A 58,971-nucleotide genomic window follows, 5' to 3' on the forward strand; every position below is an offset into this window, starting at 1 on the left:
ATTTACAGCTGAAAATGAAGGAAGAGGTTCTATTTCAACTGTCAAAAGTAAAGACAAATAAGTCAATGGGACCTGATGGAATACACCCAAAGCTATTAAAAGAGCTTAGTGGTGTACTAGCAAAACAATTAACAGATTTATTTAACCAATCATTGTTAACAGGAGTAGTCCCAGAAGATTGGAAGTTAGCGAATGTTGTGCCCATTCACAAGAAAGGTAACAGGGAGGAGTCGGGCAACTATAGGCCAGTAAGCCTTACTTCAGTAGTGGGGAAAGTGATGGAAACCATGTTAAAGGATAGGATTGTTGAACATCTAAAAACACATGGATTTCAAGATCAGAGACAACATGGGTTTACTTCAGGGAGATCATGCCAAACTAATCTTATTGATTTTTTTGACTTGGTAACTAAAATTATAGATCAGGGTGGTGCAGTAGACATTGCTTACCTAGATTTCAGTAAGGCTTTTGACACTGTTGCACATCGAAGGCTTATCAATAAACTGCAATCTTTGAGTTTGGATTCCAATATTGTTGAATGGGTAAGGCAGTGGCTGAGTGACAGGCAACAGAGGGTTGTAGTCAATGGAGTATATTCGAAGCTTGGGCTTGTCACCAGTGGGATACCTCAGGGATCTGTACTTGGACCCATTCTCTTTAATATTTTTATTAGTGATATTGCAGACGGTCTTGATGGTAAGGTGTGTCTTTTTTGTGGATGATACTAAGATATGTAACAGGGTTGATGTTCCAGGAGGGATAAGCCAAATGGCAAATGATTTAGGTAAACTAAAAAAATGGTCAGAGTTGTGGCAACTGACATTTAATGTGGATAAGTGCAAGATAATGCATATTGGACGTAAAAACCCAAGGGCAGAGTACAGAATATTTGATAGAGTCCTAACCTCAACATCTGAGGAAAGGGATTTAGGGGTGATTATTTCTGAGGACTTAAAGGTAGGCAGACAATGTAATAGAGCAGCAGGAAATGCTAGCAGAATGCTTGGTTGTATAGGGAGAGGTATTAGCAGTAGAAAGAGGGAAGTGCTCATGCCATTGTATAGAACACTGGTGAGACCTCACTTGGAGTACTGTACACAGTACTGGAGACCATATCTTCAGAAGGATATTGATACCTTAGAGAGAGTTCAAAGAAGGGCTACTAAACTGGTTCATGGATTGCAGGATAAAACTTACCAGGAAAGGTTAAAGGATCTTAACATGTATAGCTTGGTGGAAAGACGAGACAGGGGGGATATGATAGAAACATTTAAATACATAAAGGGAATCAACACAGTAAAGGAGGAGACTATATTTAAAAGAAGAAAAACTACCACAACAAGAGGACATAGTCTTAAATTAGAGGGACAAAGGTTTAAAAATAATATCAGGAAGTATTACTTTACTGAGAGGGTAGTGGATGCATGGAATAGCCTTCCAGCTGAAGGTAGAGGTTAACACAGTAAAGGAGTTTAAGCATGCGTGGGATAGGCATAAGGCTATCCTAACTATAAGATAATGCCAGGGACTAATGAAAGTATTTTGAAAACTGGGCAGACTAGATGGGCCGAATGGTTCTTATCTGCCGTCACATTCTATGAAAATCCTAGCGAAAATTTTGGCTAACCGACTGAACCCCCTATTAACACGATTGATACACCCAGACCAAGTGGGATTTGTACCCGGCCGGCAATACTAGGCGGAATGTTGACCTAATTTGGAGGCAAACAAATAGAAAAATCCCGACGTTGTTTTTGTCCCTCGACGCGGAGAAGGCCTTCGATAGGGTTAAATGGCCCTATCTTTTTGAGGTCCTTCGACACTTCGGCCTACCAGGCACCTTTATAACCGCGATTAGAGCAATGTATACGGATGTTAAGGCACGGGTTCGGATATCGGGGGCAAAAGTGACGCCCTTTAGTTTGGGGAACGGTACTAGGCAGGGGTGCTGTCATGCCTTAACTATGGTATCCTCTTACTTCCTGGTTCCACGGAGCCTAGCCACACCCCTTTATGACACGGTCTGCCTATTTAATCTGACTGCACCAGCTGATCAGGGCTGGATTATTGAACTACGTTCCTTACTCACAACCCGGCTACAACTTTGTTGTGAAAGCCTCTGCTACCAGACCGGACTGAAAGACTCTGCAAAGTTCCCTTCACCTCTCCTCATCCACGACTAAAGATTAAACACTCTTCATACGCCTCTGAGGAGATCTCGGGAACCAGTGTTCTATGTGCCGGAAGCTAAGTAAAACCAATGTGGTAAGCGTTGCATCTAAAAGCTGTTATTACCTCTCTCCAAAAGTCCTTCGGTAAAAACAATCCTGTTACAGCTAACTTCAACTCATACTTCATATCAGTTATCTGCATCTGTCTTGCTTCAGTTAAAGTATGGAACAGCTATTGTAATTACTTATCACCTAAACCGTTAACTCTACTAAGAGACTCTTTATTGATTCAGTGCCTGCAATTTACTATCGTTTACTCCTTAAAGCTACAGTGCCTGTAACTGTGGACTTCAGTTATCATTTACTACTTAAAGCTACAGTGCCTGTAATTGTGGACTTCAGTTATCGTTTACTACTTAAAGCTACAGTACCTGTAAATTGGAATTAAAGTCCTTACCTTTTACTTTCTTTAATAAATATTCAAACTATACGAAATCTGCAGTTGTGTTCCTTCATAACAAATGTTTAGACGTGACAGAAGAATCCGTCCCTCTAAAAGTAACCATCAATCATACTCATACGGAAAGTCTTATATTTGATGTTATCTCATCACCATTTTTTCCTATTATATTAGGGATCAACTGGTTAAGGAACCACAACCCTCAAATCTCATGGTTTCCTTTCTCTCTCACCTTTAACTCACATTATTGTAAAGAAACATGTTTACAGCAAATTCCAATTCTTCAGTCTACGAAAGAACCAGCTAAAACCTCATGTTGTTCTGACACCGAACTGGAGTCTCCTCCTCCTACAGTCATTGGTGAATTAAAGAGAAAGTTTACAACAGCTCCTATCCTTCAACTTCCAAATCCTTCATATCCTTATGTCCTTGAAACGGATGCTTCGGAATTTGCAATTGGAGCTGTCCTTTCTCAACACAAAACTCCTCAAGAACCTCCTTTGTCTAAAGTCATTGGAATCTTATCTTCTCTTATTGACGACATTAAAAGTCTCAGTGAAGATGCTCTTGAACTTCCTAAATCAATGAAATTATCCAAGAAAAACGGTCTCTACTATTTTAAAGACCGGATTTATGTACCTCCCTCTTTCAGAATTAAAGTACTTGAATTTATTCATGATTCTCCTCTGGCAGGTCATCCAGGTATGAAAAGGACCCTTGAATTGTCTAAAAGATACTGTTGGTGGCCTTGTCAAGACCAAACTATCGAATCTTATGTCAAATCTTGTTCTGTATGCCAAAGATCCAATCAATTGTCCTTGTTGAAGCCTCATCATCCTGACCCTTTCCAAAGAAATGTCACTACTTCTCCTGATCCCATATTGGTCCAGGGTGAAGAAGAATACGAAATTCAAAGTATACTGGATTCAAGGATCCATCGTGGCTCCTTACAATACCTCATCAGATGGAAAGGATATGGAATTGATGAAGATACATGGGAAAACTCCTCTGTCGTTCATGCTGACATATTGATTTCCAAATTTCACAAGCGTTACCCTTCTAAACCAAGTCAATAGCACCCAGAGGTTGCTCATTAAAGAGGGGGTACTGTCATGCCTTAACTATGGTATCCTCTTACTTCCTGGTTCCACGGAGCCTAGCCACACCCCTTTATGACACGGTCTGCCTATTTAATCTGACTGCACCAGCTGATCAGGGCTGGATTATTGAACTACGTTCCTTACTCACAACCCGGCTACAACTTTGTTGTGAAAGCCTCTGCTACCAGACCGGACTGAAAGACTCTGCAAAGTTCCCTTCACCTCTCCTCATCCACGACTAAAGATTAAACACTCTTCATACGCCTCTGAGGAGATCTCGGGAACCAGTGTTCTATGTGCCGGAAGCTAAGTAAAACCAATGTGGTAAGCGTTGCATCTAAAAGCTGTTATTACCTCTCTCCAAAAGTCCTTCGGTAAAAACAATCCTGTTACAGCTAACTTCAACTCATACTTCATATCAGTTATCTGCATCTGTCTTGCTTCAGTTAAAGTATGGAACAGCTATTGTAATTACTTATCACCTAAACCGTTAACTCTACTAAGAGACTCTTTATTGATTCAGTGCCTGCAATTTACTATCGTTTACTCCTTAAAGCTACAGTGCCTGTAACTGTGGACTTCAGTTATCATTTACTACTTAAAGCTACAGTGCCTGTAATTGTGGACTTCAGTTATCGTTTACTACTTAAAGCTACAGTACCTGTAAATTGGAATTAAAGTCCTTACCTTTTACTTTCTTTAATAAATATTCAAACTATACGAAATCTGCAGTTGTGTTCCTTCATAACAAATGTTTAGACGTGACAGGTGCCCTTTGTCTCCCTTGCTGTTCGTCCTCTCCTTAGAACCCCTTTTGCAGGAGATACGGAATAGCCCGGATATCCGGGGGATCTTGGTTAGGGGCCAGCGGTATGTCGTGTCGGGTTTCGCCGATGACATATTGCTGACCCTGACGGATCCGATTGGGTCAATGGAGGCACTGGCGGATGTCCTTGATGCCTACGGCGGGCTGGCCGGCTACAAGGTAAACATGCCTAAATCTAGCGCACTCCCTCTTTGCATGACCGATCCTGACATAGCCTCCATAGGTGATACTCACCGGATTCGTATAGCGAGAGACCACGTCAAATACTTAGTGGTCTGGATAATGGCGGATCCTACCCGTCTATATGCACAAAACTATACATCCTTGATCCGCACCCTGATAACCGATATGGAGAAATGGCTGGATAAACCGATTTCTTGGATCGGTAGAATCCATTCGGTGAAAATGAACGTTCTCCCCAGAATTCTGTTCCTGTTCCAAGCCCTCCCGGTCAAAGTGACCAAGTCTGACCTAGGTGTACTCCAGCAGGCGATAGGAAAATTTATCTGGCAAAATAAGAGACAAAGGATTTCCCGAAACGTTCTCTATAGGGCTAAGGCAAGGGGGGGTTTGGGCCTCCCGAATTTATACTTTTACTACTTAGCAGCTCAGCTATCACAAGTAGCTCTATGGCATTCCCCTCCAGAGGAGAGGCGGTGGGTAGACTTAGAATCGTCTCTCATGGGACCCAACTTGCCCCAATTTTTGATGTGGGTCCCTAAGGACCATAGGCCATCGACCCGCATCGAATGTCCGGCCATCGCGAACTCCCTGAGACTTTGGGACGCCACCTCGACTAAGTACAGTTTGTCACCCCGACTTTCACCCCTAGCTCCCTTTTTGAGAAATGCAGCTTTTACCCCAGGACTATACGCTAAGGATTTTAAAGGGATTGAAAGCACAGGGGTACAACGGCTTTGCCACTTATATGACGGTTGCTCCCTTATATCGTTCGAGGAACTGAAAACCAGGGCTACACTACGCCATGCCGATTTTTTCCGCTACCTCCAGATTCGGGATTTCGCCCAGGCCCCTTCGATTAAGGTCAGTGCCCTGAGGCAGCTTACCTTCTTTGAATCTATATGCCTTAAGGAACGGATCCCTAGGAGCCTCATCTCCATATTGTATACTCACTTAAGCACGAGTACGACAGAATGGGGGGAACTCACCTACATATCTGAATGGGAAGCAGACCTGGGCGAGGAACTGGAAGGTATCGAATGGCAGGAGATCTGGGAGGCTGCGGCCACTTCGTCTATATGTGTCTCCATGCAGGAACAAGCATATAAAACCATCTTTAGGTGGTACTCCACCCTGGTAAAGTTATATAAGATGCATAAATTGCCCACGGATTTATGTTGGAGGGGATGTGGTCAGAAGGGGTCATACCTTCATATGTGGTGGGATTGTCCTGAGGCACAAAAATTCTGGAAACTAGTGGCGGGGCTTTTGAAGGATATCTTTGATAGAGAGGTTAAATTAGACCCCTGGGTATTCCTTCTGGCCAGATCTATAGACGACTGGTCCAGGATGGAACAAAATTTACTACACAAAGTGAACCTAGCAGCCAGAAGAGCCCTTGCCCAAGTGTGGCTACATAATGAAACCCCCCCACTCGATGTTGTTATACAGAAGATCAAAGACGCTTTCCTTATGGATAAGTTGACGGCACGGGTCAGAGGCACCCTTAAAAAGTTTGACAGGGTCTGGGCCCCATGGGTAGATAGCGGAGTAGGCGACTAGGGAGCGGAAAGGACAGGATCTTTCCCCCATGCCCACACCCATGATGTCATCTCCTTAGCTACATTCCACTCTCTCAATCGGATCTCCTGTGATGGGCCTCGTTGGACCTCGTTGGACACCTTGATCTCCGCCACAACCTATATTGAAGCTAGCCTGAGGGAACTATTAATCATGATTGTTAGCTGGCAATATATTAAACTCTCCCCTCCCATCCCCTTCCCCTCTCCCTCCCCCATGGACAATCCTCCTTCTTCTCTACTTTATTCCTTTCTATCTCTTCTACGTTCATCTCTATTTACGCCAAGAATACCTCTTTACTACATTCCCTCCTTGGAAAGCCTTACCCAATTCACGCATCGGATAACGACGCACGCACATATAGATTCGATGGATTAGGCGGCGCCTACCTGTGATGCGAGGTCACATAGACCACCTATACAGGGGGCCTCGTATATTGGATTGGAGTTAGTTGGTTTATTGGGTGAGATTACATGCCCTACATCCCAATAAACACGGGAAATACATAGGCCTAATGGGTGTATAAGAGGTGACTGATTTTTTCTTGTTTAATTAAAATAAAATTAACAAGGTGAAACTCCATGAACATCTACAAACCTATGGCTACAGAACACTTATTTAATATGAAAACTTCAAGATGGTCTCTATGGTTGCTCTTCTTTGCATAAATGCTATGCCTGTTACTATTATCAGTGTTCTTATATATGATGTTGTATTACATAATATTTTGTTATTCCTATTGTTTTCAAATGCTTGTGGTGTCTTGCCTTGTAATAAATAAAGAATGAAAAAAAAAATGCATCGTGTTTTTATTCACTAAAACACTGCAAGTCGGCTATGGTCACAGCTTGGCTATCTTCCCATCGATTTTACATTCAGATTTCATTTGAATAAGCCCCATCATATAGGTTCCACAATGCTGCTATAAATTGCATACCTGCCAAGTGTCCCTACTTAAGATGGACAGACCCTATTTTTGGGCCAAAATGCCCCAGTCCCTGTTTTATATCACCTCCTTGTATTGTTTTGTGTCTTTAGTGCATAACAGAGCTCCACATCAATAATACTCACAGCATATTATGAAACCAGTCTGGATAATAAGATACATTGCTTTTGTTCTAGATTACATTAGAGTCGCATGTGTTGTTATTAGTGAATCACCTGAACTTTCTCAGCAGTGCCCCATCACACCCTGAAATTAAAGTCACTCAATCTATTAAAGTGGTGCTCCAAAGCCATTTCACTGGGTTTTGCAAATAGAAATATACACTTTCAAACTTTGTTTTTATAAAGCACTCCTATTTATATCCATTTATAATCGGAGACTGGTAAGAGACCACCTGGACATGCCATGAGGTCTCCCAGCAAGGGCCCTGTAACACTATGTGGTTCGGACAGGACCTATTTGTGACAATATGGGCCACTAACAAGTCCAGTCTCTCCCCATTAATTTGGAGCACAGCCGCACTGGGAAGTCCTTCTCTGAATTTCATACCTCACTATGTTGGGATGTATGTCCATTTGTACTTGTGGTCTTCCTATTTTCTGAGCTACCTTCCAAGACATCAATGGGGTTTATTCACTAAACCGTGAAATGTAAAAAATTGACAATAATAAGTTGCCAATCAGAGGAGAAGAGCCCTAGTTGGAGAATGTTCCAATTCTGGCTATTTCGCCCATAATGTGCAATTCCCATGGCAATCCTCCATAATTTAAAGCTTAGTTAATAAATCCCTGTAAATTGGGTTGTTGGGAGTGATTTACATTGGGTATCAGAGATATGGGGACATCCATGCCCTTTGGCAGTACCACTTTACAGTGTGGACTGAATACTGGGAGCTCCCATCAAATTCAAATTTGAAAAGGCCCAGAATGGCATTTGATGCTAATGAAGTCTAATTCCCAGAATTCTTTGTGCACAAATGTACAGGAAAGGAGGGCAGTGATGAGCCAAATAACCTCACCTAGCAAAAATATCTCAAACGTAAAAAAATCTTCCAAAGTCAGTTATTGTTGCTATTATCATTTATATAGTGCCAACATATTTCATAGCCCTTTACAATCATACTTTGCAGATATAAAACATGTCAGGCAATTTTTACAGAGACAAGAGGTGATGCTTCCAGGTTGATTATTTTGCCCTTAAAAGGACACTCCAGGCACCAAAACCACTTCATCTAAATTAAGAAATTAAGTTATGTTGCCTGGAGGCCCCCGGAGGCAGGCTCTCTTTCCTCAAGGGGTTACTGATTGGCTGAGTGCGTCAGCTGACCGCTATCTGCCAATCAGCAGCGCCCCTGCCCGACGGCACTCTGTGATTCCTGAATTTGAAAATTCAAGGGCCGGTTGTCTAGGGAAGAAGTGGACATCGCCGCTGGAGGCAACTTTGGGTTTAAACCCTAAAGAGGTAAAAGTGCCTCCAGTGGCCTCCAGGTACCATAACAACTTCACTTAGATAAAGTTGTTTTGGTGCCTGGAGTGTAACTTTAAATTGGAAATCACTTTGAATTACCAACAATTCTCAGTTTAGTGAATAAACCCGCTATTTACGAGTGACCTGTATCAATTTTGTTCCTATTGTAAGAAAAAAACAGTAAAATGGGCTATGTAAAAACTGTTAGCAATACAGTGTACTTTGGGACCCTTTAAAGATAAGTAACTATTTTTATTGGTTTTTTTTTCTTTCATTTCTTTTTCTTAATTCATTATCTATATCAAACAATAAAAATATAGGGTGATCTATTTTTTTAAAATACAATAACATTTTAGCTTTTTTTTCCGTAGCTGAAACATAAAACACAGTGAAGGGTTATTAAAGTACACTCATCCTTAGCATAATGCCAGATATGATCTGGGTCAAAGGGAGTAAATGTGTTGCCTTAATGCGAAATAACAATGCAACATTAGCCTGAAAATTAAAGGGACACTATAGTCACCAGAACAACTACAGCTTATTGAATTTGTTCTGGTGAGTAGAATCATTACCTTCAGGCTTTTTGCTTTAAACACTGTCTTTTCAGAGAAAATGCAGTGTTTACATTACAGCCTAGTGATAACTTCACTGGCCACTCCTCAGATGGCTGTTAGAGATCCTTCCTGGGTCATGGCTGCCTAAAATGCATCCAAACATTCAGTATCTCCTCCCTCTGCATGCAGACACTGAACTTTCCTCATAGAGATTCATTGATTCAATTAATCTCTATGAGGAGATGCTGATTGGCCAGGGTTGAGTTTGAATCATGCTGGCTCTGCCCCTGATCTGCCTCTTTGTCAGTCTCAGCCAATCCTATGGGGAAGCATTGTGATTGGATCAGGCTACCACTTCTGATGATGTCAGCAGACTGCTTGTTTTTCTGAGTCTAACAGCATGCAGATCTACAGCTTCTGACTTGAATACAATACGATTTTTACCATATTTATGGAGGCATGAGGGGCCCAGGGAGGCTAGATGGTGATTTTAACACTATAGGGTCAGGAATACATGTTTGTGTTCCTGACCCTGTAGTGATCCTTTAAGAATAGAATTGGTTAAGAAGAACATATAGATGACGTTTAAATAATAATATACGTGGTTTAATTAAAATATGTAAATATAACCGGAGACAAAAAGAGCACTCTAATGGTATTCTGAGGACCATAACTACTAAAGCACACTAGAGTGTTTATAGTGGTCGGAGTCCCTTGATGCAGCAAAATGGTAAATTATCAAAGCATTTAATAACGGTTTAACACTCACCGATTTTTGTTTCAGCCAATGATTCCTAGCGCTATAATGTTCCTTTCCCTACTATGTTTCAGGTCCCTCCCAGTGCGTTAAAATAAAAAAATTAAAAATAAAGTTGCACTTACCTTTTTCCAGAATGAAGGTTTCTCAGTGCTGTCTAGCTCTCTGCCTCCCGCAACATTACTACAGTGTTCCTTAAATTATTTCCCACTTTATTTATAAAATATTTTAACAGGAAGGATACATTGGGATTTCTCTCGTTTTCAAGTATGTCCTGGGTCCACAAAACATTGCATTGATACAATAGGGTACAATAAAATACAAAAACAATATTAATACACAATAAATACAAAATGTAACATAGAACAGGTCGGAAATGTATAATCAAACAGGACGCATGCATTCTGCTTTGAGGTATGTAGAGAGGGATCTCTTAAAGGATTTTAGGCTTGGGGAAGATTTGAAACTGTGCGGGAGGTCGTTGTATAATTGCGGTGCTCTGTAGGAAAAGGAGGAGCGGGCTGCTTTCTTTTTGTATTGAGGAAGACTAAATAAAGTGCTGGTACTGGATCGGAGGAACAGCTGGGAATAGAAAAGCTTTTAAAGGACCACTATAGTGCCAGGAAAACATACTCGTTTTCCTGGCACTATAGTGCCCTGAGGATGCCCCCACCCTCAGGGTCCCCCTCCCGCCCGGCTCTGGAAAGGGGAAAAGGGGTAAAACGTACCTTTTTCCAGCGCTGGGCGGGGAGCTCTCTGCCTCCGATCCTCCTCCGTTCCGCCCCGTCGGCTGAATGCGCACGCGCGGCAAGAGCTGAGCGCGCATTCAGCCGGTCGCATAGGAAAGCATTTACAATGCTTTCCTATGGACGCTTGCGTGCTCTCACTGTGATTTTCACAGTGAGAATCACGCAAGCGCCTCTAGCGGCTGTCAGTGAGACAGCCACTAGAGGATTTGGGGGAAGGCTTAACCAATTTATAAACATAGCAGTTTCTCTGAAACTGCTATGTTTATAAAGAAATGGGTTAACCCTAGCTGGACCTGGCACCCAGACCACTTCATTAAGCTGAAGTGGTCTGGGTGCCTAGAGTGGTCCTTTAAACACAAGGCCGGAAAGATGAAGGGTGCGTCTGGATTCCAGCGACAGCCAGTTTAGTTCTTTTAGGATGTCACAAATCTAAAATATAACCAAACTGTGACTGCAACTAAACAGCAGAATTTTTCAAAACCAGCTTTTTTTAGCCTCAGTTTTTAATTGGGAAATTAGTGATAACAATTTTAAATCCACATTTTGTTTCACGTGAACACATCACACATTAATCTTTGAAATATCTAAATTTTTTCTCTACATATTTTAAAGTCATTGAAAAAAAATATGCTAAATTTATTTCTATTACAGCCACATCCTGTGTAATCCTTGCAAAAAAAAGTTATAAAAAATGATCCATTAAATAATAGTACAGAAAAGGAACAAAGACATGGCGGCAACCTGGTAACCAATCAGTATATCCAGATAAGATACAAACAATAGAATGTGTTTAACCTTGAAAGAGCTAAAGGTGCAAAGTTTAAAAAGAAGTGTTGAAGCAGGTTGTAAAGAGAAACGTAACTTGACTTTGGCACTGTGTCAGAATGACTGTGCAATAACAAGAGGCAGTCTTAGAGTTTAAATATCCACCCCCTGCACGTTTTAAGAAGGAAGTGTGCCAGGAAAATCACTAGGAAGAGCTGTGACTTTTGCAAGAATGGCTTCTCCAATTCAATTGATGAGCGTATGTGCCCTGATTTTTGTCCTATGCCTGCCCACTGCCCAGACTGGCAGGATCCTGGTGATACCAGTGGACGGGAGCCACTGGATTAATATAAAAATCCTGATGATGGAATTAATGAAGAAGGGCCATGAGTTAACTGTACTCGCACCGTCAAACAGCTTATACATTGACCAGTCATCAGAAGACTTCCACGTAGAAATCGTACCTGTGACTGACAGCCATGCCCTCACCAGAGATCAGTTTGAGGAGTTTGCCCTTAAGTGGATCATTAGTAACGCCTTCCCCAAAGACCCTTCCACTTTCACTCTCGCCTGGGATTTCATCAAAACCATCAAAACCGGCACATCTGTAGTTAGTCTCCTCAGTAACCTATTTGAGAATAAGGATTTGATGGAGCGTCTTGGAACTGCTGGCTTTGACTTGGTGCTTGCTGACCCCTATACTGTAGGAGGAGTGATGCTATCTAATTATCTGAAGCTTCCTCTTGTATTTTTTGGGAGGTGGATGCCCTCAGAAGACATTCACTTTGCCATAGCCCCGTCTCCTCTTTCCTACGTGCCTGTCATAAACTCCAGGGTGACAGACAGGATGACTTTCTCTGAGAGAATGAAGAATGTTCTCCTCTATACACTTTATCTGGTTTCTACGAGATTCTTTGTATACCCCAAATACGACGAACTTAGCAAGCGTTACCTTGGCACAGATCTTACTGTGCTTGAGATGTACCAAAGGGCTGACATATACCTCATGAAAGTGGACTTTGTCTTTGAGTTCCCACGGCCCACCATGCCCAATGTTGTGTATATCGGTGGTTTCCAGTGCCAGGCATCCAAGCCTCTAGCCCAAGAGTTCCAGGAGTTCATGGACAGCTCAAAGCAAGGGGTAGTCATCTTCTCCTTGGGCACCATATTGAAGACCCTACCTCTCAACATCGCTAGAGAGATTGCAGCAGGTTTGGCCCAGCTCCCTGAAAGGGTCATCTGGAGGTACACAGGAGAACAGCCTGATACTTTGGGCAACAACACCAAAACGGTAAACTGGCTACCACAGAATGACCTGCTTGGCCACCCAAACACCAAAGCTTTCCTGGCTCATGGAGGGGAGAACGGAGTCTACGAAGCCATTTATAATGGTGTCCCTATAGTTGGGATACCTATCTTTGGGGATCAGTATGAAAACCTTCTACGCCTCAAAGCCAAAGGAGCTGCTGTCATGCTGGAAAGTCTTTTGAATGTTTCCTCAAGAGACATTGTCAATGCAGTGCGTTTGGTCATTGATGACCCATCCTATAGAGATGCCATGAGAAACCTCTCCAAACTGCACAGGGACACGCCAATACCACCTCTAGATGCTGCTGTTTTTTGGACAGAGTTTGCAATGCGCCATGGAGGTGCAGGGCACCTAAAAGCAACAGGTAATAATCTGCCCTGGTATCAGTATTACCTCCTGGATGTAATCTTGGCTCTGGTCCTCACAGTCTCAGTCTGTCTCTACTTGGTATGGAGAGTTCTAAAAGCTATCATAAGGAGGACATGCTGTCCTAGAAGGAGCAGGAAAAACAAGCAGGACTGATATTTAGTAACGATCATATCACATGTAACAGTATATAGTGTATTGACCAACTGTATTGACTTTGGGGTTTTATGGTTAATAAATTGAATGGTATGGATCTGGATTTTTTAAACTAAATGTTTTTTTAAATCACTTTTTTATGATAATAAACGAGAATCTGAATGAATAAGGGATAAATATTATTTCAGTCTTATTTGTCGTTCATTATTTCATATCAATAGTATTTATTTGAACATTTGATCTCTTTCAAATAGGAATGACATGTTTGGGAAAGCAAGTTTAGATTTTAAAGGGACAGTTCCTGTCTACCCTGTTTGTGCATATTTTGTTTTCAATACCTCTTAAAAAGATACCTCTGATTTCTTCACCTTTGCTAAAAATCTGCAGCTGCTGCAAGGAATATAAACACATTTATCTGACATTTCTTATCCTCCAACTGCAGCTGTTTTCTGAGTGCTCTCCAGGGTGGGCCCATAAAGTGTCTGGGTGGGACTATGGGAGCTGAGCGGCACTTTCAGGTAAAGGCTACAATTTAGAAATTAAATTGGAATCTGATTCAACAGCAAAGCTCCCAGTAAATAGGAATGTGTGTCTGTGTGTTGCTGAGTAGGTGTGTCTGTGAATAGTTGTATGTGTGTGGATAATGAACAGATGATCTTCACTTACTGACCGGGTTCAGTTCTTACGACTCAGTCGTAAAACAGATTGGTCGGTAAGTGAGGATGTGCTAGAGCAGGATTTCCCAAAGTATGGGTTGTGACCCACTGGTGGGTCGCAGGGTGATTCCTAGTGGGTCACGCTGACCCACGCCTCCAGGGCCGCCAGGGACCTAAGAGACCATCAGGCAGACTGATTAGTCAGGCCTGTAGGCCGCCGGGCTCCCTTCAACCAGTCTGCCCAGCTCCTCCGGTCTCGAGCACCCAGAGTGTTACCACGGCAACACTCTGGGTGCACACTGTAACCCTTTCTCTCCCTGCCCCCCTCCCCACACTGTACCCCTTCTCTCCCTGCCCTCTTCCCCACACTGTAACCCCTTCTCACCCTTTTGTGTCAGTGTATGTGTATTTGTGTGTCCATGTGTGTCTGTGTGTATTGTGTGTCAGTGTGTATCTGTGTACATGAGTGTCTGTGTATCTGTGTGTGAGAAACTAGGTGTCATTGTGTGTATGTCTGTGTATCGGTGTGTCAGTGTGCGTATTTGTGTGTCTGTGTATTTGCATGTGTGTCAGTGTGTGTATGTGTGTATGTGTGTATGTGTGTGGAAGTGTATACACCGCACACAAATGCACACCTGCATTCAAACACCACACATACTCCATACAAAAACATGTTTACATGCAAACACACATACATAAGTTATATGCCTCTAAAACAGATTACCATGATGTGCCAAGTTTCTGCCTCTAAAACAGCCATGATAGGCCAAGTGTCTGCCTCTAAAACAGCCATGATATGCCAAAATTATTGCTCTAAAACTGCCATGATTTCCCAGAATTATGCCTCTAAAACTACCATAATATGCCAAATTATGCCAATTGTATTCATCTAAAGCTGATTGCCATGGTGCGCCAATTATATGTATCTAAAGCTGATTGCCATGGTGTGCCAATTATATGCATCTAAAGCTGATTGCCATGGTGTGCCAATTATATGTATCTAAAGCTGATTGCCATGGTGTGCCAATTATATGCATCTAAAGCTGATTGCCATGGTGTGCCAATTATATGCATCTAAAGCTGATTGCCATTGTGCGCCAATTATATGCATCTAAAGCTGATTGCCATTGTGCGCCAATTATATGCATCTAAAGCTGATTGCCATGGTGTGCTAATTATATGTATCTAAAGCTGATTGCCATTGTGCGCCAATTGTATGCATCTAAAGCTGATTGCCATGGTGTGCCAATTGGATGCCTCTAAAGCTGATTGCCATGGTGTGCCAATTGGATGCCTCTAAAGCTGATCGCCATTGTGCGCCAATTGTATGCCTCTAAAGCTGATTGCCATGGTGTGCTAATTATATGTATCTAAAGCTGATTGCCATTGTGCGCCAATTGTATGCATCTAAAGCTGATTGCCATGGTGTGCCAATTGGATGCCTCTAAAGCTGATTGCCATGGTGTGCCAATTGGATGCCTCTAAAGCTGATCGCCATTGTGCGCCAATTGTATGCCTCTAAAGCTGATTGCCATTGTGTGCCAATTGTATGCCTCTAAAGCTGATTGCCATGGTGTGCCAATTATATGCATCTAAAGCTGATTGCCATGGTGTGCCAATTATATGCATCTAAAGCTGATTGCCATTGTGCGCCAATTATATGCATCTAAAGCTGATTGCCATTGTGCGCCAATTGTATGCCTCTAAAGCTGATTGCCATGGTGTGCTAATTATATGTATCTAAAGCTGATTGCCATTGTGCGCCAATTGTATGCATCTAAAGCTGATTGCCATGGTGTGCCAATTGGATGCCTCTAAAGCTGATTGCCATGGTGTGCCAATTGGATGCCTCTAAAGCTGATCGCCATTGTGCGCCAATTGTATGCCTCTAAAGCTGATTGCCATTGTGTGCCAATTGTATGCCTCTAAAGCTGATTGCCATTGTGCGCCAATTGTATGCCTCTAAAGCTGATTGCCATTGTGCGCCAATTGTATGCCTCTAAAGCTGATTGCCATTGTGTGCCAATTGTATGCCTCTAAAGCTGATTGCCATTGTGTGCCAATTGTATGCCTCTAAAGCTGATTGCCATTGTGTGCCAATTGTATGCCTCTAAAGCTGATTGCAATGACGTGCCAAGTTTATGCATCTAAAAGTGATTGCCATGATATGCCAAGTTTATGCATCTAAAACTAATTGCCATGGTGTGCCTATTTTATGGATCTAAAACTGATTGCCATTGTGTGCCAATTTTATGCCTCTAAAACTAATTGCTATGGTCTGCCAATTGTATGCATCTAACGCTAATTGCCATGTTGTATTCATTTTTAAAATATGCATTAAAAGCAAGTAGGTCTCTAGAAATTAAAAGTTAATGAATATGGGGGGGGGGGGGAGGTGGAGGGGTAATTATTGAATTTAAGATTTTTTTTATTAAAAATAAATAAATATAAAAAGAAAATGAAAACAAAAAATACAAATTAATTAATAATAAATAAATAATAAAATATGAAATAATAATGAAAAAAAATGTAATACATCCAAAATATGTTGATCTCTATCCAGTCCAAACTCACACCTCTTTAAAGACCACAATATTTTAAAACAATATCACATTTACAGAAAACATGCCAAATCTACATCTATATTGAGTCATGAAGGAATATGTAAAAGTATTGTTTGAAACAATTTCAGCTTTATTCAGAGATTCCTTTCTGCTAACCTAATCTCTTTTTCAATTTTATGTTTATTGTATCCTTTTTGAATCAGTTTATTCTTAACAATGCCTGCTTGTGTTTTAAAATCCTGTATGTGTAAACAATTGCGTTAATGTCTTGTTATCTGGCTTTTAGCTATTCCCCTTAGCCACAGTAAATGATGGCTACTTTTTTGATGTACATAACTGTTGCCATCGTTTAAAAAAACAAAAACAAAACAAAAAAAAAAACATTTGCTTAATATTTTTCTCTCTCATATGAAGAAGGTCACATCCAAAAAGTTGACATTTTTATTTCACTTAGGTGTGAATTTAATGTTAAAATTATTCTGGTTTAGGTAAGTGACAAAATCTCCAAAGGGATTTCCAGAACCATTCCAGATAATGATAACGTAATCTATAAATTTCCGCCATAGGACCAGGTTTTCCCTCCAGTCATGCCCTGACCAAACAAAAACATCTTCCCATTTTCTCATGTAAATATCGGCATAGCTCGGGGCAAACTTGGTTCCCATGATCTGGAAATAATATTTCCCATCAGAGAAAAAAAATAATTGTGCTCTAAAATAAAATGGATCGCAATTAAAATAAATTCCTTTAGCTTTGTTCTGATAGTGTGATCCTGACTTATATAAGTAGTGACAGCAGACAAACCGAAATCCTTGTGTATAACCGTGTAAAGTGATGCGACTTCCAGGGTCGCCCAACTATAATCATTCTTCCATCCTATAGAATCCATAGTTTGTAAAATGGATTTCGGATCTTTAATATATGAGGGTGCTCCATGAGCATACTTTGGAAGATGAGCATCTATAATAGCTGACAATTTGATCCGCGATTGAATTGATTCCGCCTAGGATTGGGTGCCCTGGAGGAAAAAGTAAATTTTTGTGTATTTTAGGCAAAAAAAAATAAAAAATATGGGAATTACAAGTGAATTAACAAAAACTCATAATTTCCTTTGGATAGTGACAGGTCATAAAAAAAAAAAAAATCTGAATTATTGCAAGCAGTAATCAAAAGGCAGACTATACTAGGTCCACTGGGCTAGAGGTTATGTGTGCTGCTTCCTCATCCAATACGGAGAGATACTGAGGCGGGAATGACATTATTAACAGCAGCTCCCAAGAGGCTCCGCCGATCAAACCAGGGTGTCAGGCAGTCCGGTTTGCTTCCATCTAGGTGAGCTCCTGAAGTTCGAGGTCGCAGCTTCTCGGCAGTGCGTACCGTGTGAGCAGGTGTGCCAACGTGCCGGTTATGCATGCTGTGCTGGGAATGGAGAGGTTTGTCACTCCACCGTGGGGCCTTCTTATTCTTTTTTTTTTTTTTTAATTCTTTATTTTGGTAGTGCATAAAGTAACATATATAGTCACATTGCCACAACAGCTTTGTAACTTGGAAACTAGACAGTAAGCAGTATTTAATATTGCATGGCGTGTCATATCAAGCACATTTTAGTTTTTTTTAATCGCGGAACATAGAGTGGTCTCTGTAGCTTGGGGTAACTTCCCTGGTGTCCTATGTGAACTAGTTGTCTCCGTCCGGTCCTTTGCTTAGTGCGGGTTGGGTGTAGTATGCCGTGTGTGCTGCGTGAAGGCTGCTAGTTTTATGTCTGAGCAGTATGGCGTACACAGCCTAGTCCGGGAAGTTGGGTGATGAGTGTCGTGCGTAGGTGACATGTTCCCTGTAATGGGATGTAATGTCGCTTAGTGCCTTGCTTAGTATGTCGCCTGTCTCAGTAGATACATGTTGTTAGATCCCTGCTCTAGTAATGTCAGGCGTGGGGGAGGGTAGTGAGTCATGGCCTCGCGGCCGTCTATTCTAAGGTGGTGAGAGTGTGATTCATCATCTTGGTAGCTAGTGAACATTTTAAACGTGAAACATTTAAGGCTCTGCATTGAAAACTGAGAGGTTATAGTGGGAGAGTAAAAACAGTGAAGCAGAAGTTTATGCATTAGCGTAAAAGTCCTTAGGGTGAGGGTCCCGCCCGTGCGTTCAGGTTGCTGCCGGAACATGTTGTTCCCGGGTCGGACCTCGCGGGACGAAGGGGGTTACCCGATCAGGGTTCCATGCGTGTGTCGAGGCTGGAGCGCTTTGGGTTGCAGTAGAATTTAGAGAGTCCACTGGCAGCCCCAGGGCAGGTAGTAGCGCTTTTGCTTCTGTGAGGGTGCTTACTGTGTGCTTTGTGTCCCCGGTCTGTATCATTAGGGCTCGGGTCATCAGCCACTTGTAGGGTATATTTTTCTGCCTCAGCAGTGTGGTGAAAGGTCGAAGGGACTGTCTCCAGGCAAGCGTGCCACCAGTTAAGTCTGCGTAGAATGTAAGATCCATTGCTTCAAATCGGTAGGGTGCTTGTCCCCTGGTTGCCGCCACGACCGCCATCTTATCCTTATGGCGCTGAAGCTTTATAATTAAGTCCCTGGGTGTTCCAGAGGGTGCCATAGCAGGTTTTGGGGCGCGGAAAAAGCCCTCCAGTTGCGCCGTTTTGGCCTGACGTGGTGGGAGTAGTGCTGTCAATAGACGCCTCAAAATGTGCGGTAGTTCCTCCGCTGGGGTATCCTCCGGGATGCCCCGGATTTTCAGGTTATTAGCCCGCTTTGCGTCTTCGAGTGCCGCGAACCGGCGCTCATGTTTATCATTTTGGTTTTTGAGACCCTGTATTTCCAGTTGCAGCGCCGCAAGTTGTGTGGCTTGGTTAGTCGACTCCGCTTCCAGGGCTCCCATTCTCCCTGTGAGGCCATGGATATCGGACCGCAGGGCCGCGACATCGGATTGTAGGGTGCGTTGGAGGTCGGCAAGCAGTGTTTTCAGCACCGCCGTCGTTACCGGCGAGGTATCCTCCTGGTGAGTAGCCGGTTTCAGAGCCGGTTCCGCCGGGGAGTCTGCTCCGTCTTCTCCCGAGGAAAAGTCATCGGAGAACTCCGGGTATGTGTCCGGATACGCGGCCATTTTGGACCTAGGCGCCCCCTGTGTTTGACGAAGCATTTCGACAATGTTAGGGCCCGATCTCGGGATCTCTTGCCTGGACTTTTTCGATTTCCGCCCCATTATGTGGTTCCGGAGCCTGGCGGTTCAGTAGTGTATATCAGTGCCGTTCAGGCGTAACCATTTGCTGAATTTCTATGAATTTGGGCCTGATTGTGTCGGAGCTCATGCCCCATGCGACTTTCTCTCTCAGTGGCTTGGCTCCGCCCCCTTCTTATTCTTTTTAATAGAGATTCCACTTGTAAAGGCAGAGAACGATTGGGATGTTCCCATGTGTCTTCTCCTGGGTAGAAAATAATTTGTAGTAATTTTTTCTTTTGTTTTGAAGTTGCAATCTAAAAAACATCCCTGTTGATCTCTTAGATTCGGGTTTTCTTTACTTGGAATGGCTTCTGTAGAGGCTGCTTGAGCATGTTTTCTAATCTCTCTTTTTATATCCTTTCTCAGTATTCCTCTCCACATAATTTGATTTATGAGAAGGTTGATTACATTCTCTATAGTGTCTAGAAGATTCAAGAGTGGGAGTTTTACCTTTATTTCTGACCTACTTTTTATAGACCGGGGAGGATACCAAATGGGCTCTCTTTTGTAACACCCCAAAATTTTTCTTCCGTGAAACCTTATTTTGTGTGAAAAGAAATGTTAGGTTTTATCCTCCTTATCTCTCCTATATTTCTTGCTTTTAGTTGTTGCTATTTTTTCCCAGATTGTTTAATCTTTTAACCATCTCTTCCTCTTTTTCTTTGAATTCTTCATTCTCCTTATTAAATTAAATTAATGATTTTCTTCTAATTCTCTTATTTCATTGTCTACCTTACTTTTAACTTTATTTGAGTACTGTGTAATTAATTCCATTAATTGAAATGAACAATTTGTTAAAGGGACAGGTCTGTAGGCACCCAGACTACTTCAGCTCATTGAAGTGGTCTGGGTGCACTGTCCCATGTCCCTTAACCCTACAGTGGTAATTATTGCAGTTTCTGAGAAACTGCAAGAATTACCCCCGAGGGTTAAATCCTCCTCTAATGGCTATCTACCAGACAGCCACTCGAGGGACTTCAGAAATCGAAACGGACCTTTGGTCCGTTATCTGACACTGGACGTCTGCACACTCTGCATGAGGACCTCCAGTGTCAGATTTTTCCCAATAGGAAAGCATTAAATAATTTCCTATGGGGAAATCCTAATGCGCATGCGTAGCGTGGACGGAGCCTGACCCAGCGCCAAACACCTTCAGCACCACTGGAAGGGGGGCGTGAGGGAGTGGGGCACTGCAGGAGCCTATAGTTCCAGGAGAACACTAGAGAATCCCTTTAAAATTTCTTCCCATTTTAAAAAAAAAAGCGTCCACTTATCTCAACCAAAAACAGGGACCTTATTGCTAGTTTGTTGCCATAAAACTGCCAAATAAGCACATATTTAACATTTACCAGCCCAGAACTTCCATTCCAGGCTTGCTTATGATGCTCCTGCGGCAGTGTCATTAGCCAACCTGGAATGAAAGTTATGGGTTGGCTAATGTTAAATCTGTACATATTTGACAACAACCCAAGCCTGCTACCTCATATTGCATTTAATTCCACAATTTTCTTCTTCTACATTCAAACACTGATTAAATACTACCGGTAGTTTTACTTGGATATCTCCAGAATCAGTCTATTCTTAAAACCAGTAACAACCGAAATTCTAATCCACTCTTTGTAATATCTAGTCTGCATTGCTGCAACTCAGTATCCCTGTGTCCCTCTCCAATCAATCAATCATGAACATGTTCACTATACTTTTTTTTTTTAACCTCACTTGTTTTTAGTCCTCTACTTCCTTGTTCTACTCCCGACCTTTCAATATCTCTGCTCTTCTCTCCATATAGTCTACACCTGTCCTCTCCGTTCTGCCCAGGACATGTATGTTCCTTTCCAAAACCTCTTCCCACGCATTACCAGGACTCTTCAATGCTGCACCTATCCCCTGTGGTTCCTTATCACACCTTGTTAGACTCTCCCCCCTCACTGTACAAATTTACATATTCAGACACGTTTTTCTTTATTCCCTCATTTCTACCATACATCTTTCTAAATTACCAAAGTTTCTCATCTGCACATATCAGCTATTGCTTCCGATCACGTCGAAATGCCAATTAAAATTCAACGTCATCTTCCATTAGGTCTCAACAAAAGCTCAGTTAAATAATAAAACATTAACGCTGATTCCGCTTCGGAAGAAGACGCAGAAATAACAGATTCTCTGGGACTTTGCTTCTGTAATTCAACCAGTCTGAAAGTCATTCTTAGTTCGGTGTGAATTTCTGTACGATCATTTTAGAATCAGTTATATATAAAAAAAATAATAATTTAAAAAAGTACGTTTTATTCGCCTCAAACAGAACTCAGAATTGTATAACTGAAGAAATCTACACAGCAAAGCAAACTGCATCATAAAAGTTTTTAACATTTATTTTTATAATAAACAGGCACCATACAGGAATAATGTTTCTCTCGCTCGATACTCTCCAGCAAAATTAAGCACATATATACAGCTAAATATCTTTACAAGTGTACATTGAAGTGATGATACCTTGTGAGGACCAAAGTTCTGATACAGAAACTTTTAAATAAAGTATATGAGCTTTTGTCTCCGGGAGACAAATTTGAAACGTATACTTAATGGATTGACTCTCACACTGAGAGCAAAATGCAAAACAAGATGTGCCAAAGGAAAGCTTTAAAATCTCACAGGTAAGATCATGACATAGGCAGCTCATACTGTATGTACATTATACTTCTGCACATTCTTTAAGGTGCAATTTAAATACTGATCACAATTAATGAAAATATGTCCGAGTAATAAAGGGGGGTTAATTCATGAACAAAAAGTATTTGCTAATAATTTAGAAATGAGATGCAGACACATATGTTCCTTATAAGATCTCAAGAAAGAAACACATTCTTGGCTCAGATCTGCTAGATCATCTCGGGTACAGCTTTGAATTCCAATTAAATAACAGAATTGATTTTTGTTTTGAAGCTGGACACACTTGTACCACACCAATCACATATGCCCAGCAACATCTATTTGCTCTTTTATAAGAAGAGTATATTTAATGTGGTACTGATTATTCTTGATGTTACTCATTATCAGAGTCAAGGTCACTGTCCCCTCCGATTGAACGGAATTCCTCACTGTCGTCTTCATCTTCAGATAACTGCACCTGGCTAAGAACACTGGGTCCATGACGGGCTTCTTCCTCATCCTCCTCTTCTTCTGACAGCTCAAATCCTCCAATACTGCTAAAGCTTGTGTCTCTAGTATTGGATTTGGGGTCTGGTTCCTCATAACTTTCATAACTATAAAATACATAAAGATGAATGAGTTAACAGAACACATAGTATTTTTCAGCTGCCAATAGAATATAGACATTCTGACTGTATATGTGCACAACCTCTACATACAGTAACTACAGTTAGATGTATAAAACCAGGCATTGAATTTTCAAAAGACATTACAGTTGCGGTGATCGCCTGCAAAACACACTCAGATGTGTGTGACACTTCTAACCCTTCATTCCTGGCTCACATTTAGTATAAACCTGATTTGTGTTGTATAGCAGGGGTTCCCAACCCAGTCCTCAAGTACCCCCTAACAGTCCAGGATTAAGAGATTATCCTGTTGTGTCTAAAGTGTTTTTTTTTAGATACAATCCCTAAATCCTGGACTGTTAAGGGGGTACTTGAGCACTCGGTTGGGAATCACTGTTGTATAGCAACGCAGGTTGAGTCAACTTAAAAAGCACCTAGCGAGAAGCACCAGCGAGAAGATAAGTGGGACTTTATCCAAATTTATTTTGCACTATAAAACAGGGCTCAACAAATCCCAGGCACCAGGTCACCTTTGGTGACTAGAAATTTTGTCCTGGTCCCTGGGTATTTGTCAGCCCGTTCTTTCTGAAATGGGCGGCCGGCTGAGGGAGAGCAGAGGCGGGCAGCGGTGAGAGAGCAGTAATCTTATTGCTCTATTTCCTCGCGTGCCCTGCAGTGATGCTGGGAATCGGAATATGCTGTCACTCCAGCATCATGAAACAGCACACGAGAAAGCCGAGCAAGAAGAGCTTGAAGATGACAGCAGCCCCACTGGCTCCAGGAACAGGATCCATTTAAGCTCTTCCAAAGGTAAGGAGGCTGGGTGGACTTAAATTGAATGAAAACAAATCATTTGTGAGCGTATGAGAAACTGTGTGTTGTTTGTATCCGTCCATGTATGTGTGTCTGTCAGTCAATGTATGTGTCAGTGTATATTTAGGTGACCAGCACCCTCCGATTACATGGGAATGGTGTTTTTACTCACCATTTCCCCCCCCCATGCCATGCCGGTCTTGCCGCAGCTAGCCTCGTGCTGCCAAAATTGAGAACTTAATGGCTCAGTCCAAAATGACGGGAGGTCTTCAAAAAGGTTTATTTCCTCTGCATGATTTGCTATTTATCAAGGGCTACTCATTTCATGTGAAGTTATCTTATTTTTTTATGATTAGTACTCAGTTGGTGATTAATAGGGCAGTATTAAAAAAAATTAAATAAATCAAAACAATAATAGAAGCATAATTAAACTGCTCCCCCCTCCGTCCCAAGGTAGGGTAGAATAAAATCACACAAAGATTGAGGTAGGTGACTATGCATCCAAAAAACAGCAAAAGTAATTACAAAGGGGAAAAAAAACACAAAAAGAGAGAGGTGGGCTTTTCTGTACCTAATGTTACTGTCCTCCATAACGTGGGATGTATCCACTCCTTCCCCGTAGGACATCATACTTTCTTCATTTTCCATTCCCATCCTGGTATTCTCCTGCATCATGTGAGGCTGCTTAGGCCTGATCCCACCAGACTCAATGTCTGAGTCGCTGCCACTCTCACTGAGCTGGATCGCTGCATATTAAAAGAAACCCATTATAAATATAGGAACTGTGGCTCAAAAAGTATGCAGATAAGAGTCACATAGGATGAACAGGCTAGAACTAAACAAGTGATATTGATTTTAGAAAAACAGAACAAATCACTGTATAAAAGCACTAGGATTAAAAGTTTGGTAAGAATGAGTAAGAGGTTAAAGAGAGGAACATGGCCGCAAACTATCGGTAATTAAAATTGGTAAAACAATCCGAAAAGAGCAGGACATTAAGCACCACACAAGAATAATAACCACTCTTGTGGGAGTTGGACTTTGTTGCTCAATAACATTATAAATTCATGTTCAATTATGTACAGGGACAAGACGCAAAGGCTTAGCTATATATTGAAAAGGTGCATATTAACACAGAAATTTTTAATACAACTAAAACATTCTAAAGAATTTATGGTTTTATCGAATCTTAAAAACACAGTTCTGACATACCGAGATCACAAAAATAGAACGAGAATTTCCCTGTATTCAGAAAAGCCCATGACATTCAGTCATTACTTGAAATCAAAAATAACTTACAGGAAAATGGATTATCTCCCTCTTCGTCACTGCCGTCATCATCATCTTCTCCATCAGACATTAACAAATCCTCATAGAGGACACTCGCCTGAGGCTGCTGCACGGAATTCTCATCTTCTTCAGCAAGCTCACCATCAGCATCTTCAACCTCCTGATTTAAAAACGAAGAACATTTAAAAAATCTCAATAATTAAATGTGGAAGCTATAACCCCCTAATAAAGCAGCGTAGAAGCAACATCACCCTACAAAGAAACAATTATAAGTATGATTACAGGTGCTGGTGTTTTAGGTTTTCCATCATCGTCTTCTTCTTCTTCAAATCCTTCTATGTCAACATCGGAGTCGTCATCTCCGAAGCGGACCCTTCCTAACCGCATCTGTAGACAGACAACAACTCAAGGTCATGTCAGGAACTAGTCTCTTGCACATAGCAATCCTATGCTTTACTTAGGAAGAGCGCTGCATCTTTCTCAGGATCCATGCTTTGGTATGTCCCGCGGGCTGTCTGGCACCAACAGAAATTGCAATTAGGGAGCAGTGTTACTGTGAGTTACTCTATCCGCTGCACAGAACCATTGAGACAGGCAGCACGTATCAGGAAGTGAAGTCATATTCTGGCACCCAGTGCATGTTGAATATGTAGTCACAAGGGAGAGCAGGAGGGACGGATATGCTACATGGAACACAACTCCCCCATCACAAGAAACACCAAGGACATTACAAAGCATCTCTTGCTGAAAAAAAGGTCATAGAAACTGAGGGAACATTTGGTTTTCAAAATCTGAGTGCCTTGGTATGTACAGCGCTGATGGCGCTATATAGATAATAAAATAATAATAATAATAATAATAATAAGTGTTATAACTGTACGTGTGAAACTACATCTGTGTGTTGGGTTCTGTGAGGATTGGGGAGGGAGATGTCCCATACAAAAGGTCGAGGTATTGCTGAATTGTCTGTAAAGGTTTAATACTTTCAAAACAAATGATGTGCAGACTACGCATGGATATTCTAATTAAAGATAACATTGTGATTTTTACCAGGCTCCTTTTCCCCAGCGAGGCTGTTGCAGTTTCTGTTGCTGATAAGTTGCTCTCATCCTGATACATAGAGGCATCACGAGACATGCTAAGTGAGGTGTTTGTATCATAGTAGTCAGGAGGCTGAAAAGGAAACAATTGAAAATTGTACAACAATCATTAATTAAATGTGTTACAATTATGCTCACCTATAAAATGTACATATTTCTATATACATATAACCCTTAACCCTGCAACTGTAAACATTGCAGTTTTCATAAACTGCAATATTTACATTGCAGGGTTAACTCCTCCTCTAGTGGCTGTCTACTAGAGGGCACTTCCTGGTTTATAGCACAGGTTTTCTGTGCTATAGCGTCGCTGGACGTCCTCACACTATGTGAGGACCGCAAGCGTCGCTAAAATCCCCATAGGAAAGCATTGAAAGCATTTTCAATGCATTCCTATGGAGAGGTCTAATGCGCGTGTGCGGCATTGCCGCGCATGCACATTAGGTCTCCCCGCCGGCGGCCGCGCAATCTGTCTCCCCCGCCGGATGACGTCGGCAGGGGAGGAGCGTGGGCGGACCCTAAACCAGCACACGAAGGGACATCGGCACTCGTCTCTGGTAAGTCACTGAAAGGGTTCTAACCCCTTCAGCAACATGGGATGGGGGGTGGGAGGGAGAGGGGACGATTTGTTTTCCTGGCACTGGAGTGTCCCTTTAATCTACAGGAAGCACGATAAGGTCAATATGGAAATGCATTTACATGCACAATCATAGTGTGAGGTGAGCAGTGCTACGAACACACAAACCTGAGGTGTGTAGGGCCCAGGAGTCATTGGATCTAAGCTCTCCAGATCTGCCTCCTCCAAGGCGGCCTCCTTCGCTGTTGAGATGTCTTTTTCTAGCTGTGTCAGGTGCTCGTCATACTGTTAAAGCAAAAGAAGTCAAGAGTTGATTTGGCCGTTTCCTTCAAGGGTTTTTGTAAAAAGAATTCAAAGCAAGACAAGGAATTTGTGCTCACCTCAGCTAAAGTCTGTACACAAATGTTGACAATATCCTGGGCCGTTTTACTGTACTGACTGTCTTGGCCTGGTTGCAAAAAATCATAAATCGGTATAGAAATTTGTCAGTAAAAACACATATTTAGAATTTAATAAATATCCCAAGTGAAAAGCATTAACTGCCATATCTGAAGCAGAAGTTTTTTTTCTGATATACTCTGATTAGTATGTCATACTGATGATAGTGTATAGCTTTGCAAAAGGAATACTATAAAGTATAGAACTTTGTCAAAGTTAAACTGTAAAACAATTCACTGATAAATCACAAATTGGATTTGAATGTTCTGTAAAATCTACAAATGATTTCTTCTTGCTAAATAAAAAATAGATTTTAGAAGTTGCTTTTTTTTAAGCTCATTAAGAGTTTAAGGCAAGAACTAGCAGAGGACAAGGTAATACAAAAAAAATTAAAAAAACAAAAAAAAATACAATCTAGAATATAATGAACATGGTTCATTGACGTCAGTTTACAAGTCATTGGAAATGGGAAGAAAATGAGCAAAAAAGCAAAACAAAAAACACACAAACTACATTCTAGTAACTGGAAAAAGGTATAATGTTTTTTTTTTCTTCCTTACCATTGTATCGCACACTGTTCATACAAATAAGGTTCACATCAGAAAGGAAGTGTTCACGATTTTGGTATTTGTGTTTAGAAATATTCTGTAAATAGTTAAAAAAACATCCGTCACAATTTGCATTATAACAAAAAAAGAAATAGTGTCTAATACATTATTGCCTTTATTGTTATAAAATCCAAGACAAAAAATAAATAAAAATATTTCAAAGGAAACCAATGGGTTAAAAACATTGATTTGTAATTTACCTGCCGTATTGTCTCCAGATCCATTGGATTGATAATAACTTTATAATAATCTGGGACAAACTTCTTGTTGACAGGGTGATGAAACGGCCATGACTGTAAGAGAGACAACAAATGGAACTGTGAATCTGAGATATCTCGGTCTACCAAATTACAATGAATAAAATCCACATATTCCAAGCTGATAGTATCAAAGATTTAGTTTATTTCTCACAAATGAAAGAAAAGATAAAACCTCAGAAATATGGGAGTTCATTCATAATCTTTAAAAAAGCATACATTTATGCTTTTGTTTCTTAGCAATGCTAGCACAACAGCATATAATGATCTGTAAAAATGCAATCTTTAAGGGCCAATTAAAGTGAACCTGTAATGGGTTTTTTCCATTATAGGTTCACTTTAATTGGCCCTTCAAGATCTTACCTGCAATCGCTCCCATATACATTGAATACACCATATATATCATAAAGATACATGATGTATTCAATGTAAAAATCTAAAGATTTACAAATTTTTCCTCCGTTCCAGCGCTACTTAATGGGTGTTACTCTTTGTGTAACACCCACCTCTTAGTCGTCCTTCACTCCTGCTGCGCTCCCCCAAGCAGGGCAAATTCCGTCAGTGACGTCATGTCACTCTGTTCCTTTACTCCCTAGCTGTCCCTAGGGAGTTTCCATAGCAACATCAGGGCATGAGTTGTGGTTGCTGAGGAAGGAGAGCAAAGGGATCTCCTGTGGGAGGTGTTTCCTGCTCTTCCTTGTCAGTCAATGCCTCGGTCCCATTTTTAAATAGGTTTTTCTCCTAATCTATACATTTGCTAGCAAAACTGAAATTCTTATACTCAATCTAATGAGCAGAAGTTGTTTGGTGGATGACAGGTGCCTTTAACATCTTTTGCAGCAATTGACAATTCAGATAATGAAATGTCCTACATTATGGGTCATCAGGGATTTCACGTACGTAGAGAGCCAAATAGGAAAGCGATTCTATGTTAGCTTACAAGCTTGTATGTAGCCTGTATAATGTTATATGATACACCAAAGATTAAAGAGCCTGGAGACAGTGGGGCTCAGTTTACTCTGGCTGTGCTTAGCGTGGGACCGAAGGGGGAATCAAGCAACATTAAGAAACTGCAGTCTCTCTGGTATAGAATATTGAACTCACATCTGGCACTGCCATCATCTTCTGAGTAACGATGTTGTCCAAGATGAAGGAGAAGGCAACTTGATCGTCGTCATCCAGCAGAGGGTTAATGGCTTTCTCAAGTCTTGCCAGCTTATCCTCTTTCTGAAAACAGAAGAACGGTTAAAATGAAGCTCACTGAAGACACCATGCAGATGCCCTTTTAATATTTCCTCCATATTGTATTCACATCACATCATATTGAATTTTATATACCAGCACTACACCCTCCAGTCATGGTTCACCCCTACTAAGCTGGTGAATGTTTGTATCCGTCTCTTGGAAAGAGTTAGGTTTGCAATCATATTATCCGGCACTCACCTCTTTCAGCTTTTCATCGCACAAGTCCAACATGACTTGAGATATCTGGGTCAGAGAATGCTTTGGTCCTAAAAGGTAGCAAAAAACAACACAAATTACAACCAAGCATATTACTCACTTAAATTCCAAACGGAATCTATCCACCTGCACATGGCAGTAGCTCGAGAAACCTTGTCCGTACCGTTGTAAAGAATACTGTTCTTCACAATGAGCTCCACCTGCTCACGGAACTCCTCCCGGGATGGGTACATTCTTTTTCGCACATTCTCCCGTAAAGTCTGAAGATCCATGGGATTTGTTACGATTTTGTAATAATCTTTTACAACCTTTGCATTCACAGGACTATGAAACGGGTAGCTCTAAGATAAATGAACAGAAAAAAAAAAAAACAACAAGTATAAATGGTTTTTCTCAACCTCTCTCCATTTTGGAACAGATTTAACAAACTAACAAATAAGGCCAAAGGCAATAGGAGGGCGTTGCATGTCATTTCTTTTAAATCTTATGAATTTAGACTACCTTTACTGAATAGCCCCAAAAGAGTTACAGGTATGTGATAAAAACCATGTGATCATGCACATTTTTTTAAAAAGAAATTCCCTCTAAATACAGATTTGTTAATATAAACAGATAATTATCTTTTTAGGTTTCACTTAGCAGTGTCTTAGGACCTGTTACTTGTAGTGCCCATAAATTAGTTTTATTGGCATAAATAAAAACTATAGTCACAAAAAAATAAAGAAAGGGAAGTCTTACATTGGACATATCTCTCATGTCATTTATTATTGACTCAAGAACGGAAGACAGAGTGACCATGGGATCTGTCCTTCTGCGATGAATTGACTTGTGGGGACGCTGGGGGGGTAACAAAATGGAAAACACAGTGTGTTAGCAAGCACATCTTACAAACCGTTACACACTGATAGCGTTCATATAATCAACTTCACACCCGTGGAACCATCTTGAGGAACTATTGACTAAACCCCCCAACCCCCCATCCCCCCCGCCAAAAAAAAGTACTGTTGAACTAGTTTAAAGGGTTACTCCAACCAGGTAGGAATGTGAATGTGCAGCATTCAGCTGGGAGTGGGGTGCTAATGAGCAATGCCCAATAAGAAATTCTAGATTAAAAGAAAGTAATCACCAAAAAGGCTTGAAGTAACCCTTTAAACTCTAATAAATAATGGAAGGATTAGAGTCACTCTCCCACAATTAACTGCAAATGTTTGGGATTCCAAAACAAATTAAGTTTTTTTCCCCAGTAGTAGTTTTATTCATGAATAAATCAAAATGAAAAAATATTACATTTAGATAATCGCAATGCACTGTGCTTCCAACTCTACGTTTCTTCTTCTGAGGTAGCTGCTGTTTGGGGAATTTCAGCACCAAAGATTTCCTTCGGACTTCATCGGCGCTGCAGACAGATACAGAATAGATTACACACAGATGTACACATTGGCTCATTAACAGTCAAATCCAAAACTCTGTCAATCATTAAACACTGCCACAAACGATTCCCTAGCTACTGCACACACATGGGAACGGGGGGGGGAGCCAGTACCCATCAATGCTTCCATTTTACACTAAAATATTAAAAAACTAAAGTTCATCATAATTGTGTGAATGAATATATACCCAGATACACAAAAAGAACAGTGAGAGCACCAATGTATTCTCAGTGCAGTTAAGAGAATCCAGGCACTTTCACCCGCTCCTTATCAAAGCCCCATTTTCATTTGAGCCCACCCTTTATTAGAAAAGTCACCTTTATCACCCACTTCAGCTCCATTACAACCCCCCCAACTCTTAATTACATACTAAAGTTTCAGTCACTTCTGCCTCTTTTATCCAACTCCAACTCGCACTACTAGAATATGAGAAATAACAAAATCGGATTCACTGGGAAATAGATTCAACTAAACTATTAACACAAAGAGTAAGAAACTCATCATGTACTTACCGATATACTGAGGTGAGGCAGGGATAAACTTAATATACAACCCTAGATTAATCAAAGTTTTGTGTTTTACCAGGTTAGTTGCAATGCTTACCTTTCAATCAACTGTTTGCCTAACACGATCTTTGTTCCCTCCACTTTAATCAACTCCTCATTGTCATTGTGAATAACAGTCTTCTCAAGCTCTTCTTCTTGCTCTTCGGTCATGGCCACCGGGTTGGATGGTGGAGCATTGGTTTGATAATAAAGTGGGCAGAACTTGTTTGTTCTCATGTGTCCAATAGCACCACAGGCTCCACATTTTAACTGTAAATGGGGAAAAATAAATAAATATCAAATTAGGCCACTAAATGCCTTGTGGACTTGGTGAATGAAGACCAGTCAATGTAATTTACCTTCAGATCTGGGCGTTCCCTAACTTTCTTGGGTTTCTTCTCCGGAGGACCCCTAAGTTTCTCCTTTTCTTGGTTTCTCTTTAGTCTACGGAGCTGTTCCTGGATCCTTCTCCTCTCTTTTCTCATTTCCTCGCGATGTTGTTCATCAAAGAGTGCAAATTTTCGGCTTCAAAGTAAAACAGATCCAGGTTAAGTTACATGTGCTGCAATATCCCCATTAATACTCTTCCCAAGCTCGACTTCCAACCTCCCGCTTCAACAAATCTGAAGAATGAATACAGACTTACATAAACTCGTCATCTTTGGTGCTGCGAATTCGACTATAAGCATCAATAACAGAAGGCTTGCGCACAGTCTCGCATCGTACATATTCCTTCCCATCTTCATCTCTAAATGTGCGGTAGATTTTCAGCCTGCGGCCACTTGCAGCAGAATTTAGACTAGTCACTGAAGCAGTGTCATCGTCCTTGTGAGACCCACCTGAAGCTGCGGACCCTGTAGCTATCAAAAACAATTTGTGATTACTGCACAAATCAACCTACACCATAATAACAGCAAAACGGGGTTGTATCTAGAAGGAAATGTTTAGACCAAGGTACTGTGAAACAACTAGGCTATCCCATTACAAATTCTATTACATCAGAACAAAAAAATAATATGCAAGACATTGAATACCAAGAATAAGCCATACAACTCACAAAATCCCTTTCTATCTTTTTTGTCTTTTCTGTTTCTGTCTTTATCATTTCCACTGTCTTCTCCCATTAGCATTCTTTGTAACTCTTTTCTCTCCTGCTCTTCTCGCTCTCTGGACAGTTGAGAACTGGTTTTCTTGTTCTGTAGCATATTCTCGATGTTCTTTCCCATCTCCTCAAAGTCACTGTCTTCTGCAGAGCTACTGTCTGTGTCTGTAGACAACACTTCAGCAGATTCTAGAACTCTGAAAAATGAAAACATGCAGATTAGAACTGTTGCTTTCAAAGACTAAAAACCTTACAATACAGCAAATGTTCCCACAGTATCGAACATACTTATTCTGAAGATCAAAGATCCTCTGGCATTCCTCTTTATATCTCTCCTGGTGTTCTGCCACAGAAAAGCGAGAGCCTCTGGCAAATTTACTCATTGGACCCTCACCGGACCGTGCCTGCTCTGTGGACATTGTTCGCACAACATCAATCACTTCCCATCTGGACAACTTCTTAATCTAGAAGAAGAATAGAGTAACCCTTTGTCACAGGAGGTAAACATGAAAATATAAAGCACAAAGCCAAACACATTAAAAGATGGACCACTGCTTGGTTAAAACAACAATAATAATATATATATAATAACTAGTATTTATATAATCGCCTTTCTCCCAGGGGGACGTAAAGCGCTTTTCAGCGCACGCTCTCGGAATTAACCAAATCGGCAGCTGAATAATATTCGATGTTATTATTACCTAATTGATGACACTCATTTTATAGACCTCAGAAGGATGAAGGGCTGAGTTGACTCTGCCGGGATTTGAACCTGTGACCTATTTTTTTTTTTTATTCTTTATTTTGGGGTAACAATCCATTCAATACAGTGCAGGTAGTGATACGGTAATATAAACAGTTGAAGTATACATTTTGATCGTACGTTTGGTGAAATGAGAAGACGTGAAGTGTATTCAGTGTTACGTTCTTTGAAAGCACCCAGTTTTGTATTGAAAAGAGTTTCGGATTGTTACATTTCTTTTGTATAATACAGAAAGTTAATTTAGGTATAAAAGGAAACAATCAACTGGTACCGGTAGTCAGATAGTCTATCGTTGTTGCCTCGGTTATTATCTACGAGTTATTGTATAATTAGTGTTTACTTGGTTAAGCCATGCTAGAGCTACCGTTGCTTTTGTTTATCTATACCAGGGGTCCTCAAACTCCGCCCCCCCAGATGTTGCTGAACTACAACTCCCATGATTCTCTGGCTATCTATGTAATTCAAAGAATCATGGGAGTTGTAGTTCAGCAACATCTGGGGGGCTGGAGTTTGAGGACCCCTGATCTATACAATAGTAGAATTCTGCGCTAAGTAAGGAAGGAAGGAAGTTTCATTGATGATATGGCCTTGTGGGTAATAATTACGTATATTTTTGTTGAGTTTGTGAGGGGTAAGAGGGGAGGCTAGAAGTTGAGTATAGGAGGGGGGGAGGTGACCCTTGCATTTTTGAAGGCTTTGTAGTCAGGGGATTTAATCAGGGCAGGTCAAAAACTATACACAGCTATGAATGTCAATGAAGGTCTAAGTGGGAACTTTTTTGCGTATAAACTTTAATCTAAAATATTAATCTTTTTATCAACCTATCATAAGTTCATATTATGGGTTTCATAATATAATTAAGTGGTGACTCTTACCTCTTCCTCTGGTACACCGAATTTGCGTAGAAGTTGTTTGGCATTCTTCAATGAAAGTCTACGAAGATCTGCATCGGTTCCGGTCACAGTTTTCTTCACGGGTTGAGGCTCTTTGTCATCTTGCTGTATTGAAAAAGGTATTTTTGAGTAAAAAAAAAAAAGACCATAAGACTTGCCTTGATTATACACTAGTTAAACAGACAAACAGTCGAGCGGTTTCCTCCTCCGGAGCTTTACTGAATACACATTTCAGTTGCCTTTCATAATTAGGTTTTAATTGGATTCTTCTCGGCTTTAGAGAGACACACAATTATGACAGTGTTACACACTGAATTAAATATTGACAAATTAAAAAAAAAAAAAAAGAATGTTACCCGGTTAAATATTTTGTTATGCGACAGATATATAATTTAACATGGTATTTTTTCTTTTTGTTGCTTAAGTAGATGTTAAGTAAATACTTACCCTCTTTGCCATGATCCATGTCTGCTATACCACCTTCCAAACCTACGTCCCTCCCTCCTCCAGCACAAAAGCCCCTACATATAGGCACATTCTACAAACAGGGGATACTCCCCATTTATCAGGGAGGCTGCAGAGAGGCTCTCCACTCCCAGAACCTCCTTCCTTTTCTTTCTTGTAAAATTTAAGGCCAGAGTAGCCGAAATGTTTGCATAGTTGAGTTTGAGGATTTTTCCAGTACAACTATTTTAACGTTCAATTTGAATTTACTTTAAATTCACTTAGAATTCTAACTCGAGTATAAAAAAAAAATTCCTGCAACTTGTTCTAGTAAGATGATGGAGTTGGCGATATGTAGATAACCTTAAAAGGTGCATTATGTCTTTATTTTTTGGACCTGGTATACCCTGAAGCCTTTTTTTTTATTTAAATTGGAAATTTTCTTCATCTTTTTAATTGTTGGATCTGTTATGTTTTGTAAATCTTACATAAAGAATGTAATATCAAATCTACTGTTGTTTCAGAGATTATAATCAAAGACAGATTTTATTGTTATGTTTATATTCATCTCTTCTTGAGTTGAGTCCAAGCACTTCCCTTCGGATTTCTATTCCTAGTTTATGCCACCTCAGTTTTCCTCTGCGCCTGGTTTTTGATAATAAAGAATAAAAAGCTAAATAAATAAAAATCGGACCTTTTGTTGCGTTGGTTTGTTAGGAATCTTGACGTAGGAAAAGCCCTCTCCACATCCGGTTGGATCTGCCACTCCTGTTACTTCAAGTAGACACTTCCCTTTCATAGCAGCGATAAAGGCTCGAGTAGTGTTCCATGGAGCTGTACGCACCTAGGAGAGAAAGCAACGTTGAAAAATATTTGCAAAATGAAAGCTAATGTGGGGGGGAGAGGAGAGTTCTTACTTTCCACTCCTTACCTCATCATCAATCTTCATCTGGAAGTCTTCCTCATTTTCTTCATCAGGAGCAAAAAAAGATTTCTCCCCGTAGCCGGCATCCTAGAATAGAAACAAATTATGGCGTGCTCCCAAAGCAAAAGCAGACAGTGAAAAGACATGCTTAGTTCGAAGGACACTTGCCTTGAGTCTCTGTTCTGCTGCAATCATGCTGTAATATGCGCAGCACTGCTCTGGAGATACCATCGCACGAATCTCCTCTTCAGTTGGCAATCGGAAATCTGGCTTCAACACCCACCAATTAGAGTCCATTCCTAGGTGGCACGGAACCGAGAGAAATGTCAGAAACTATCAGGTGATGGAACCATGTTGTTCAATGGTTGATACCAAAAGTCCACCTAAAACAGACTTGTGATCCTTGAGTTCTCTTACCTGTTCTTTTGAAATCAGCACAAAGCTTAAGTCTTTTTCTGATGCTACTCTCAGAATGGGATGGGAAGGCCTTCTTGATGTCTTCCATACGTATCCTACGAGGACGGTCTTTACTTTTCCAAAACAGGCGGTAAATAAACACCTAAAATAGGTTTAATTTCAGAGATTAATAAAGGCCAGATCTAATGTGCCTAAAACTCCCCAATGATGCAGTAATTTTTGCCAAAATTACTCAGCATTCCATATGTTGACTAGGAAGCTCTGTGATTTACCTGCAGGAAGTCCCGTATGTGGGTATTTGCACGTTTTGAGTTAGGACCCGGTACTTCAAACAGAGGACACTGCTGCCCGACCACAAAAATGTCTACCAGGTCCCGAATATAATAGCCCTGTCGAGTACGGATAATCAGGAAGTCCGTATCGGGCACCTTGTGCAAGTAGATTGGAGACCTGAAGAGATTGTTTTCAAAGGCCTGTGGAGATAAAAGGCACGTGTGTTAAACAAAACCTGGAAACATGTCCACTTAAATAACTTCCTGAAATTGAATGACCAAAATATGGTGCCAGTAACTTTACAGGCTCATTCCGATCCATTTCTGATTATACATAGGTCGTTCCCAGTCATTTTAATGCTAAATTATTCTGCTGAAAGCGGTGTTGCTTTTTTAAATTTATTTTTTGGCATTTATATAGTGCCAACCTACTCTGCAGCGTTTTACAATATTTGTAAAAGGGGAAAATGAAACAATAAATGTTACAGGAACAATAGGTTGACGAGGACACTGCTCAAATGAGCTTACAGTCTAGAGTAGGTGGGGTATAAAAACACAATACTTCAATAGAAATATCTACTGGGGAAAAAATAATATAAAATGCTACTAATTATCTGCTCACCTGCAGTAACTGTCCTGGATGTAGGGATCCCAAGAAGGGAGAGGTGTGACAGTAAACAGTCTCGCCATACTTGCAGTCTGGTGCTCCAGGATCTTTCCCCGGTTTCTAAAAACAAAGCAATGATTTGTTAAACCAATATGGGAAAGTGCATTTGTTCTTTTTTTTCCCCCTGCAGCAGCTCTGTTAAATTCCTGGAATTCATAGGACGAGGAAATAGAATTGCTCACCCTTTTGTAATAATTCTTTATCTTGGTTGCCATGCCAACTTGCATCATTAAGGGGGGATTCTCTTCACTGTATTCTGCTAGTATAAGATCACCGTCTTTGCCTGTAAGATCTTGTGAAGTGCGCATAAAAAACATCTCGCCTCCACCAGAGGCCTGACGTTCCTGCTCTCTCATCTAGTTAAAAACACAAAACAAAATGCTGAGAAAGTAAAAACTTAGTTCTTGCTGAACATATAAGAAACTGTACCAGAATGACCAAATCCCTTCTGTATTGCAACACTTTGGGATAGTAATAGAAAAGTAAAACTCACCTTCGCCTTCTTTTTTATATGTTTTAAGAGAGGCTGAACAGAGTGAGATCCTGGCTGCGACAGAGCTCCAAACGAATACTTTTTTAAAGGAGGCCGATGGAATTGTCTTAGCTTCATTGGCCCCATGTGAGTTTGGAAGAAAGGCTGTCTGAGCTCCACAGCTGGAATAGAGTGCTGTCAAATGCAAGGATAGAAACTGGTCACAATTCAAACTATCACATCAGACATTTATACACACAATAGTAATAAGGTCAAAAAACAACTATCATCATCAAGCAGCCTATACAGTACAATCCACACACACACGAAAATAGAAGTGGAAGTTGCTCAGAGCTCTGTGCCTGGTGCAGGCGCATAGACAGCTTGGCTTCTGCAAATGAAGGAGGCTGACATGAATGCCATGAATAGGCATTGCATGTAAAGGAAGGGGGGCTGGGTGGAGGATAAGAAGAAAATAAATGTATGTTAATTAGTATCATAGTTAGCACAATAATACAATAAGTGGAGTTTACCTTTAATAAGATTACTTGTTATAAGGAAGGATGTTTGAGTTTAAGCTTTACAATTCGGTTAATCTGAACAGTGTATTCCTGAATCCAAATGAAACAGAAACAACACACAACACCAAAAACAAAGACAAAAAAACATACACAGTAAGAGAAAGAGACCCTGGAATTCCCAATGGCTAGTGCAAGCTGGAATTTTAGCATACTTTACGCATTGAAGTTGATGATTAGTATATCAGACTCATCCCACTTCTAAAAGATATAAAATACATTCCAGAACTAAAATGCCAGATTCCATCCACACAACACCACGTGGTTTTTATGAGGAAATTATCCTCAAATGGTTATATTTAGTACATTTCATATGGCAATTACAGGATGCACCAATTTTAGGGCTGGTTACCTGGATGATATTTCCTCCAAACGTTCCTCTCAATCCTTGCTGTTTGGGATAATAAAACTCATCGTTGGATAAATTCCAGGGGTCCTTAACTTCTGGCTGTGACATATTCTAAAAAAAAAGAAAAACACAATTAATAATAAACAACCATTAAGGAGCAGAACTAGATATAAAAAAAAATATATTGTAAATGGCTAAAAACAAAGCTGTTTAGACTCATTTGTAGAGATGATGTTATGCCTGGTTTAACGCAAAACATTATTTCAAATGACACGCATTATGTAATTAACTTATACATCAATAGCACAACAATCAGATTACCACCTAGCTTAAAGGACCTCAGTGAAGTGGTTTGGGTGCCATGCCCCTGCCATTTTACACCCGCAGCTGAAAGCGTTGCAGTTTACAATGCAGGGTTAAAACGCCTCTTGTGGCTGTCACACAAGTGCAGAGTAAATAAAATCAGTCGTTTAGATCCTGCAAAAGCATTTTTGTTTTGGGGATACGGCAATGTTTAACATTGCAGGACTAAGTACACCTTTGGCGGTTGTCTTCCTGACAGCCACTAAAAGGTGCATCTGCTCCTACAACAGGAGTCAGACGCTGTTCTGTGATGTTCTACATCCTCACACATTGCATGAGGATGTCAAAGTCGTGAAGCACTTAAATGGAAGAGTGCGGTATAGGTTAGGCTACAATCAGTTTATTTGTAAGTTTTTCTTTTTTGATTAAAGCAATGCTTAGACGAAAAATGTCAGCAACACTATGAAAGCGTAGATAGCACAATCATTTCCTGGCTTGATGAAAGCTCACTGCAATTCATTTGCAAGTAGAGCTTTGCCAAAAATCCCAAAACTTTGGAATTATCATTTTTTTTTTCATTATTATTTGTAAACAGTGTTCAGACATTTTTTTTCGTGATTTCAATTTTTATTTAATATTTAACATATACATATTTTATATATATATATATATATATATATATATATATATATACACACACACACACACACACATACATACAAACACAACTGTACAGTTTATATAAATGCAAATGGAATTGTCAAAATCAAAGAGCAAGAGAGTGGCGTTTTATTGTGGCCAGCATAAGGCACACCTGTGCAATAATCATGCTGTCTAATCTGTGAGGTGGATGGATTATCTCGGCAAAGGAGAAGTGCTCACTAACACAGATTGAGACAGATTTGTGAACAATATTTGAGAGAAATCGGCCTTTTGTGTACATAGAAAAAGTCTTAGATCTTTGAGTTTAGCTCATAAAAAATGGGGGCAAAACTAAAGTGTTTATAATTTTGTTCAGTGTATATAATGCATTAAAAAAAGAACGGGTGGAATTTAGCCTGAAGTGTCCGCTTAACAGTCATTCTAAGGGCCTAGGATTTATTTGAAGGCATAGAAGCCACGTATCTCACCTGCTGTGGTTCTTCCTTTATAACGCCAGTTTTTCCTAACAATATACGACTTTTCTTTAATGAGGATTCTTTCTTGCTTTCCTTAGATGGAGAATTTGATGTTGTTTCTTCTTTTTCATCCGGGATTTCTGTTAATAATAGTACATTAAATTTTGATTCATTTATGATAAACTACATCACAACTTCGGTGCAGCAGATCTTTATGGTTGGTCACCTCTAAAACTGTTGCTCATGAATACTATCTGTCAATATCTTCCAAACACTACACCATTTGCTAAATTCAGGGAGAATTTAGCTCATCATTTCATCTGTCCATACCAAAAAAAAAAATTTCGGCCAAGAGATTTAAAGAGGCAGGAGGTTCCATTTCATAAATATTACGTACAGTTACCTAGATTATCCACCTCTGACAGCTACAAGACCATCCCAAACCGATTAGGGCTGTCTCACTTCGGTCTATGGTCCATGAAACAAGACCAGCAGACATTTATGGGATAAGTAGTAAACACCACAGCCAGGAGCAGTTTCCCTTATCACACAGGATGAGAGGAACTGGCCAGGAAACTCATAGTACCGGGACTGCTATAGATTTACAAACAGCACAGTTCACAGTTTTGTGCATCACAGCTGTGTGCTGTGATTATCAGTCACGGTTCACAGCTCTGCTCTCTCTCTGGAGAGGAGAGAGAGTTTAGCTAAAGCCACATACATAACTTGGACAAAATTGACAAGTGTGTTCTGGCTGCCTGATTGACAACTCAGGTGGGCTGGGTTACAGATGCTGCAATTTTAAGCCGCTCTCAGAGTGGAGAACGGACTGTCACATTTGCTTAGAGTGACCCTTTGACAAGCAAAGCTGGTAGAAGTACATGTATTTTCTATGCAACATTGCCATGAAGCATTACAAAGAAGTCGCATTACTGGAGAGTCAGAATGAAGAGAAGTTGTAGAAGAGGAAGTGTAAAAAAAAAAAATACACAAACCCAAAATAATGTTTTCATCATTGGGGTCTAGAGTTAACACAGGAGGTTCCAGGATCATGTCCATTGCTTGGTCGTCCCAGATGATATAATCTTCCCATCGCCCATAGACCAATTCTTCATTATCAATGGGGAAAATGGAAAACCACGGCCGGCCGTCTTCTACAGATGCTGCAACAGAACAGAACATACCACAGGTGTTAAATGTAAAGAAAAAAAACTGAGTCGATATGGCAAGGAACTGAAGATACAATCTACACGTTTAAACAGGTGCTGTGTTAGAGCAGCTACTAAATGAACAGACCCACAATTCATGATGATTCGCCGGCCAATGAATCTTGGCTTGGACTTCTTGATAAATCTGAAAGGACTTTCGCAGTAGATTAAAAGGAGATGATGATATGTAGAACACATACAGTTTAAGAAAAAAATGCTACGAGATAAAAGCACAATCTCCTTTTATGTCGATCAATGGCGTCCCTGGCCTCTGCTCACTGCCTCCAGTACACCTGTGAAACTTGCAGATAGAATGTCAAGTTGACACAGAGGTAACTACTCTACCTCTAAGCCAAGAAGAAATAAGCTAAACAATGGAGAGGGCGAAAAGTGGATTTAAATATAATGTTTTAAAAATAAGTGCTTGACTTCCGGTTTAAGCCTACCCTGCTGCTCTGGAGGGTGTTTTTCTTTCCCTTTAGGGGGGATCAGTACACCCGGCAGATTTGGTTTTTGCACGAGAGGTGTCTGCAGGTTTAACAAAGATCCACTTCGATTCAGCCCTGGCAAGAAAAAAATAAAATAAAGTAACACGCGAGCATTGATAAAAGATAGAACTTTTGATAAAAGAAAGAGATACTTCACCAATCAATATTTAAAAAAAAAAAAAATGTATTATTGGTGGCTTGCCTTGCTGTGCATTGTAAGCGGTGGCATTTCTGGTCATGCTGGAAGGAAGCCATCCAGCTAAGCTGGCCCTCTGCGTTTTAGTCACTTTGTGCTTCACATCTTCCCCATTCCAGATGACGTCATCTTCCCATTGCAGCTGTGTCACCATGAGGAAGTGTTCATCCTGAAACTGGTTGTCTACTGCTGGGGTGTCTTCTGCTGTTTCTGTCTTCTGTGGGAAAAGATTGAAAGTAATATTAATGAATAATCACATCAGGAACACCAGGAGTGAGGAGTCTGTCAATCTGGCATTGGATTGCACGTAACTTTCAAAGTATTTTTAACCCCTTAAGGACCAAACTTCTGGAATAAAAGGGAATAATGACATGTCACACATGTCATGTGTCCTTAAGGGGTTAAAGTGATTTATTTGGGGGGGGGCGGAGGGGAGATCTAGTAATCTAAAATGGTAACTTTTTTTTTTTTTAAGTAAACCTTTAAAAACCTGAAAGGGACAGATGCTTCACTGTCAGAATAAAAAAAAAAAATCTGTTTAGTAGACATATCCCAAATGAAAACATGCATTAATTTAATTATACAATTTATCATTGAGGTAGATCTAAAAAAGCTTGGAAAAGCTGCAGATTTCTTGTGTGCAGCCTTTACAAGGCTTATCCTTCTAACCCAGCCTATACTTTCTGTGGCTGTCCAATCACAGGCTTGGCAATGTAGCTGAATGAGTAGTCTTAGCAAGGCAGGTGCTCTGGGCAATTGCTGCCCCTTGAGTTTAGATCCAATCAGCTAAACAATCAGGAAGTAACAACCTATTGTGTGCTTCATTTGACGCTTTGTAAAATGAAAAAAAAAAAAAAAAAAAGACACACTCTTCACACATCTAGAACCTCAGCAAGCTAATGTGCTTTAGGGGTCCATACCTGCTTTAAACCTTACATTTGGTGACACACTGTGGTACAATGTGATAGTAAAATATTACCACAACAAATCTAGGTGAATGGAGTGGCTTTGGTGTATAGGTCATGCCCCTGCAGTCCAACTGCTCAAATATCTGCCATTTAGAAGTTGGCTTACTTTGTTTATGCAGTCCTAGCCACACCAACCCTGCATGTGATCTATAGTAGATACAAAGGTAGCTAGCGTTACATCCGTCTAATGGGTCTCCTTGATTAAGACAGACCTGTTGCAAGTTATAAAACCTCAAAAGAGAGAACTTTATACACAAGACTAAATGCCAACTTACTTTTTCCTCAATCTCCTCCTCAACCTTCATTTCATCATCATCATCACCATCATCACCCGTCTCCTTTAACTTAAATCCATAGTCAAATCCACTTCCATCTTCTGGGACTCCAAGCATATCATACCACAACTGCGCTGGCCCATACCGCCACTCCGCAACTTTGGGTTTGGTGTCCGCCACTTTATCGGTGTCACCAGTGGACTGCGAGAATTTGGACTCTACTGGAGCCATCATGGTAATCTGTTAAACACACACACAAAAAAAAAACATTGGAGATTGCAGAAGACATGTGACATGGAATGTGTCCCTGAGCAAAGGAACTGGATCCACACTGAATGCTTTGATTTCTCAGTAAGAACAAAATAAGTTTAAGAATATTGTGAATTCAAACCTCATCATCAGACAGGCACTGCTCTGGGGGAGGTGGAGGAGCGTATTCACTTTCCCAACAAGTTTTTTTTTCCGGCACAGCTTCTGGCTCTTCACCCTCTTTAGCTTGTATGTCCTGCGTCATTTCTCTATGTTTTTTCCTCCGTTTCCTCCGAGCACTGCGCCACACGGACAGGACATTCTTTCCAGGTCCAAAAAGCCGAAGGAATCGCAAGACCTGTGGAAGCAAAAATAACCTGACTGGTCATCTGAAAACGAAGGCGCTAATCTATGAACAGAAAAGGGGAACCTAGAACCGCTCTCTCTAAACTTTTTATTTCTATACAGGCACTGGCAATGCCTAGATTGATGATCAACCTTCCAGTTTATTATAATCCTCAGACTGTTGTCTACCATACAATATAAGGCAACGGGGTGTTAAGGACATAATGCATGACGTAGACACAAAGGAGTTGTGAGCATCCTCAAAAGAAGTGATCAGAAATCCTCACATACAGCAAAAGGGACAAATTACCAACTGAGGTCTAGTTCCTTCCTCCCCATACAAGTGAAAAGTGGTGAAGACAAAGCTGCAGTAGACATCAAACAGTTGAATACCTTGCCAGGCCTGAACTCTGGGAAAAGCTGTGTAACGCTGGGCAGTTCTTTGGTGGCGTCCCTCTGCATAATGCCAGCAAGGGGCAATGTCAACTTTCTCTCCTTTCCCTCATCTTGTCCTCTATCTTGTGGACCTATTTCAGATTCAGAATCTGAGGAACTGCTGAAATCTACCTTATCCATAGCAGCAGATGATGGTGCAATAATGGAAGGGAGAATAATCCCATCTCCTTCCTCTGGAGCTGGAAGAAGAAAAAAAACAAAAACAAAGAAAGTTTCATTATTGTTTCAGAAAAGATGATTAGTATGCGAATCACAGAAATTCAACTATTTATTTCCCATCCACAAAATCTTTGTCTATTTTCCTCCTCTGGGATTGGAACAACATAAACAGCTTTTCAATATTCTATTATAGAAATACATTTTGTAAGAAGTGTGACTTGAACGTGACTGCATCCAATAAAACCAAATGTGAGCTGGATCGGATTATAACGAACAGAGTCACCAATGGAGCATTCTTAAAAGGCAGCCACGGTTATCTATAGACCAAGCCCTCGAGCAGATTTTAAAAGGGATGGGAATCACCGGACTAGAACATTTTACTTACGAGTCCCAGGATTCAAAAATGGGAAGTGCCTCTGCAGTAATCTGGAGTCATGGATTGCCACACAATACAGAAGAACTGTTATGGCCACTTGCAAAACTGACAGGTTCCCCCCCCCCCCCCCCCCCGTTACTTTCAATGGAAAATTTTATAGCTTCAACTGTGTTCTGTTTGTTATCAAACTGGCTTGACGCCCAGCTTTGTAAGTAAAATGTTTAGACTATAGACACCATTTTGTTTTGCTACGCCAGGTCAAGTTCCTTGTCATGACCTTGTCTTTGTGCCAAGAAATCAAGACTTAAGGTTAATTAATTTGTGTGTTGATTGACCGTGGTTTACCCCTAAGTAAATTGCAGTTACCTGTTTTAATGTATTGTGTTATTTTTAGTATTGCTATCTAAAAATCTATATAAAACACCAATTATTAGTTTGTTGAACACAAAAATGGGAGAGCATGTTTTTGCAGCTGCATTAACACAATAATGAGAGATTAACTTGCAACGATCAGGAGGGTATTCATTTTGTTACTTGTATTGCAAGAACATACATTTAACTTTATTTACTCTGCCTTAATTATTATGGATTATTAAGTTTTTATACACTGTATATATTTATTTATATCAAATCAAATATTTGAAAGACAAAAATATAAATAGAGAAACATAACTATCTATATAAAATTGTTGCTAAGATACTTGTAAAGTCAGTGCTGATAAATTATAAGCAATTAAGATGTTATAAAAGTAATAGGATACCATTTGAGGTTACAGAGCTAATCATTAAACCGTTGAATCATAAGTGGAGGTATGGGAATTTTTAGAGGTATGGAGCAAACGTACACCTTATCAGTTTTTAAAAAGAGCATGTACTGTTACGTTCACCTTGTTTACGTGAATTTTTTTTTTTTTTTTTAGATTAACTTGAAATTTGGTCTACAATAATGATAAAGAGACGATAAGTCCTGGCAGTCTCGTAATGAGAATAAAGAAAGACTTCAATTTCAGATAAATTAAACGATTCATTAAAAATGTGGGGTTCAAAAACCCCAAAACAAGCTGTGATTAAGATCTCACTCAGATTTTCACAAAAAATGTGCAGTGGGTTAACTGACCAGGGCTTAAGATTTCCACTCATCCACTACTGAATGTATATTTAGACCTGAGTAAGAGTCCCATGGACCAATTCCATTTCTATTCTCAGAGACCCAGAACGTAAAATAATTCATTGTGATAGGAGCTCCCATTTAAAATGGTCCTTAAAGTAGTAGACAGCAGCATGTTTCTCTGCACCATCGCCCGGATTCATATTAAAGCACAAATATAACAGAAGCGCTAAATATTAAAGCACCACTATAGGCACCCAGACCAATGAAATGGTCTGGGTGCCAGGTCCCCCAGGTTTTAACCCTGCAGCTGTAAACATAGCAGTTTCAGAGAAACTGCTATGTTTACATAGCAGGGTTAATCCAGCCTCTAGTGGCTGTCTTCCTGAGAGCCGCTTCCCCGACGCTCAATGCGAAAAATCGCATTGAGCATGCAGAACGTCCATAGGAAAGCATTAAGTAATGCTTTCCCATGGGCATTTTTAATGCGCGTGCGGCTCTGGACGCGCATGTGCATTCGGCTCCACTCGGGAGCTGACGTCGGAGAGGGAGGAGAGGTCACCGGTGCTGGATAAAGGTCAGTGGTTAAAACCCCTGCAGCCCAGCGGGAGGGGGGGGGACCTAAGGATTATAAAGTGTCAGGAAAACGAGTTTGTTTTCCTGACACTATAGTGGTCCTTTAAGATTTAACAAGGTAGGGTGGGTGCTAAGGCTCTTACACGGGGCCAATGTGGAATATACTGCGGTACTAGAACATACCACTAGAATAGTTCATTTTGTTGCTTCTTTGTATTTCTATTTCGTTCGGGCTATTAGCACTTGTTTTGTGCTCACTGAGAAATGATATTGCTCTGTCAGTTTTATATTGACTATGACGGGATTTATTGTGCAGTAATACATAAAGAATAAAAAATGGGGTCAGAAGTGGATACAATTTGATATAAAGAAGATGATTTACCAGTTGAGGAGAAACCAGCAAATGTTCACTAAAAACCGTGACATTTCAAATTACTTTTGGTTTCTAAATAGTCTTTATCAAAAATGGGAAAAAAAAGTCATTATTTATCATGAGCATGTATTGGGAAACTGAGTTTATGGTTAACAGTGAACCGTGGTGTTCTCATGCACACCATCACACAGAGCTTTCTTCTGCGAATTGTTGTGAATGCGAACGGAGCTAAACCCCTTTTTACCGGTAGATGTTGCACCTTTGTCTTCGTCCTTTTTCCCAGTTACTGGAGGAGGTGGAGGCGGTGGCATCAATTTGGAATCAATATCTTCACAGTCAGCGTCATAATCATCGTCGTCATCATCATCTACACCAAAAACAAAGGCATGGTGAACAACAAGAACCGAGAAAAGTATTATTCACTGCCAGCATAATTGGTGAAAACACTTCCATGTTTTAAACCCAATCCAGCTTCCATAAAAAGGGAAAATATAACGAAGTGGAATGTAAGTCAAGGAATGTGGCTATTTTTAGTTTTATCGTCTCAGGAAGTCTGGTGAGGGCTGCCTTTAGATTAATATCAGCAATAAAATATCTGGACACAGACCAGGATTTAAATCCCAACACAATCAGCCAATTACAAATCAGTTTAAAACTTCAAATAGACCATGTTAATTCCATTAAAAAACACAAACAAAAATACAAACGTAAGAAAACTTAATATAACAAAATGCTGGGTAGTGTCATCTTCTCTGTAAAGTTTGATACAAATAGTCTTGCTTTAAAGGGACACTATAGCCACCCAGACCACTTCAGCTCAATGAAGTGGTCTGGGTGCCAGGTCCCTCAGGTTTTAACCCTTCAGATGTAAACATAGCAGTTTCAGAGCGTCCATAAGTGAGCATTGAGAAATGCTTTCCTACGGACTCTTTGAATGCGCGCACTGCACTTGCCGCGCATGCACATTCCGCTCCACTCGGGAGCTGACATCGGCGGGGGAGGGGAGGTCACCAGTGCCGAGGGAGACCGGTGCTGGATTAAGGTAAGCTGCTGAAGGGTGAGGGTCCCCCAAGGATTATATGGTGTCAGGAAAACCGCTTTGTTTTCCTGACACTATAGTGATCCTTTAAGGATGTTTTTCCTTCAATGGTTTATTATATGTACCTGCTCGGCGATTAAGGTGCAATGTCCCCATGGCTTGTTTGTATCTGCGCGACTCATCCTCAGCAACCTCATTAATATCAGAGTAATCAACTGCGTCATCGGTACTTTTGACCCAGCCTACATTGGGAGAGAAGAAAATCAAAGAAGTCATCAGGATACAGTGCTACTATGATGAAAAGCTATACTATTTTGTGGGGTGGGGAAGGGTGTTTATAACTGTTCTGGTGGCTTAACCCCTTAAGGACCAAGGTTTTTTTGCCATGCATTCATTCCATCACAACTTCCCCAGTTTCTATTTAAGTGCACCCATAAATATTACATATACTTTTTTTAAAGAAGAAATGGGGCCTTTTTTTCTGATACCCTATATACATCAATAACACAATATTAAATGGGAAGAAAGTATAAAGAAAGCGTGCGTGGGGGGTAAATAAAAATAAACAAGACGGCAAGGAGTGAAATTATGGTCTTGAAGCTAAAACTTTGCAATATTTGACATGCTGAGATTACAATTTAAATAGTAGTCTCAGAATGCAAAATCGCTACACAAAAGTAAAGATTGGTAGAAACTACATTCCCCAGGCTGTCACTAAGATCATTTTGACACTTTTCATTTAACCATTTTATCAGAAACCTAGGTCTATTTTATAGTGGTTTCTTTTTTTCACATGTTTCATTTTTGGAGAATTCAAAGACCACGCATGTCCCACTACTGCAAACACATACATATTTATATTCTGCTACTGTTCTCGAATACAATTATACCCCACATGTATACCTTTTCCCCTAAACCTGCCTGTAATCCAATCCTTAATAAAATCCCTAATCCAACCCATCTTCCCCCAATCCAACCATAATCTGACCCATAATCATATCTATAATCTCAGTCCTAATACCACCTCCCAAGGAAGTCCCTCTGCTGATGTCAGTACTGACATCAGCAGAGAGATTTTCTCTCACGCTGAACAGAGAGCTCTGTGAGCCGCGGTAGTTAAAGGGATTTAAAGAGCTATGAGCAGGGCTCAGTTTGAGCACTGGTCATTTCTCTCCTGTCAGTCTGTGATAAACTTCTCCCCACCCTATCACTGCTGTCTAAATTAATACAGATAGGGTAGTGAAATTGTCATGATCTTGGAGGCAGCTGAAGAGCCAAGCTTTGAGTGGTTTTACAAAAATTAGGGCTCTAATTTTATGTAGGCATACATCCGTTCTGTTGCGTTTCATACCATCCTCATCCAGGCTGACTCCTTCAGTCTCTGCTGCTTCATCTACACTGGATGTGATCTCTGTAATCAGATTGCCAAGTCCTAGGGCACCCAACCCGGCCAGATGTTTCTTTGATTCCTGACAGACAGAATAATGAAGAATAGTTAGCATGAAAAACAAAATATCAAAAACATTACAATATGCCATCATTTTCTGTCATAAAAAACTTTCAAAATGGAAAAAAGTTTTGGAAGTGACATGTCATTAGTTTTAATTTCCTTGTTTACAGTGACTTAAGAAATTACTATATAATAAGTCATGCTGCATTAGGCCCTCCACATGGAAAGCATTGCTGCAATGATTTCTTATGGGGATTTAAATGACACTGGATGTCCTAACGCAGAACGTGAGGACGTCCAGCATCAGTTAGGCCACCAAAAGACACCTAACAAGCAGGAAGTGCCTCTAGTGGCTGTCTGATTGACAGTCACTAGAGGCAGTCTTAGTCCTGCAAAGTAATCATTGCCGTTTCTCGAAAAACTAGAATGATTTCCATTGCAGACCTAAGTGTGACAGGGACAGTGCACCCAGACTACTTCAATGAGATGAAGTGGTCTGGCTGCCTATAGGGGTCCCTTCAAGGCCCACTGCAAGCACCATAACACTATAGTGTTTTGCAGTGATTATGGTGCTTACTCCAGCCCGTATGTTGTTCCACCGTAATCTTACAAACCATATAGCCCAGTATGACATGTAGCTGCTTGCTGTCTTTTCTAGGAGGAGAAGCCAGATGCTGATATGGGTGTTTGTGTATGAACCGAGAGCACCAGCTGAGCTCACTGAGACAATGAATGAATACATGTTTGGAACATAGGGACAACCAGCTTCCACATCTTGAAAAAGCCAGAAGCAGCATGGTGCACGGTGAGACTCAGGTAAGTTTCAAACTGTGCTAAAACAGTTTGACAGATTATGATGTGATGGTGACAGAGCACTCCTGGCTGCAGTGGTGATGGTGGCACTAAAACCACTGCAGCTCATAGTAATGATTATGAAGCAAGGAGTCTGTGGGTGTCATTCCCCAGTTTGTGTCAAACCAGTTTGGAGCAATTTGGTATCTTGTTCCACTTTAAGTAGCAATGAAAGGATGAAAGAGGGTTAACTCTGTTGGAGTTACTAACAGAGCCAACGCAGAAGCTTCTGTTAACTCCAATGTATTAAAAAAACACAAACATGTACTCCTGACACTGCAGTCACGTCTGTGTCTTAAAGTGGACTCACTATTTTTTCTTAAACCACCAATACTTGAAAATACTTTGTTCTTATTCATTTTTTTATTTTCTAGAAATATACTTTTATACTGATTTTATATATTCTGTAATAAAATGCCTTTATTTTACACAATCCACTGTATCCAGCACCAGTGATTCCAGGGAAGGGGCAGTGTCACCCCACAAACTGACACTGGGCCTACATACTTAGAGCCAGTTACTAAAAGGCTCTAAACAAGGTGAGCACTTTAACTTATTATCTAAATATATGGAGACATTACAAAGGATGCTACACTTAGTTCGATAATTCTGTGTCTTTTATATACGCTGTGGAAAGGAAAATACACACTTTACCTTGGAGAGAGGGGTCGTGTGGTCTACCTTTAAAGACACAGACGTGCGGAAGTTTAGAGCCTAATTTACTTGAAAAGGCTCTAGAAAATGTGAGTTTAGACATATCTGTTACTCACTTAAGTCTTCACTACAGTATTTAATATACTACACAATTATCTGTATATATTTCTGTTTTCTTTTGTATGTACACTACATTGGAGAATACAGAGGATAATTGTCTTGGAATCACAGGTAATTCACTGTGTTCTCACACTCAATACAGCGCTGCACTCTTAAAGATAGAAGACCCAAGGGGTGGCAACACCCATTGGGCCTGAAGTCTTTTTTCTGTATCTTGGTGATTATCTTTGTATGGTGGGTTGTGAGGAGTACCCATAGAGTGTATACAGCAGCTATAATTCACTGTTCACAATAACTATTCAGCGCCACATATTCCACACCTATTGTAAATATATTCAATATTTTGTAATGTGCTATACATTCATGCACTACAAAAGAACTGTTACACAAATTTTTATCTGTAGGGTCTGCTCTTATACTATAAAGACCTACTCAGCAGTGGTTTATGGGATATATAGTTTATGCATCAGTTACACTCATCACATGAGCGAAACTGCTCTATAAACTGATAGGAGCTGTGGTATGGTATACACGCAGTCAATTTACACACAGCCTAGTTTACTAGTTAGTGAACTTGGCTGCATGTAGTTATTGGCAGCGCTGCAGGCAATGCATGCAGGGAGGATAGAGAGCCCAGTCTTACACACACAAAACCTGGACAAAATGTATAGTACTGCTCATTGAGAAGCATTGGAAAACCATGATCACAGCAGCTGATTGGCTCAATGAGAAGCCTATGATTGATCAATTCCCTGGCACAGACTTTCAGGAGGGGAGAGCAGTAGGTCTGCAGCTTTTACAAGTGTTTTTTCCCCCATATATTCATGTTTTTTGGAGGGGGAAATCTACTAAATAGTTGCAAAAATACTAATGGAGTCTTCTTTTAATAAATGAGCACCTAGATTGGTATCGGCTTCTCTTGTTTGAAAAGACTGGAAGCAGCCCAGGCACCTGCAGGAAACAGGTACTTGGAAAACTGTGCTCCAATTGTTAGACAGATAATACTGGGACAGCACCATGGCACTCCTGACACCATAACCACTACAGCGCACTATGGTGGGTATGATGCTTCAAGTGTTCCTTCAATGAATATTGAAAAGCGCTAAAGAATATGCTGGCGCTATATAAATACCAGTAATAATAATAACAACACGATCCTTTTACTTTTCTTGTGGACAGCTCACAGAAAAGTACATGTTCTTATACAATATCAGTATCGGAAATCTACTTACTTTCCATTTCAAATATAACCGAACCTGTAAATGCATGTAGCATTGTGACAATACTTCATACTTCAAACCGATTAAAGGACCACTTCAGCTTAATTAAGTGGTCTGGGTGCCAGGTCCATCTAGGATTAACCCTTTCTGCTGTAAACATAGCAGTTTCAGATAAACTGCTATGTTTACCTATGGGTTAATCCAGCCTCTAGTGGCTGTCTCATTGACAGCTGCTAGAGGCGCTTCCGCGCTTCTCACTGTGATTTTCACAGTGAGAAGACGCCAGCGTCCATAGGAAAGCATTAAGAATGCTTTCCTATGGACTGGCTGAATGCGCACGCGGCTCGTGCCGCGCATGCGCATTCAGGCGATGATGGGGAAAGGAGGAGGAGAGTCCTCAGCGCCGAGGGAGCCTGGCGCTGGAAAAAAGGTAAGGGATTAACCCCTTCCTCACCCTAGAGCCCGACGGGAGGGGGGCCCAAAGACCCTATAGAGCCAGGAAAACAAGTATGTTTTCCTGGCACTATAGTGGTCCTTTAACTTGTGTGTTGTGTGAAACAGTGGGTGTTTGTAGATAAATATGAACAGCAGAGTTGGCTGCTAGTTGCTTTATTATTACAGGGGTGGGGGGAGGAGGGGGAGAACCACACAACAACTCCAGTGCATCAAGTTTAATCCTTCACATTCATTTATTGCATAGCTGCAGCCCTGTTCTATCTACTTGTACTATATCAGTAATGGCTATCATTTAGCATTGCTGTTTAGGACTACAATTCCCATGATGCTTTGCCAGCCAAACTGGAAACTGTGGATAGCTGTTTAGGACTACAATTCCCATGATGCTTTGCCAGCCAAATTGGAAACTGTGGATAGCTGTTTAGGACTACAATTCCCATGATGCTTTGCCAGCCAAACTGGAAACTGTGGATAGCTGTTTAGGACTACAATTCCCATGATGCTTTGCCAGCCAAACTGGAAACTGTGGGTAGCTGTTTAGGACTACAATTCCCATGATGCTTTGCCAGCCAAACTGGAAACTGTGGGTAGCTGTTTAGGACTACAATTCCCATGATGCTTTGCCAGCCAAACTGGAAACAGTGGAATGGAAAAGGTCAGCAGTCACATCACTGCACTGCTATTCTGATTATATCCCTCCTGCCCCCTCTTCACATGTTATAAATATTAAATAAGAATAATATAGACTCCATGGCTATGGGTCCTGCCCTGTGTCTCCTGCAGAGCCAGCTCCCTAGATGATCCTTGGTTCACCTTATCCAGCACAGAATCATCCTCCAGCTGGCCATCTTCATTGATATTTCCGAAAAGGAATCCAGTGAGGGAGAAAGGGCGATCCTCATCACTCTCTGAGTCCGACATGGCGAACCGGAAGTAAACACTGGTACAACCGGAAGTGGGGCCAGAGCAAGACGCGAGCTACATGACGTGCAGCTACTTCCGTGCCGGGACGCACGTCGGGCTCTCGCCGCCATGTTGGTGTCCCTGCTTCTGGTTTCATACATAGTTCTCTTTTTAATTTATGAGTTTACTGAACACAACTGTCCAACAGTGGCCATAAAATCTCCCATGTGCTATTCATTAAATTGAGACGGCGAATTTCATTTAAGGCCAAACTAGCCCAACTGGACTCTAAAAATATCTAAGTCAACTATGATTTTTGTTTTGGCTGCTCTGCCCTTAAATTTGAAATTCCCCTTTCAATTCACTTGAAATTAATCATTTAAAATAGTACGTGTATACGTGGACCAGGTCAACTAACCATTTTATTCACCGCGGTGTACAAGGATTATAAAAGCCATTTTAATAAAACCGGAGTGACATAGGCGTCATGACAGTAGAGTTCCCACTTCAGTCATGTCATTCTGGCCATATAAATAAATTAAACGTCCTGTTACGAGTTGCATGAATTGTGCTGCCGGCTTGTATATAGAATTCACGTAACATAAGCCTACTTTGTGGAAAAAAATATTATTAAATGACTACAGTTCTTTTAGTAAAGATTTTGAGAGACTTCAGCAAAGTGCCGAACACCACGCGTTTCATAAAACTGCAATTTAGTTAATTTCCTGTGGACGTAGCTGATCTCTCCGGGAAGCCTTCACGTCAATGTGCCTATTGGAGTCGCGAACAACAACTATGGTTGCATTGATTTTTTTTTTTCACCAATACTTTGCTATTTAATAGCTCGTGTATATATGCAGCACCATAATAAAATAGACTTTGATTGGAGCAAAACTGTTCTGCAGCAAACCATAGAAAATGCATTACGATATATGATTTACTTAATGGAGTTGAACAGGTCATCATTAATGGGTCACTCTGTTCCCATTTCAATGTCATCTAAATTAAGGTTATGGGGGCTGGAGTCCCCATCGGACATTTTGCCTGACGGTATTAAACTTTTCGATTAGTTTAACACTCAAGTTGAGTCTCTGGGTGCCGGTCATGCTGCCTCCCCTTTCCTGTCCTCAGCTACTATAATAATAGCGAAGCTTTGGTTGGCAGTATGGTCATTTATTGGCCTGATAGGCTGCACAGCATGACATGACACAACTTTGGTGGTAAGCCATTCAAAAAACAGTTTGACACCTTAAGGTTAGAGGGTGCGATATTGAGAAGTACAGGTTGCAATGACTCCCAGCCTTAGTGATTGATTAACTCCTCTACCACTACTTGTGAGAGTGACCTTGGTCAGCTCTTGTTCTTAACATTTTAAATAGATCAAAATAATTTCACCCTTTCTTTGTGTTCTCGTGCGCAATGCAAATATTGACTCACATTTTCACTTATTTCTCTGTTTGCCCCTTAATGCCTGGAAACTATGTTGTTCCCTTTATTTAGTGCAGTTATGCATTTTATTTCCTGGTTAGTTTAACATGTTAGATAATACATTACATGTTGCGCAGGTAGTCATTAGCAGTTTGCCCTGCTGACTTTGGTTTTATATTTTAGAATTGCTTGTAATTTAGCCCAATTAAACTGTAAACACCATAACCACTGAATCTTAATGTGGTTGTTTTTGTCATAGATACCGTCCTTTTCCTCTGAGAAACTTCAATTATGATTTAATTCTTATTATTTAAATAGATCAAACCTATTCCGCAGGTGTTCTCATTTGAAAGCAGGGGTGTATTTGTGTAAAGTGTTGGCCTGTGGCGTAAATACCACGGTCACACAGGACGCAGCTGCGACTTGCCCATCACACCAGAGAGCCCAGCCACCGCTGCGAACCCTGCAACCGTGCGCCACTGGCATATCTTCAGTGCTGGTTCACAGGAGGGGCTGTGAACCAGGTTGCAGGGAGGGTATGAGACACATGTTGGGACTAGGGGGAGGGATGGAGGCATATGGTGTTTGGGGGGGAAGGAATGAGATCCTGTAACGGTTAGGGGGGTGGATAGAAACACACACAGAGGGACTGGTGGGGAGGAAATAAGGCACATAGTGGGCCTGGGGGGATTAAATGAGACAAATGGATGGGCTGGGGGGGAGGGGGAATGAGGCACATGGTGGGCCTGGGGGGAGGAAATGAGACAAATGGTTGGGCTGGGGGGAGGGAATGAGACACTTGGAGGGTCTGGGAGGGGGAGGGATGGAGACACATAAAGGGTGTGGGGGAAAGGAAAGAGACACATGGGGGGACTGGGGGACTGGGGGAAGGGAATGAGACAAATGGAGAGACTTGAAAAAGGAAATGAGACACATGGAGGTGTGGGCTTGGGGGGAAAGAATGAGACATGGAGGGGCTGTGGGTAGGGATGGAGAAACATGAATGGTTTGGGAGGAAGAGAATGAGACCCATGGAAGGGCTGGGGGAAGGGAATGAGACAAATGGAGAGACTTGAAAAAGGAAATGAGACACATGGAGGTGTGGGCTCGGGAGAAAAGACTGAGACATGGAGGGGCTAGGGGGGAGCTAATGGTGATATGGAGGGGCTTGTAGTTGAATGAGAGACATTGAGGGGTTGGGGGGAGGGACTTAGACACATGGAGAGCTTGGGAGGAGGGAATGAGACACATGGAGGGGTTAGGGGGGTGGGATGGTGACATACACAGAGGGACTGGTGGGGAGGGAATTAGGCACATAGTGGGCCTGGGGGGAGGAAATGAGACGAATAGATTGGCTGGGGGGGAATGAGACACTTGGAAGGTCTAGGAGGGGGGGAAATGAGACACATGGGTGGGTGGAGGGTTGGAGACACATAAAGTGTGTGGGGGGAAGGGAATGAAACACATGGACTGGGCAGGAAAGGGGAGGGAATGAGACACATGGAGGGACTGGGAGGGAATGAGGCACATGGAGGGCCTGGGGGGGCAGGGATCGAGACAAATGGAGGGACTGGGAGGGAATGAGGCACATGGAGGGCCTGGGGGGGCAGGGATCGAGACAAATGGAGGGGCTGGGAGGGAATGAGACACATGAAGGGACTGGGGAGGATTAGACCCATGGAGGGGCCCAGGGCAACATTCGCACCGAGGCCCGGTTATTTCTAGTTAAGCCTTTTGTGTTGGCTTTTGAATGCTAGGATGTGTGGACATATACACATACACTGCCATACACACATACTGACACAGATAAACAAACACACACTGACACACACAGATACACATACACACCGACACACACACTGATAAAAACACACACAGGTCATAACATATTTTCGCCACCCCCCCCTGGTTCCGTACATTTTGGGTGCAGGAAGTTAGCTTCACTGGAAGCCAGATCTGACTGCTGGCTGAGGCTTATGGGAGTCTGGTCATGGCTCTTCCCTCCCCCTACTCACATTCTAACTAACTAACTTCTGCCCAGCACTGCGATCTGACAGGGACCCGGTTGCTCAGTTAAAGGGCCGCAGCGCCCTACCAGGCTCCTGATCAGAGATACCAATCAGTTGTCCATGTCCCTAAGTATGAAGAACACCCAAAGACTATCCAAGCTGGCATGCCAGTGAGTTCAGAGTTTCATCCTTTTAAAACTACATCATGCTGCTCCACGGCTACGCTCCAAACACAGTGCCAATTTTTAATAGACTGTTATGGAAAAAAACGTATAAAGAAACAAGATACAAAGACCTAATTAGCAAAGGATATAAGAATTCAATTAGGCAGCTATGGGCTTTAGTAACCCGATGGACTTGTTTGACAAAATTCATATCTATGTACATTGCACATACAGTATAATTAATAGCAGTTTTGTTAATTACTCATTATTTCTTAGAGCTACTGGAATTGAACTGTAAGGGCCAGTCCACCAAATGTTACTATAAGCATAAGAAGGTAATTGTTTATATCTGTAAAGGATATTTCACCTATAAATATTTTGTTACATTGCTTTGAACAGAATAGCTTTTTTCTACTTTGAAGAGATTCTAATAAAAGTCACATTTAAAGAGGAACTATCACTTCCTCAATTTTAGAACAACCCAATAACTTAGCAAAAAGTTAGTGATTGTTCTTGCTCATTTTTTTTTCTTTTCTTTTCGTTAACATGGGTTGGCAAAATATATCAATTAGGTAATCTTGCAGTACCATACACATTGGGCATGCGAGTGTATGGTACTGCTCGAGAATATGCTAAGCATGCATGTGCGAACAGCATTCCATTGTTAGCCACCCAAGCACAAACGTGGAAATGCTAAGAAGGTAAGGATGTTTTTTTGTTGTTGTTTTTTTTTTTTTTTTTTAAACTCCGTTGCTTTATTCATTCAGTAAATACTGCAATCACATGTAAAGGGGTGAAAGAACAAGGAACTTTCACTTTTGAGGAAGTGACAGTTCCTCTTTAATGATATTTAAGTCCTTAACATCTTTCACCTATACAGGAATATAGCAAGAGTTAAAGGGACACTCGACTGCTCTCCTCTCCCCCCAAAAAACTTAAATAAAAAAAAATATATATTTTTTAAATAACTGTTTAGTAGATTTTACCACCAATAAATTATTTTGTTTTTTAATGGGGGCATATAAAAACACAGCATGCAAAACCTGCAGATCTCTTATCTGCAGCATTTGTAAGCCCTCCTCTTCTAACTCCTCCCAGACTTTCTGTGGCTGTCCAATCACAGACTTCCCAATATAGCGCAATGGTAGGTGCTCTGGTCAAATGCCTGCTTCTTGAATTTAGATCCACTGAGCTAAACAAACCAGAAAGTCACCGGACCGGTTGTCTGATGGACATTCAGGGGTGTGTAACAAGGTTCCCAGGCCGCCCTAAATCATTTTAAAACCGGCCACTGCAGGGCTGATCCTAATGCTACAGCCGCCTGAGCGCTCTGTAAAGAGCCTCAGGCGGCTGCAGCACTGCTTGTCTCCTCCCCTCCCCTTCCCTGTAGCGTGGCCGAGCTCCTCTCCGGTCTGCGGTGCCCCGGCCGGAGTGATAGGAAGGTGGATACTCAGTGTGCACTTCCTGTCAGTTCGGCCGGGTACAGGAAACAGAAACGCTGCAGTTTCTATTTCCTGTACCCGGCCGGACTGACAGGAAGTGCACACTGAGTGTGCACTTTCCTATCAGTCCGCCGGGTACCACGGACCGGAGAGGAGCTCGGCCACGCTACAGGGAAGGGGAAGGGAGGGAGGAGGGGGGTAAGAAGAACACAGGGAAGGGGAGAATGAAGATGTAAGGGTGGAGGGGGGGAGAGTAAGGGTGAGGAGAAGGGGAGATGAGGAGAACAGGGGGGGACTAAGAAGAACACAGGGAGGGGGAGGTGAGGAGGACACAGAGAGGAGGGGGTAAGAAGAACACAGGGAGGGGGCTGAGGAGAAGGGGAGATGAGGAGAACACATGTAGGGGTGAGTGAGGTGAACACATGGAAGGGGGAGTGAGAAGAACACAGGGGGAGTAACAGAACAGGGGAGGCGAGTAAGAAGAAAGGGGGGGGAGTAAGAAGAACAGGTGGGGGGAGTAAGAAGAACAGGGATGAG

General features: G+C 41.2%; 2 protein-coding genes across 5 annotated transcripts; one reads left to right on the forward strand and one right to left on the reverse strand.

Moving 5' to 3' along the window:
* Positions 1-11,739: 11,739 nt before the first annotated feature.
* Positions 11,740-13,475, forward strand: LOC134572509 (UDP-glucuronosyltransferase 2C1-like). The gene has a single exon (XM_063431509.1). The coding sequence runs from the start codon at positions 11,789-11,791 to the stop codon at positions 13,385-13,387; it is 1,599 nt and encodes a 532-aa protein (XP_063287579.1). The 5' UTR covers positions 11,740-11,788; the 3' UTR covers positions 13,388-13,475.
* Positions 13,476-22,170: 8,695 nt separating this feature from the next.
* On the reverse strand, positions 22,171-53,422 carry TAF1 (TATA-box binding protein associated factor 1). Of its 4 annotated transcripts, none has more exons than XM_063432743.1 (40): positions 53,302-53,422; positions 49,088-49,205; positions 47,862-47,978; positions 46,957-47,064; positions 44,043-44,284; positions 43,447-43,662; positions 43,056-43,295; positions 41,819-42,029; positions 41,575-41,691; positions 40,916-41,083; positions 39,933-40,060; positions 38,503-38,610; positions 37,594-37,767; positions 37,283-37,456; positions 37,056-37,160; positions 36,434-36,634; positions 36,162-36,303; positions 35,913-36,043; positions 35,751-35,831; positions 35,514-35,663; positions 34,358-34,480; positions 33,008-33,183; positions 32,675-32,916; positions 32,264-32,477; positions 31,977-32,142; positions 31,676-31,887; positions 30,930-31,038; positions 30,381-30,479; positions 29,806-29,983; positions 29,625-29,692; positions 29,286-29,408; positions 28,125-28,217; positions 27,877-27,961; positions 27,259-27,326; positions 27,047-27,163; positions 26,252-26,374; positions 25,484-25,588; positions 25,211-25,361; positions 24,483-24,657; positions 22,171-23,086 (listed from the first exon to the last, which is right to left on the reverse strand). In XM_063432743.1, the coding sequence occupies exons 1-40, from the start codon at positions 53,407-53,409 to the stop codon at positions 22,867-22,869; spliced, it is 5,886 nt and encodes a 1,961-aa protein (XP_063288813.1). In that variant the 5' UTR covers positions 53,410-53,422; the 3' UTR covers positions 22,171-22,866. The 4 variants fall into 4 exon arrangements, with proteins under 4 accessions (XP_063288813.1, XP_063288815.1, XP_063288812.1 ...); XM_063432745.1 differs by having other exon boundaries at positions 44,217-44,284; positions 46,942-47,064; XM_063432742.1 differs by having other exon boundaries at positions 32,264-32,471; positions 46,942-47,064.
* Positions 53,423-58,971: the final 5,549 nt, after the last annotated feature.

Source organism: Pelobates fuscus, chromosome 9 (assembly GCF_036172605.1).
Source record: "Pelobates fuscus isolate aPelFus1 chromosome 9, aPelFus1.pri, whole genome shotgun sequence".
In the NCBI taxonomy this organism is placed as follows: Eukaryota; Metazoa; Chordata; class Amphibia; order Anura; family Pelobatidae; genus Pelobates; species Pelobates fuscus.

Bases quoted from the DNA above. Each gene is read 5' to 3' on its own strand.
- LOC134572509 (XM_063431509.1), top strand. From the start codon at position 11,789: ATGGCTTCTCCAATTCAATTGATGAGCGTATGTGCCCTGATTTTTGTC.
- TAF1 (XM_063432741.1), bottom strand. From the start codon at position 53,409: ATGTCGGACTCAGAGAGTGATGAGGATCGCCCTTTCTCCCTCACTGGA. The intron at 37,161-37,282 runs GTGAGCAATTCT...CTTTGTTTTTAG, and splicing joins TAAAGAATTATTACAAAAGG to AAACCGGGGAAAGATCCTGG. The intron at 27,327-27,876 runs GTAAGGAAGAAA...TTTTGCAACCAG, and splicing joins GAACAGTGTGCGATACAATG to GCCAAGACAGTCAGTACAGT.